We start from the raw sequence: 72,089 nt of genomic DNA, 5'->3' as shown, positions 1-72,089 counted from the left end.
ATTTAAATGAAATATAAAAATTAAAAACACTAATGAACTATCGAACACAAACAAACACGTTTTTTAACGTTCACGAACATAAATAAACGAACACGGCCTCTGTTCATGGTTGTTTATTTAACTAAACGAACGGAATTTCTTTTTCGTGTCCGATTGTTTAATAAACGAATGAACACAAACGAATTTCCCGCTGAACGATTCATCGAACGTTTGGTTTGTTTGCAACCTTAATTAGGAGTACGATTTTTTGGAAAAGATTTTAAGTTTCCTTGTTCTTTGTGATCGTAACTTTGAAAAAAAAAATTGAACCGAGTCAGTGGAAGAATGTGTTGGCTTACGCTAAATGGGCTGCTAAGTGCATGAATTTTTATGGTGGTATTCTTTGAAAAATATGCGCTGCATATACCAATGGGCTTTGTGATGTTGGGTTGCATTTTGGGCCAATGCAAGATATGCGGGCCCAAATTCTAAGTCAAAAAAAATGTAACATGTTTGTCACAAAAACCCAGTTGTTGTCAGTGGCGAAGCTTGAAGTTTTCGTCGGGGGTCGAAAACGTATATACCCAAAAATTTCTATAGAACCGGGGGGTCGAAAACGTATGTACCCAAAAATTTCTATACGAAAACTACATGTACAACACTACTGAACGAAAAGTTCGGGGGGTCGGGCGCCCCTCCCGGCCCCTCAAATGCTACGCCCCTGGTTGTTGTCCGTGTGTTGGAGAGTAACTCAATCCATTTATCATCCAACAATCTAGTTTTCTTCATTAAGAATATGGAAATAGTTAAAAATTATGGATATTATAGATGTACAAAATGATTTGCTTGCAAATGTTTGTTGAGGTTTTGGGCGTGCACTATAACATTATCAAATTATAGTATTAAACATGTGCCATAAATCTTCCGCTACAAAATTTAGCCTAATGATGTTTAGTACTCGTCTTGTATAAACATATGTAAAATAAATTTTCCGCTACAAAATTTAGCCTAATGATGTTTAGTACTCGTCTTGTATAAACATATGTAAAATCATTTTAAACGAAAATACATTAGCTAGCTTGAAAAAAATAGTATCGTTACAACATGCATACCAGGGCTGTTGTGCACTTCATCGGCAAACGAACATAGGGGAAAGTAAATTCACATATAAAGACATGAGATATGAGATTAGTAGCTTACGTATCTACTTTAACTCGTGTAACATTTGTTCAGCCATAATAGTAATAATGGTGAACTTAGAAACTTTTTCATTGGGGTCATGAATTTCGTTTCGACTTAGAGTTTTGGCACATAAATATTTTTTTCGCAGGATTGAATCAGATCACCAAACAAGAACTTTAGGTTCTTCAACTGGACTGGATCGTATTTATGTGGATCTCTGCTTAAAAAGTGTAGTACAAAAAGGACTATTAACAAAGCCCTTGTACTTAAACGAAAACATGACAAAAAAAGTTCTCCAATTGTGGTTAAACCCTTGATCGACAGAATATGCGTCACCTCAATTTTCGATAATATATTGAAGAGGTATGGTCCCAATTCCCTGCCTACATGGCAGGGACCACACCACCTTTGAGCATACATGGCGACCACATCAGCAAAGCAATCCAGAAGCTTCTAGAAGCTTCTGGAAGATATGCAGGTGGCACCAAAGATGCTCTACCAGACAAAAAGGACAACACGTGTCACCACTCGCAGAACGCCACATAGGCCTGCGGCAAATCAGGGGACAGAGCTGACAACACCGGTACAAGGTTTCCAGCATGGGCAAATGTAAGAACGACACGTGTATCACTACACCTGTCGTGACAGAGCAGACCAAGAGGATATTCCCCTTGGTCGGACAGCTGGCACGCGCCCACAGCTGGCACAGCTGCTCCTCCCTTCTTCACCCTCCGGCTATAAATAGGACCCTTGGTCATTCAGGTTCAGGATCTTTACTCTCTTCACTCACCATATACACACACTGCTTATTTCTCTCAGAACAGTACTTATTCTCACGCCGAAGCCTGGTTAAGAGGGAAAATCCCCTTCTCCCCCTCTTAACGAGACTAACGGCTTGCTGTTTTGCAGGATTCAAGCTATTGTTACGAGTCAAGAAAAAGGTTGAACCCACGGAAGAAATAACCCCACAGATTAACCTTAGTGTTAACCTGTGTTTCATCATTGGCGCCATCCGCTTTTTTGCAAAACCAATCTCATCTCTTTTCTTTCCAAGAAACACTCGTAAAAATGGCTGAGCAAAACCCTTCACACCATGTAGATGGAGAAGTTTCTTCCTTTGAACTCGTTTCGGACTCAGCACACGTCCAAAGGGGTCAAAGGAACGAAATCATCCAGGAAGGGCAAACAAACAACGATTTTCACAGCATTTTCGGAAGTGCGTCCAGGGTCGCTAGCCAAACCACAACTGGACCCATTTTCCAAACACCTACCAGGATACTCACCCAGACCACAAACGGAGCCACTTTCCAACCTACACAGGGGTTAGTCCAGCAAGTGCCACCATCCGGGTTGGTTCAAACACCTCCACCGGTGCACACATCAAGCCATGGAGCTGGCCCCTCAGCTCCATCGGAACAGGCACAACTAAATTTCTCTGCACTATTAGGGCTACCCGAAGGAAAAACACTGGCTTCCTGGTACGCCGAGCAAATGGCATCTATAAACCTGGTTTACACACAACTGAGCGCGCAACAAGCCCTGCTCCAAGCACAGGCTAACCAATCGGCGTTCGTTACTCCACCGCAACGGTCTCTGGGCACACATACGACTCAGCAGGTCAATGCGTGGACTTTACGCCCAGAAAAAGGACCTGCAACAAACATCAGAAAGCCCAGCGCGCATGACACACGCGACACTTACGGCGAAACAGAAAACAACTATGTGCAGCACTCCAACTTACAACGAAAGCCGATTCAAAGCCGCCTAGGCGCGCGCAATATGAACAATGAGTGGGAAGACGAAGAGGAAGACCAACGTACAAGGAAAGCACAGTGTTCAGCAGGTTACATCCGGAACACGCGTCATATAAGCCCGCTAAGCGCGCAGGGTACAACCCAAAGGCAGAGCATGATTATACCTTAAGCTACCGTCCAGACGACATGGCTGAAGATTCAAAATTCATCAGGGAGATTGCCACAGCCGCTATAGACAAAACCAAGCTGCCGCACAACGTTGGCAAATACAATGGCCTGACAGATCCAGATGACCATCTCCAGGTTTTCAAAGGCGCAGGAGCAACAGGTGGGTGGAACCTACCAACTTGGTGTCATCTGTTCGCACAAACGTTCGTGGTTGCAGCGCGCGTCTGGTTCGACAGCTTACCAGCAGGAAAAATTAAATCATGGGTCGACTTCAGAGAGAAGTTCCTGGCACACTTCTCTCAACAGCGGAGACACGCCAGAGACCCAGCAGATTGTCTGAACATATGGCGTCGAGACCACGACAGCGTGGAAGATTTTATCACAAGATATAACAAGGAATGTCTGGAGATTGGAGACGTAGGTGAAGATGATGCGTGCGCACTTCATAAGGGCAGTCAAGTGTGATGATCTAATCAAGCGCGTGAAAGGAAGAGACGGAGGACCCAAAGATTGGGAAACCTTCATTGAGGCCGCCAAAACAACAGCGCAGACAGACAAACAGTTGACCGGTGACGACCACCATCAACGCGCACATAACTCTAATGACCGACACGGCAGAAAAGGCAGAGGCCAGTCGTGGAAGACTTCCATTCATAGAGAAAGAAGCCCACCAAGAGAAGATGCGCGACACACAATCAATCAGATAGCCCACCGAAAAGAAGTAAAAAGAGAAAACAGAGAGAAACAGTGGACGCCATTGACAAAGACCCCTTCAGAGGTTTTGCCACTGAAAATCACCAATTCAAATCACCAATTCTAACCGATGACTGTTTTAGCCTGAAGCAAGAAATTGAAAGGGCCCTGAGGGATGGAAAGCTCACTCACCTGGTCAAAGGCGGAAAGCGCGACTACCGCCAAATCCAAAGACGAGAAGAAGGACCAGATAACAAAAAACTCATAAAGTTGGAAACCCACATGGTTCAGGGAGGTCCACGACGACCAAGGAAGAACTACAACAAGCGCGCAAAGATGATTCATGGCGCGAGAAGCAAGTTATTTTCCCAGTTGTTAGAGGAGGCCCGAGGGAAAAGCGACCGATAGTTATTCCAGGAGTGATTGGTCACTACCAGACAGACTACATCTTCATCGATCCGGGGAGCACCGCGGATATCATATATGAACAATGCTTCAATCAATTAGATCAGGAGGACAAGGCGCGCTTGGAGCCAGTTGACTACCCATTAACTGGTTTCTGCAACGAAGCCGTCTTTCCCCTGGGACAGATATCATTCCCGGTGTTACTTTCGGATGGAAGAAATTCAAGACACGACATCCTCCTAGGAAGAGAATCCCAAGGAGACTTCAGTATGATATGCTCTGCACCACATTCAGCCGTTGGATTCCCAACGGAAACAGGCATCGCACTGATATACGCAAGCAAGGAAGTTTTAGCAACAGATGAAGTGAGGCCTGCAAAAGCAAGTAAACAAGCGCCACGCGTAGAGGCAGAAAAATGGGTGTTGAACAGTGCTCGCCCAGAGCAAACAGTTACCCTAGGACCGGCGATGTCTGATTTAACACGCGCAGCGCTCAAGAAGTTATTACACGAGAACATGGACGTTTTAGCCTGGACACCAGCTGACATGGTTGGTGTTCCACGGCACATAGCAGAACACCGTTTAAACGTCTCAGAAGACGCAAAGCCAGTGGTACACGCCAAGCGCCACCTGGGCGATATAAAGCACGACGCCATGAAAGAGCAAGTACTGGAATTGCTGAATGCAGGCATCATTAGAGAAGTCAGATACCAAACATGGGTGGCAAGCCCAGTGATGGTAAAGAAACCAAATGGCAGCTGGAGAATGTGTGTCGACTACAAAGACCTGAACAAGTCATGTCCGCGCGACTGCTACGCCTTACCAGACATAGACGAAAAAATCGATTCTCTGGCCACATTCAGATGGAAATGCTTCCTTGACTGCTACAAGGGATATCAACAGATCCAAATGGCTGTCCAAGACGAGCACAAGACCGCATTCCGCACGCCGACAGGGCTGTACTGTTACACCAAGATGCCTTTCGGCTTAAAGAATGCGGGCGCGACCTACCAAAGATTGATGAACGAAACGTTCAGCGATGCCATCGGCAAGTACATAGAAGTGTATATGGACGATTTGGTGATTATGAGCAAAGAAGAAGGCACGATGCGGGCTAACATTCAAAAGACTTTCAACACGCTGCGCAGCGTAAGTATCAAATTGAATCCGGCAAAGTGCTCATTCGATATGGAAGAAGGGAAATTCTTAGGCTTCATCGTCACAAAAGACGGTTTTAAGGTGAATCCAGAAAAAGTTCAAGCAATTGAAAGGATGCCTTCCCCGTCAAATATCAAAGAAATGCAAAAATTAGCAGGACGTTTAGCTGCGCTCAATCGTTTCCTAGCTAATCACGCTGCAAACTCCTTTCCGTTCATCAAGACATTGCGCAACTGCATGAAAAAAAGCCAGTTTCATTGGACTCCGGAAGCAGAGAGTGCATTCCGCGAGATGAAAGATTTCCTCATCAAGCTGCCAACATTAACCTCACCAAACAAAGGAGAGCCCTTGGTACTATATCTATCAGCTTCTGATAGGGCAGTTGGAGCAGTGTTACTTGTCGATCGTCAAGGTACTCAAACACCAGTCTACTATGTGTCACGAACCTTGACCGACCCAGAAACTCGATATGCCATCATGGAGAAACTAGTCCTCGCGCTGATTCATGCTTCAAGACGGCTGCGCAGGTACTTCGCCAACCACGTTATCCATGTGCTAACAAATTACAACATTGGCAACATCCTCGCAAGGCCAGAAATATCAGGAAGACTAGCCAAATGGGCAATAGAGCTAGGAGGTCACAATGTGGTTTTCAGACCACGACCATCAATCAAAGGCCAAGTCTTGGCAGACTTCATGACAGAAGTTCCAGATGACAAAGATCGAGAATGTAAAGCAATGGAAAAAGCTGAGAAAAAGCAAGTAGAAGAGCCATGGTTGTTATACACAGACGGCGCGTCTAACGAAGACGGAGCAGGTGCAGGGCTTAGGCTGGTAAGCCCCGACAAACATGAATTCACATATGCAATACGTCTGGATTTTAAAAGCACGAACAACGAAGCCGAGTATGAAGCTTTCCTGGCTGGCTTGCGACTAGCGATCAAAATGGGGGTCCGACACATCGAAGCGCATGTGGACTCCATGCTAGTAGCGGGGCAAATCAACGGCCAATACGAAGCCAAGGGGGATATAATGGCACTCTACCTCAGCCAAGCAAAAACTTTGCTACAAACTTTCTACTCTTACAAGGTGCACCACATAAACAGAAGCGAGAACAAGCCAGCAGACGCGCTAAGTAAACTCGCATCAACAAGTTTTCAACACCTAGCAAAGGATGTGCGCATAGAAGTTTTGAGCAACCCATCCGTTCCACTCAGAGAAGTAAGCGTCATCCAGACATGGGCAACTTCTTGTATGACCCCAATAATCATGTACCTTCAGTCTGGGATTCTCCCGGAAAACAAAGCAGAGGCAAGAAAAATCCAAGACAAGGCCGAGCACTATCAGATGGCCGATGGAATTTTATACAGAAGGTCATACCTAGGCCCGTTGCTAAGATGCGTAGACGCCGAAGACGCAAACTACTTAATCCGGGAAGTTCATAAAGGAATTTGTGGTATTCATGCCGGACCTCGAATGATGGTGGCAAAAGTGATGAACGCCGGGTACTACTGGCCCAGGATGCATTTAGACGCTGTAAAAGAGTTGAGGAAGTGTAGTGGATGCCAGAGACACGCGCCTAAGACCATGCGCCCCAAAAATGAACTAGTACCGGTCACAACCGCATGGCCCTTTCAACAATGGGGCATAGACATGGTAGGTCCTTTCCCAGAAGCACCGGGGGCGGTCAAATTCATAATAGTCGTAGTCGACTATTTCACCAAATGGGTAGAGGCGAAAGCACTTGCATCAACCACATCAACAGTCGTCAAGCGATTCATATGGGAACAAATCATATGCTGTTTTGGCCTACCTCTCAGAATCATCACCGATAACGGAACTAACTTCGCAGCAGACGACCTCGAACGATGGTTCAAAGAGCTACAAATCGAACACACTTTCTCTTCGGTTGCGCACCCGCAAGGGAACGGTCAAGTAGAGGCAGTCAACAAAAGTATCGTCGATGGTATCAAAGCAAGGCTAGGCGAGAAATGAAGAGGGTGGGTAGACGAACTGCCCAGAATATTGTGGGCCCATAGGACAATGCCAAAGACAAGCAACGGTGAGACGCCGTTCAGCTTCGTCTATGGGTCTGAAACAGTCATACCAGCAGAAATCGGGCTACCGTCTCCACGAATGCTCTCCATGAATTTAATCAACAACGAAGAAGAAAGGAGGATCGATCTGGACCTCATAGAAGAACGAAGAGAGATGGCAGCAATCAATGAGGCCAAGTACAAAACGAAGCTGTAAAAAATATTACAACTCCAGAGTCTGAGTCTGCACTTTCAATCCGGGAGATTACGTCCTAAGAGACAATGAAGCTTCCAACGCAGAAAAGCCCGGAAAACTGGCTCCCAAATGGGAAGGCCCATATGTCATCGATGCAGTACTCGGCAAGGGAGCTTACAAACTGCGCACCATCAACGACAAAGAGGTTCCGCGAACCTGGAACGCTCAGCAACTTAGAAAGTGCTACATGTAAAACAACTATGTAATCGCAAAGGCCGAACCGCCAACACATTTACTATAATACAAGAAGTGTTTGGCTACTTTTATTTCATGCAAATTTCTTGTCACAACTGCATTTATTACTTTGGGCGTACACCAAAACATCAATGGCTCAACCATAGGAAACGTTGTAGACCTTCAAGGCTCGTCACAACCAAGTGCACAGCCGGGTCAGAAACACAACCAAAGCCTACAAAACGCCAAAACAAAACTTTGTGCCCACATAAACACGAAAATATCGAGAGCAAGGTAATTAAACATTGTAACGCTCCCAAAGCTGAACACAGCTGAGCCCACACAATAACCTGCAACTCGATCACTTCGTAGTCACGAACCTACTCGCGCGCAAACACGATAGAATACACATTGTAGTTAACAAAATATGACCTGTCAGCGCCATCACTCATTCATGACACCTAATCAAAGTAATTGAACATGCACATATTATGACGATAACAAAATTCGCATGAGCATAAAGACAACGCTAAAATATCCAGCAACAAACGCGATCAAGTACCCACATGCATAACAGGAAAAAACAAAATAAAAACTGTCTAAAACAAACCATCAACATTACAAGGCCATGCAAGGCCATACGCGGCTCACAAGCCGGAATCTACCAGTCAAGCATGGCTGGTACTAGCACCTCCTGCCGCACCCGCGTCTTCTCCAAGAGCTTTTTTAAGCAAAGCAACTCCATCCGGCTTCCGGGACAACTTCTGCGCAGCCCGCACGACAGCAAAGTCCAGGGTCGAAAACTCCTTGCGCTTAGCAGCATATGTGCCGTCACAATCTTCTTTATGCAACTCGAAATGGTAATCTTTCTCTTTATTGATAACCGCAGCTTTGCCCTCAGCATAACCAAACTTCTCGGCCGCAAGGCGCGCCTGATGAGCTTCCTCAGCAAGTTCCGACTTTTCCCCAGACAACCGAACAATCGCTTCACGCCGAGATTGCATCTCAGCATTGGTACGCTCACACGCGGTTTCCCAATCTTTTTGTTTTTGAACATTAACTTGTTTTTGTTCCTCAAGTTTCTGTTAAGTATCAGACACCCTCCACTGCAACCCTTTCTTCTCTGCATTAAACTTCTCCCTCTCCTCAGCAAACAACCTCTTTGCATTCTCAAAATCGGCAGTTTCTTCTCCCATCAACCGCCATTCACGAAGAATTTCCTGAGAAGTAGCAAAATAATTAACTCCGGCGCGCACATGGTCGTCCAACAAAGCAAACCGATTACGGTTCTTCTGGAACATCCTTTCGGCGGGAGGAAGAGACATAGAAAAGAATTCATGACAGTTGTTCACATCATTCATCCTAGAACCCTGAGTAAGGTTCCAGCGAGGGGCGTGTGACAAGTCGTCACATGCAGGGTTTCGGGTCCCCCAAGACTCGGGAGAGATATTTACAAACTGCGCGCCACGAGCCGCACCGGAAGTAGCACCATCACCACCAGAAGGGCGCTTAGTATAAATAGTCTGGCGCGGGGTAGTTTCACTAGACTCCACCTCCATCTCGACGCCCTTACCCTTATCATCAACATCCTCACCACCAGCACCTCCAGCATCACCACCACCTTCACCCACGTTTTCAATAGTCCCTTCCCCTCCCTTCTTCTTCACTTCAAGATCATCACGGGGAGGGGTCAAGCCAACCGTCATCGACGGAGGGGAAGCAGGGGGCGTGATCTGAGAAATATCCACCATCCGAGGCTTCTTGCCAGTTTTGACCACTGTCACAAAACAACAATCAAAAAACAACTCGAAGAAACACGAAAGGAGTATACAATTAACAGCCAATTACCAGCAGGAGGAGCAAACGCAGCATATATCTCCTCCAGGAGATTCCCATGACCCCCACTAAAGACACCAAGATCAATCTCAGATTCAGAAGGCGCGGGAGGAGCCTCTTTACGAAGTTTCGCCTTCTTGGAAGCAAGAAGAGCAGCGGATTGCTCATCAAGTTTCCGTTTATGATCCTCCAAGGCTTTTTTCCTCATATGCTCAGTTAAGGTAACACTGTCATCCGGATCCGACTCTCGAGCTCTCTCACCAACTCCTAGACCAGACAACGTGTCACAGACAACCACATAATCTAGACAAGGAAGAATAGAGGATCGCTTACGAGAAGAACCAGCAGCTTTGCCCTCCGCCTTCTCCTCTTTCCTTCCAGACTTATCAGTTTTCGCCTTCTTCCTTGTTTCCAACTGTGCAGAAGGATCAACAGACACCTCTACATCATCACCAACGACCTCTTGAACAAGCTCGTCAACAGCAGCATGCGCAACACCTGCACGCGCGGAATGGGACGTTAGACCCTCAAGGGAATTACCAGAACTACTACTCGACAGGACAACAACTTGCTCTCGGGTAAGACCAACAAAATCATCCTCAGCATCTTCACCTAGGGCAACTGCAGCATACAGAGGCATGTAACCAGGAGGAGCGTCCACGGCGGTGGAACCAGCACTAGGGTACTGAGCCCCCCACTCAGGGCGGAAACCCATACCTCGAACAAGGTTCTGAAACTCCTCTTCCTTCCATCCAATAACGGCTTGGTCAGGACCAAGAGGAACCCTCCCCTTGTGTTTCCTCTTCTTTTGGGATGGATTTGTACCAGACATGATATAGATAAAGAGAAGTCGGAAGTAAGAACTCAAGCAAAATATTCAAACAAAGGAAAATGAACGGAGAAGATAGAAGAAAGGCACACTTCAAATTTGAAAAAGTGGAGAGAAAGAAGTAACCGCCTCCTATTTATACCCATCGCATTTAATGCGATGGGTAGTGGACCGTCAGAATACAGGAAAAGCAAGCAATAAGGGAGTGACACGTCAGAAGAGAGAGAAGACGTCAACTCTTTTTTCGGGAAGCATGGGTAACAGGGACTGCTGACGTGACAGAAAGTAACAGAAAAGGCGCCTGTTCGTCTCCGATAAGACAGGGATGTCAGATAGTCACATCAAACGTCCCCAAGTCCACAAAACTTCCACCAGAAGGAAACAAAAGGCCAAAACCCATGCGCCATGCGTCCATTTGGCTCACTTTTTACAAAGGCCAAAACCCATGCGCCATGCATCCATTTGGCTCACCTTTTACAAAGGCCAAAACCCATGCGCGATGCGTCCATTTGGCTCACCTTTTACAAAGGCCAAAACCCATGCGCCATGCGTCCATTTGGCTCACCTTTTTACAAAGGCCAAAACCCATGCGCGATGCGTCCATTTGGCTCACTTTTTACAAAGGCCAAAACCCATGTGCGATGCGTCCATTTGGCTCACTTTTTACAAAGGCCAAAACCCATGCGCGATGCGTCCATTTGGCTCACTTTTTACAAAGGCCAAAACCCATGCGCCATGCGTCCATTTGGCTCACTTTTTACAAAAGGCCAAAACCCATGCGCGATGCGTCCATTTGGCTCACTTTTTACAAAGGCCAAAACCCATGCGCGATGCGTCCATTTGGCTCACTTTTTACAAAGGCCAAAACCCATGCGGGATGCGTCCATTTGGCTCACTTTTTACAAAGGCCAAAACCCATGCGCCATGCGTCCATTTGGCTCACTTTTTACAAAGGCCAAAACCCATGCGCCGCGCGTCCATTTGGCTTACCTTTTATAAAAATCACCAAAACCCGCGCGCCATAAAAACCACCACTCTCATAAGTCCAGAATCCCTCCTAGACGATCAACTCAACTAGAAGGCACACTGGACTGGGGGGACTTGAAGAGGTATGGTCCTAATTCCCTGCCTACATGGCAGGGACCACACCACCTTTGAGCATACATGGCGACCACATCAGCAAAGCAATCCAGAAGCTTCTAGAAGCTTCTGGAAGATATGCAGGTGGCACCAAAGATGCTCTACCAGACAAAAAGGACAACACGTGTCACCACTCGCAGAACGCCACATAGGCCTGCGGCAAATCAGGGGACAGAGCTGACAACACCGGTACAAGGTTTCCAGCATGGGCAAATGTAAGAACGCCACGTGTATCACTACACCTGCCGTGACAGAGCAGACCAAGAGGATATTCCCCTTGGTCGGACAGCTGGCACGCGCCCACAGCTGGCACAGCTGCTCCTCCCTTCTTCACCCTCCGGCTATAAATAGGACCCTTGGTCATTCAGGTTCAGGATCTTTACTCTCTTCACTCACCATATACACACACTGCTTATTTCTCTCAGAACAGTACTTATTCTCACGCCGGAGCCTGGTTAAGAGGGAAAATCCCCTTCTCCCCCTCTTAACGAGACTAACGGCTTGCTGTTTTGCAGGATTCAAGCTATTGTTACGAGTCAAGAAAGAGGTTGAACCCACGGAAGAAATAACCCCACAGATTAACCTTAGTGTTAACCTGTGTTTCATCATATATGTAACATACAAATTTCGAGAAAGTGTGAGGTCACTGACGTTGTCTGGCCCTAAGACCACCCGTAGTGGGGCGTGATTTTTTAAAAAAATTGCAAAAAAAAGACGCCCCAAAACGCCACCACCCCCATTACATGGGGCGTTATCCGGCGTTATAATTGAATTTGGATGTGGCCGGCGTTTTTAAAATAACGCTAAAGTGGTCAAAGCATGTGTAAAGGTGGCCAATGGGAGTTAACCAAGTGTAAAGGTGCCATTTCTTTTTTTTTTTCTCTATAAAAAATAATTGTTTATTGATTGGAAGGGGCGTTATTGGCATAATGCCCCACTACGCCACTTTTGCTATAATGCCCCATGCTGACTGGGATGCCACGTGTCGGATAATGCCCCATGGTGGGGGCATTATTTTGTTCCACCACTACACATGGTCTAAGTACGAAAACACGCTCGAGTGAGATTCGACTATCGATTTTGTATAATTGTGTATCGCTAAAACATCTATCTCTCTCCGCATGACTAGGGGGTAAACGAGCCGGACCAAGCCTGAGCTCGACTAGGCTCGTCATGTTTTTATGAAGTTCGAGCTTGGCTCGGTTCAAGCCTACTTATTTGAGATCGAGCTCGAGCTTGGCTCGGTTCGAGCCTACTTATTTGAGCTCAAGCTCGACTAGCGAGTAAAACCCAAAGTTGGAGCTCGGCTCGAGCTATTTTAAGAGCAACCTCAAACGAGCTAAAAGTTTGGCTCGAGTTTGCTTCAATATCGCTTAAACGAGCCCAAGCTTAGCTCGCTAATGTTATTATCATTATTATTATACTACATATGAAAAAACTAAAACTTTGTTTAGGCTCGTGAGCCTGAATGTGTTTTGTATATCAGGCTCGAGCTTGAACTCGATAACTAAACGAACTCTATTTCAGGCCGGCTTGTTCGAGCTTTTAACTGAGCCGATCACGGATCACGAGTAGCTCTCGAGCCTCTAGGCTTGTTTACACCCCTACGCATAACCAATGTTACATGAATCAGATCCGAGTATCTATTCCGTATATTATTGTATTCCTAAAAATACATTTTTATTTGCTCGTACGAATCAGATTCAAGTATGTAGTTTTTCATACTCGTATATCATCTAAAAGTACCTTTTCGCTTGTCACATGAAGCATTATGTACTTTTTAAAGTCACGTAACTTATAACTTATTATGGTTATATGTGTGTATTTATTTTGGTATTTACTATAAATGTACATTACGCCGAAAAGAAGTTATTTTCGTGATTTTTCCACTTCTTGTTGATCTTGTATACTTTTTTCTACCAATTATTCTAATGAAATTAGTTATTTTCTACAAATGTAAGGACATAATTTGCCTTTTAAACTCTAGCTATAGCTTGTTGAACCATAAATGTTGTATAATTTACACTCTTAATATAAAATCTAATATATAAATGCAGGGTAAGGGTAGTGTAAAAAGGGCCTAAAGTGTGAGAAGTGTAAGAAGTGTATTATAACACTATATATAATACTATATAACACCATATAAACACCATATAACAATATGTAACACCATATAATACCATATAACACTATGTAACACTATATATCATTATATAACAAATATAACACTATAGGTTGTCTGATAACATGTCTATGATAGATATATAGTGTTATATTTGTTATATAATGATATATAGTGTTACATAGTGTTATATAGTATTATATGTTGTTACATATTGTTATACGGTGTTTATATGGTGTTATATAGTATTATATATAGTGTTATAATACACTTCTTACACTTCTCACACTTTGAGCACTTTTTATAGGATCCTCTACCTATAAATGCATTGCTTGCTTATATTAAAATCTTAACCGTGAAATATCAGACTTGTATACAAGACTCAAATCCTCATCCAAATTCATAACATTAGCCTGTTGAACAAGCAATGGATTCAAACGATGGGGGTTAGATCTTATCAAGAAATAGAAAAGCTTAATACTAATTTCCTAACTCCACAATGCCGGAGTTTTATTTTGTTGTCTATGCGACTTATATCTCAAAATAACTCCATTAGACTGGCAATGTGATTGATAAAAATAACAAGTTATTTTCCGTGAATCTAAGGTTTGCTAAGACATAGAAGCTAGAATATTAGATTGAGTTTAGTGGGCCAAAGCCCACGTACACCTCAGCATGGAAAGGCGCTAAACACCGTTAGGATGGCGCCAAAGAGGGGTGCTAAGGGCTTGGGCTGTTGGGCGTGGGTAGTATAACATGCATGATTAGGAGAAGCACGGGGTGTGTGTGGATTTCTTTTGGAGGCAATAAAAACCCTACATTTGGAGGGGGAAATGGGCATTAATCAACTACAATCAACCTAATGAACTAAAGTTTCAAATGCCTTAACCTCATTATGATTAGCATATGACTATATCTAAGTATTCTTGTATTGTTATTTATGACTTATGATCATTAAATCTATACAATCAAGCTTTAAGCAATTATCTTGATTATTAATCACTTTTAAGAATAATAACCCTCACTTCCTTGATTCTTTTGGCTTTCATTTAATACCATTTGTTTCAATCTCAAAAATACCCACAGTTCTAAGAATTTTTCCAACGTGCAGGAAGAACATTTACATGCTATGGGCACCCCCTTTAACCAAATAACCATTAAATTATTCATCATTTCTCAATATAAAAACCCCAGGGTCCAACTGTAATAAACCCATAGTTGAAGGTTCACACATGATCTACACCAGAAAAACAAAAATCAATCAATAAATACACACCTGCATCTTGACCGCTTTCTCCCCCTTTCAACTTCATCCCGTCACTCCAGATCTGCATCTTGATTTCTCTACAGGTACACAAACCCACTCTCAAAATCAAAACTTTTTCAACACCCATTTATCATTTCTCGATTTCAATCAACACCCATTTGCTAGATCTCACAATTAACCCACTTCACTTTCACATTTGCAGATCTTGAACATCTATGGGTTCCGTAACCCTAAACCCCCAAATCGCCAATGCCGATCCAAATCCCAACAATGTCAACACCAAAACACCGTACAGGATCTACATAGGCTACGATCCGAAAGAAGATGTGGCCTACGAGGTTTGCCGCTACTCAATTCTCAAAAGATCTTCGATCCCCGTTGAGATCATACCCATCAAACAGTCTGAATTACGTGAGAAAAAGTATTATTGGCGGGAACGTGGGAAGTTAGAAAGCACTGAATTCTCGTTCACGAGGTTTTTGACACCGTTTTTAGCTGGGTACGAGGGTTGGGCGATGTTTGTGGACTGTGATTTTCTCTACCTTGGAGATATTAAGGAACTGTTTGATTTAACCGATGATAAGTACGCTGTGATGTGTGTGCAGCATGATTACACACCAAAGGAGACTACTAAGATGGACGGGGCTGTTCAGACTGTTTACCCGAGGAAGAATTGGTCGTCGATGGTGTTGTATAACTGCGGTCACCCGAAGAACAAGGTTTTGAGTCCAGAGGTTGTGAATAAGGAGTCTGGGGCGTTTCTGCATCGGTTTATGTGGTTGGAGGATGATGAGATTGGGTCTGTTCCTTTTGTTTGGAACTTTCTTGTTGGGCATAACCAAGTGGTTAAGGATGACCCGAATACCTACCCGAAAGCGATACATTATACGCTTGGTGGCCCGTGGTTCGAGGCGTGGAAAGATTGCGAGTTCGGTGATTTGTGGTTGAAGGAGTTGGAGGAGTGTAAGGAGGTTGAGAAAGAGGAAGAGAAAGATCAGAAAGTGGAGTAAGATTTGATCATTTGATCATTTGATGATTGTTTAGTACTTGAGTATTATTGTTGTTATTATTTATTGTTATTTATATGTTTGATGAAATGCTGGGCTGGTTTAAAGTTGCTTAAGTATCTGTAATTCTATTATTCATTAGTTATGTATGATGATTACTATCCATTAATTGGTTTACTCAATAAAATGTATGCTTTTGTTGCTATGTTTTGACCTCATCAATTCTTGGTTTTAAATTGCGTGATGCGCTCCGATGCGTTTCGTCCAAAAATCTGATGCGTGATGCGCGATGCGAGCGCGTCACATCGTATGTGATGCGTTCTTTATAAAAAAGTAGTTAAAAATTATTTATGCATAAAAACTTATAAAAACATAGTTAAAGTAAAACAACTGACGTAATTAGAAGATAAGAGTTGTGTTTTTTGGTTCAAATCAAGCATACTAATATGTTAATTATGGAAAAAACCGAACACAGTTCATAAAATCTGGAAAAAAAAAGCATAAGAAACAATGTTGCGTGCATCAGAGCGCATTATGCTAAATGCGCGCAATATTCTCGCATCACGTAAACGCATTGCATCAGCTGTTGCGATGCGCTCTCATTAGTGCATCAGGCGCATCACGCATTATGCGCGCATTTTAAAACCAAGCATCAATTCAACTTTTACATTATCATAGTATTAAAATATCTACATAACAACAGAAATATAAGCAATGGATATGGGTAGAAACTAAAAAGCCTTAAAATAGCCTTCATGAGTTAAATTTACATTAGCTTTACAATCCAGCCATTTCTTGCCAACTTACAAACTCAAACCCTGAAGGCCGAAAACGGCGATAAACCCTCGAATCCCACAAAATATAAGCGTTACCGAAAGGTTTTCACGAACCAAAACCGCATTCTCGACTACTATAGTGTCAAAATATTATCAACAATTCTTGAAACAAGTCAACAACAAAAGATTGACCAAAACAAATATGGCAAAAAGACGATAATAGCCTTTGAAGTACCTCAGCTGCGTAAACTAGGGCGAGAGTGTCTTCTGGACTGTTAGAATAGTGTTTCGGGTAGTTCACGAGAAGGCAAACTTGCAACTCTGTTAAACTGTAGACACAAAAACAAAAGAGTTAATTGCCATTTTAGTCCCTGTGGTTTGGCCCATTTTGCCAGTTTAGTCCAAAGGTTTCATTTTTAACATCTGGATCCAAAACTGTTTCATCGTTGCCATTTTGGTCCAACTGACTTAACTCCATCCATGTTTGTTAAGTCTGCCAAGGGCATTTTAGTCATTTTAGCCATAAAGGGTTAATAAAAAGAAAAATGAAATGACTAAAATACCCTTGGCAGGCTTAACATATATGGATGGAGTTAAGCCAGTTGGACCAAAACAGCAACGATGAAACCTTTTTGGATCCAGATGTTAAAAATGAAACCTTTGGACTAAACTGGCAAAATGACCCAAACCACAGGGACTAAAATGGCAATTAACTCAAAACAAAAATACAATTTACAACTTTTGAGATTAGTGGTTAATGTAAAATTAGAAAGAAAGTTGCTTGTTAAGTTGTTAACTACCTTATCTTGCCTGTACTTTGTTCGTATGACGGTCAAAGGGGAATTACTGTCGCTCAAATGCAAACCGTGGAGTGCAAAAACCGTGTTCTTTAGATCCAACGGTTTGTAGTTTGTGTAGTGCTCCAATGTATGGTTCTGCAATGATATTCAACAGCTTTAGTTCCATTGCAAACACTAATATTTAACGGTGGTGATTTTGATGCGTTTACTTATGAACAGGCTGATTCGGGTCAAACAGAATAATCAAAATTCAAAAAATTAATTGAAAAATAAACGGGTTGAAACTCGCTAAAAGTGTATTTTTAACGGGGACAAACTACTGATCTCTTTAAATATTATATCATTATTGTAGTATACCTTCTCGTAATCATCTTTAACAAATATATTAGTTGCAAAAAATGTTATGGGCCCATCCGGCCCGATATGTATGGACTGGTACAAAAATTTACCCATTTTGACCCATTACCCGCCCGGTCAATGAAATTAAAGAAAACTACCCAAGGGTGGCCCGGCTGATCTAGCATCCATCTGGCAAGAAACACAGCCGCTGCAGCGATATTTGACGGAACAAACACCAAGAAATTATAGTCAATCAGAGTCAACTCAGCTAGATAACTTGCCAAACACTCCAATTCAAGACTCGGGATCTAACAAAACGAAGAAAACAACAATTAAAAATGCGAACAAAAAGAATTATTAAACGCACATTACAAGCAAAGAGACAATATTTACCTGATGGGAAGCTTGTGCTGCTCTTATAAATCTCCTGTAAACAATAAATATTCATAACGGTGCTCTCTTTACAAATAACGTACGCAAAACGTAACTTTTTTACGCTTACCTGAGAAATGTTTGTGCTGTTGGTGGTGAAAGGTGAAAATTCAAAATGTTCAGAACTTGACTTTCCATTTTCAGAACCTACAAAACTTATTTGACTAAAATACTCCGATGATATAGTTAAATAAGTTATAAAAGAGTCAAATAGTTATAGAAACGAAACCTCTGATTTTGTGTAAGTGCTGTCTGTGATGATACAAAATTCCTCAACACTTGGTGCAACGGTTTCTTCGTATTTCCTTCAAACGAAAAGTTTTGTTAATATAGTAAGAAGCACAGAAAGTTTAAGAGTGAATTTCAAGGATTGTCCTGTATCTTTATACCCATTTTCAGACGCTGTCCTTTATGTTCAAAATTGACGAGTTTTGTCCTTTATGTTTTCATATCATACACGTTTTGTCCTTTAGGCCTAACCCAGTTAGTTTTTTCAGTTAAATTTGGTCATGTGCTTTGCACATGAGGGCATTTTTGTCAATTCAAAGGTTGCAGAAGCTTTGAGCTGTAAATCTGCCGTTGAACTTACCTTTGAATTGACAAAAATGCCCTCACGTGCAAAGCATATGACCAAATTTAACTGAAAAAACTAACTGGGTTAGGCCTAAAGGACAAAACGTGTATGATATGAAAACATAAAGGACAAAACTCGTCAATTTTGAACATAAAGGATAGCGTCTGAAAATGGGTATAAAGATAAAGGACAATCCTTGAAATTCACTCGAAAGTTTAATGCAAGAAAAGAAAAGATGTTAGAGCTTACGAAGCAATTAGCATACAAGTGATGCCCAACAGTTGAAGTTTTTGTCGTTCGATATAGTTTTTAGAAAGAAACATGTCAATGAGATAAACCGTGCGATGGAGTGTGTCTGGCTCCAATTTATATTCCACACTTACCTGAAACACACATACACACACACACGAAAAACAACTATTAATTCGAACCTAAATCAACTTTTTATAGGCCCGTTTAGAGTTAATTACTGTTTCCGTCCCTGTGGTTTGTCAAAAATCACTATTTCAGTCCATTAGTTTAAAAACAACTATTAATTCGAACCTAAATCAACTTTTTATAGGCCCGTTTAGAGTTAATTACTGTTTCCGTCCCTGTGGTTTGTCAAAAATCACTATTTCAGTTCATTAGTTTAAAAATTGTGATTTCAGTCCCTATGGTTTCACTTTTGTAACCATTTCAGTCCCTGTACTTAACAGAACAATGGATTGAAATGGTTACGAAAGCGAAACCACAGGGACTGAAATGGGTACGAAAGTGAAACCACAGGGACTGAAATCGTAAATTTTAAACTAATGGACTGAAATAGTGATTTTTGATAAACCACATGGACGAAAACAGTAATTAACTCGCCCGTTTAAGATTAAAAAAAAAAACAGCCTAAATCGACCCCTTTATAACTTATAAGTAAATGGGTCAAAACTAATATCCTGTAAATAGAAGTAAAACTAACCTCTACAAGCCAATCAACTAAGACGCCCCGCATACTCTGAGTTACATCTCTTTGTACCGTCTCCATGAAATTGAAACGTGGACGATGAATAAGCTGAATTACCAAACGGAAAAATAATTAATCACTGACTCATTGTTTAATTGTTCGGTAACAAATAAGAAAGGTGTTTTGGCCATAATACAAACCTCTGCTACGCGCAAATTGCTATATATTTCACATACATAGACACTGCACAATTGCGGATCTTTTTTATCGGAATCTATATCAATAAAATCTGGATCGCTAGAGATTGTAAGCTTCTCGTTAATCTTACTCTTCCCTGCTTCATATATGCCCAAAAAAAAGTAACACTAAGTTAAAATTTTGGTTTCACATGAATATTTACATTTTTACTACAGACCTTTCTTTGAAAAGCTTTGCAACTGCGAAACCGTTTTCTTATCTTCGCTTCCAGATGCTTCTGGAACTTTCACGAGAGTAGATCGAATGTGAGATCTCGTACTTTCATTACATCTCATTTGTTCGGATTTAGCAGAAACTCGTTGAACTTTGACTGGATTTTTTTTAGTCAACACACTATTCTTTTTCTGATCACAATTGAAAAAAAGTAGAAACAAAAATGACTTATAAGTTACAAGAATTATCACAGTTAAAAAAAAAAAAAAAAAAAAAAAAAAAAAAAAAAAAAAAAAAAACTATACAAGATGTAAACGTAAATATCGTTTACAAACCGGAATTTTAGCTGGAACAATGCAGTTCTTATAAGAATTATCACAACACATGTTTGTGACATCTTTAAGTACTGCTCTCCTCTTATTCTGAACACCACCCGTCGCAACGCCATAGTTTTTATTCTCATCTTGCACCGATCTTTTAGAGTTTTTACGCGTAAGACGCCCCACTCCCTGCTCTTTTAACGGTTCCGAACTCGATGACTGGCTAGCAGCCACTCGAGCCCGTGTTACACGAAAAGCAGGCTCTCCAGTTGCAACTCCTTTCTTCATTTGTACTTCTCGAAAACCCGATTAATGTTTCGGTTTCTGATAATTTCACTCTTATCTGCAACAATATGAACTAGTTTTAAATAAATTGTTTCATTTTACTTTTTTTTATCTACAAAATACCCAATAAAATCTAGTTCAAAAACCCTAAATAAAAATTCAAAATTTACAACAAATTTAAAAACCCTAATAACCATATGTGCAGAAATAAAAAATAAAATAAAAAAAGATCAAGATCTAACAACAAATCAAGAAAATGTGACCTATTTTCTTGCAATAAAGTTAAAGATTTCACAATACACAATTAATAAGATGTGCACAACAACAAATCAAGAAAATGTGGGTGAAATTAGTCTCATTAACGTCAAACCCAGATTGTATATTACAAAATTAATCAATATAAACAAACCCTAATTGATCTAAAACCATAAAATTCGACAATGCAAAGGAAAATATAATTAAAATATATGAAATTAGAAAGAAAGAATGAATAATAACTAACAGAGATGAAATTACATGAGTGATGAATCAGCTGAAAAGATTGATAGATCGAGCATAATAAGAATTATAGAAAGGGGGACAGCTGGATTATTGTTATGAAAAAAGAGATCAGTGAGAGAGCGGGATGAACGTAGAGTTCAAACTACAAATTTCTAGAGAGAGAAATGAAAAGGTGATTTTATTTTATTGATTTTAAAGGTATTTAATGATAAACAAATACTGGTAAGGCATTTTATTAATTTTAAAGGTATTTAATGATAAACAAATACTGGTAAGGCAATTAAATACTGGAATTTTGGATTTTTACCAAGATACCCTTTGACTGCTTTGACTGAATTTTTTTTTTCTTGGAAAACTTGTTTTGTATAATATATGAATTTTTTTTAACGTCCAAACAAACTTTTACTGATACCTTTTCGGTCAACAATTGTAGCGATCCACGAAAACGATCCTGAATGCCCATCAAATCCTTCATTTCTAGAGCATAAACAGGTCCGATTCTACACCATGACGCAATATATTCCCAGAGTAGTTGCAACATGCTGCATCCGATGACCAAATGATGTGTCGTTTCATCGCCTGCATTACACATATTGTACTCAACTGATGGAACGTGTACATTTCGCCTTTGTAAATCTATTGTTGTGCGTACTTTATCCAACACAACGCGCCAAGCGAGAAAGTTTACTTTCAGCGGGACCCACCCATTCCACACAAAACATATGAAAGTTTACAAGGATTATGTCTCACAATGTGGCAGAAATTTGATTTTGATCAAGATTGGTTTGTTTCGTTATAGAACCGGTGAATTGAAACATCTAGAGGAAAAGAAAGCAAAAAAAAATGGTATGGTTCTAGTGCTCAATAAATTTTGTATCACATTGGAAAGGCTCAAATTTCATTAACATTTATATCAAAATAAACTTGGGTATTAAAAAAAGTTAACAAATTCAAGTTATTATGTGAAAACAAAATAAGTCAAAATCGTATATCATTTAAAATATAACGAACAAAATTGAAACTTATATTTAATAATGCTATTATTTCCTCATCTCCCGTCTTTTTAATAAGACCATGTGTAGCGGAGCATTATGATAATATTCTTCCCTTAAGCATGAAGGGACGCAGGATTAGATAGATTACCAACTAAACTTGCTTTACGGCGGAGGAGCATTAATGTGGAAGATATGGGTTGTTCTTTATGCGGAGAAGAGGTCGAAACGGTGGATCATTTGTTCACAGCATGTAGTGTTTCATGTGGCGTTTGGAGTGTTGTATCTAGCTGGTGTAAAGTTCCTCAAATATTTGCATTTACTTTCAAAGATCTACTTGAACTGGGGAGTAATATAAGTGGGACGATTGCAAAAAAGAAGGCGTTTTATGGCGTGGTGATCATTGTCTGTTGGAGGATTTGGAAAGCGCACAACGATAAAATCTTTTCTAACAAAAGCACGAAGGTGATGGACATCGTGTCGGACGTGAAGGCTTTGGGTTTCCTTTGGTTTAGAAATAGATGTAAAGGTTACGAGGTTGATTGGGAAGAATGGTGTAGGTTTGAATTGATGTAATTGTTTGGTTTTGGGGGGCATGTTGTTTCCATCTTGGAAGCATCATGTTCGCCTTTTCGTTGAATGAAAGTTAATTTTCAAAAAAAAAAAAGGCATGAAGGGACATGCGGCATCCTAGTCAGCATGAGTGATTATGGGGGGTGAAGTTCAAAAATAGTGTAGTGGTTATGGTTGTAAAAATCTCGAGTAGGTGTCGATCAATCCCTGATTAGTCACCAATTAATCAAATTAAGCCCGATTAATCGCTAGTCCCCACCCCGTCGCCCGACTAGCGATTATTACAATACTGGTAGTGGTATAGTGACCCGTAATGCTCTTGCAATGATTCACCAATTATTATTTTTTTTAGAAAATAAAACAAAAACAAACAATTCTATTGGCCAAACCAAAATCATCCGGACGTTTCTACAAACACGTCATTCCAAATTTTGGACGAATCACACCCTCAAGGGCAGTGTACATGGTGTTTTGGGGCGTGAACTGACAAGAACACGCCCACTTCACATTACCACTACACGTGATCTATGTAGTATTATTTGTGAGTGAAACATTTTTATTATTATAAGTATTTATTTCTATAATTTGCCTCCTTTATAAAATGTGACTGAAACAAATAAAAAAAGGTTATCGTGGTCCCACAGTTGCTTCTGTGGAAATAGTTTTAGTGAGTAATATATTTATGAAATACAACATTAAGGGCAATTATGTAAGGTTTATGAACCATTTTGAAAATAGTTAAATGAATTCAAAATGATTTAAAGTTGGTCATTTATAAACAAGTCATGCTTATTTGTCATGGACATGTCGATATCAAGTTATCGACTGAGTGGGGATTTTGTTTTTTATTAAATAACTGAATTCAAAATTTTGGGTTTTCAAATTTGTTATTAAAAAAAGTGGTTGTTCATATGCTACCTTGAAAAATTAAATTATATTTTTGTGTAGTGACAAGAACTGCTTTAACAGAATTAAATTATTTGTCATTTCATTAAGTAACTAGTAATAAGACCCGCGTGTGTTACGGCGTGGGTAATTCGCAAATATCGAACGGATTAACACAAGCGTTATGTGATGTGTTAATCATATCAGAGCCGTCCCAGAAAACTCTTAAAAGAATTTAGGCCCCGGATGACAAAAAAGAATTAGGCTCAAAATTTATGGTTAATTAAAAAAAGTAAACCTTGGCGGTGGAGCCAAGACTTGAACTTGAGACCTCTAGATTAACTTGAAATGGTTTTTTCCACTCCACCACCAATACTTTTTTACATGATAGATGATTGCATATACTAAATAAATATATATAGCGGTTAACATACATTAGGCAAAATCGTACATTAAGTACGGGACAATGGTGACCGTCAGATCAGGTATTAAAAGCGTGATTAATTGAATGCGTGATTATTTAATACATGCGTGATTATTTTCAGTAGCTTATATCCATGCGTGATAAATCAGTTCCATGCGTGATAATCACATATATCTGACGGTCAGAAATAGTCGCGTACGTAAAGTATGATAAGGGCTTTTGTACATTATACTTTCTCTCTCTCTATATATATATATATACATATATATATATATAGCTTATAAAAACCTTTCGGCTCTTTGAAAATTTGGGCATCGGGCGACGGCACGGGTTGGCCGGCCCTGAACCATATAAAACCGCACGTTCTAACGTATCCTATAGTTGCATCGCGATTGAACCAAAACGTAACGTAAATCGAATTTATATCATACAATCATATTAAATAATGTTTAATTGTATTTATTATGTGGATATTGTTTTTATTTGTTCAATTACTAAGTCAATAACAGTTTTAACAAAATAAGCTAAGACCGTGAGGTATGGTGGGGCTTGGGTTGGGGTTTTGGTTGGGCATTTGGTGACACGTGTAAAGGGAGCCAGCCCACTGCCAGGTTATGTGTCCGCAGGGTATGGCGGGGCGTGGGTTGGGTGCACCGCGTGGCATAAATGTTTTTAAAAAAAATACAAAAAATTTATAAAAAATCACACAACATTTATAAAAAAACCTACAACTTCATTAAAATTTTAAAAATTACATAATCCTAAAAATTACATAATTTCTAAAAATTACAAAATAAAAAAAACCTAAAGCGTTAAAAAAATTTCAAAAAGGTCGATCTTGTCGAACGCCTTGTTTTCCTTGCCTCGAAACTCTATGTTCGCCACCGCCACCCAGTCCTCGTGGCTTAACTCGCCACCGAGAACCGCATCGTAGTAAGCCTTGAAACGCTCGAGCTTGAGCCGTAGCTCGCGCCATTTATGTTGGCACGCGTTGAGGTTGTGGCGGTCGTTACTGATGTTATGTCGGTAGGCCGCGAATGCTTCCGCCCAATATTTTGTTTGGCCCGGTGGCCGCCCCTTCATAGCGTCGACGACGCTAGTTACGAGTGCTATTTCTTCTTGACGGGTCCAGGATGCCATAGTGGTGTTGGGTTCGTGGGATGGGGGGACTAGCGGGGTAGCGGGTTCAAGACAGTGGGTGTAGCCGGTGGGGTTTTGGTTCGTGGGATGGGGGACCGGTGGGGTTGGGGTTGCAATATATAGGGCCTTTGGGGGACCCGGGTGGCGGTTATAGAAGATGGGGGGATGGGGGGACTAGTTTGAATTTTAAATTTCAAAATTTTAAAACAACCGCCTGACGTGGCGGGTGATCCAATGAGAATAAGCCAGCTCGCTTTGCCATACCGCCCCACGCCCGACTTGAAAGCCAAGCCCCAAGTGGCCACGCCACAACCCAAGCTCACCCGGGGTGATGACTTGAGCGTTTTCCCCTAACCCACGCCCAAACTCCCGCTCCATACCCCACGTCCTAAGCGTTTGTATTATTGTCTCTCCATAGGCCTTTTTATCCGATTTACGCCTTTATGGAGTATTTATATATTTTTATTTTTGATTTCTGAATGAGTAAGGACGCTTTTAGTTTTTAAAAGTTAAAAAGCGGGATAAGCTTGAAAAAAGACGATTTCAAATGGAAAATTTAATTTTGTCTACCAAAACTTTTATGTGCATTTTCTTACCTTTTCTAGTTGACCCTGGGCAAATAAGGCTACACGGTACGGGGTCCGTCCTCCATCCGTCTTGGACCAGCGACGATATACACACCGTGCCGCCCCCCACGTCGCGGCTTCTCCGTCGCTTTGTCGCCGTTTGAGACGGTCCAAAAAGTGGCCCAGCAATTATGAATGCGACCCTTATTAAAAAAAAAAAAAAATTCCAATTTTTGAATAAAAACAAACGGTCATAATTTAAAAATATATATATTTACCTTCCATTTTCACTTTCAATCACAAAATTAACCCCAAAATTTCATCTCTCTCTCACATAATTTTTATAAACATTCTTCCACTATTTTATAAACCTTCTTCCACTATAAACCTTTTTACACTCTTTCATGGATCCCTTCAACAACCCGGACAACCCGAACAACCCGAATAATCCCAACAATCCGACCCAACCTAATGTTTTCTCGGTTCCGGGATATTATCCGACGCTAGAACCGAACCAATTCTCGCAATATTCATCGAATGCGTTTGCTTCATTCCAACACTCACCAAACCAATTCGCTCAAATCTCCCAAAATCAAGCCCTTCAACAAATGATGATGCGGGGTGCTTGGAACTTCCCACCCGTTCAACCTCAACCGATCCCGACCCAATCCGAACCCGAAGACGATGTGGAGATTGTTCCCGAAACCCAACCGCCTAAAGGGAAAGGAGCGGGCCGTCGAAGAAAAAAGTCGTGTATCGGAAGAAAAGTTACGCGAGAAGGTCCGATTGGCGAATGAGAAAATCCGAATTTCCGATGAAAAAATTCGGCTAAAGGAATGGGAAATAATATCGATGAATGTCGAGTACGAACCCGAGCCGAAACGTTCGATGTTGAAAAAATTACAACACGACATCATGAAAAAACATCAAATTATTTAACTCTATGTTTATTTTTATTAAGTCTTTGGTTTTTTTTTAAGTTTATGTTTTTTTTTTATGTTTATGTAATGTGGGTTTAATATTAATGAAAATATTTTGTTAGTATATTTGTTAAATGTAAAAAAAAAAATAGAAGACTAAAAAAAATAAAAAAAAAAACATAAATAGTGGTGGAGGACTATGACTAGGACCATCTTACCATGCCCTCTAGTTTTGGAGGATGGACCATATTTGGGAGGAATATGACGTGGCGAATCATCCTCCAAGGATGGTCCATCACCATACCTTGTAGTGTAAGCAATAACATTGCAATGAGACGCATCATTACTAATTATCAGATCTAGTTAACTTGTTGTAAAGTGTAATGTAAGTTAGTTATACAAATAGACAACAAAAATAATTAAACTGATGCATAATATTAAAGGAAATCGGTCTGTAATAATTTTAATTAAACGTAATTGGCCACTGGAAGTCCACTTTTGAAGATTCCCCCGTAAGTTCAACTTTTCACCTATTTCTCCTTTACCGATCCCCTGTTAAATTTTTTTTTTTCCAAATTAAAAACACATGTTTTATGGTTTTTGATCAGAACGACGATACGAGTCGATTGATGTAAAACTTAACTCGAAACGGTGCTCCAAACAACTTGATTTCTGATCAAAAGCCTTAGGACATCTGTTTGTAATTTGAAAAAAAAAAAACTTAACTCCGTTAAGTTTTTTTTAAACGGGGGACCGGTAGAAGAAAAATAGGTAAAAGGTTGGACTAACAGTGGGAATAATCAAAAGTGGGACTGCCAATGGCATCTAGTAGCGATTATTACAGGTCAATTTCCCTAATATTAAATCACGGTATACATTAATAAAAGAAAAATCAAACTTTGTGGTCTAATTGGTGGAGAGGCAAATTTTTCATGTGCACTAATACACACCGGGCGAGATCTTCAGAAAATTGGTGTTGGCGTGATTGTGAAAACGTCAGTGAAAAAAATTGAGGAGCTTGATCTTGAAGGGAGTGCCTTGATACAACATATCACATCTAATACTAATAAAAGAGTAACTTAATTGCCACATGACATTTTCTTATATCAAATGAATTCACCAAAATGCCATATGGCAATTTATCATGCTACCACAACCATATAATAAATATAAGTAAATTAATATAAAGATTATTAAATGATTGAAGTTAATATATATTAGAAATAATCTTATATTCATGAATATAGCTCTTCAATATTCTTAATTTTTAATAACTAATATTAATTATCTACTTACCTATACTTTAGTATAATATCTTTACTTTAGTAAATAAAAACATACTTATCAAAAGAAGATGAGATAACCAAAAATTTATATACCCATCACTATTTGACGTAACCAAAAATTTAAAACCTCATCACGTTTATAATTTGTTATTATCGTTTTCACAAATGTTAAACATATGTATACATAATATATATATATATATATATATATATATATATATATAGGTAGAGAATCCTGTAAAAAGTCCAACTTTTGTGAGAAGCGTGAGAAATAATTTGGGAATAACAAGTGTCCCTTATCTTAATTAATTCAAAAGGGTATATTAGTAATTGTCCATTCTTATCAATTAATTGATTTCCAAAGATAACTGCCAAAAATATCAGGCGATATATTAGGGATGTGATTCAAATTCGATTTGTTCTATACATTTAATTGTTTACGGTAAGTTCTTGTTGTAGTGTTATATTCCCCAGTCAATAGTGTTAAATTAAGTACAGATATCTTTAATCTCCTTTTCATAGTGTTTTATCCCCATCAATAGTGTTTTATTCTGTATAGTGTCTTACAGTAAACAAATAGTGTTATATCTTTCTATAGTGTTTTATCATATAATATATTGTTCCTTTTACTAGTGTTTTATCCTCATCAATAGTGTTTTATTCTGTATAGTGTCTTACAGTAAACAGATAGTGTTATATCTTCCTATAGTGTTTTTATCATGTAATATACTGTTCCTTTTCATAGTGTTTTGTCCCCCATCATCATTGTTTTATTTATGTATAGTGTCTTACAGTAAACAGATAGTGTTATATCTTCCTATTGTGTTTTATCATGTAATATACTGTTCTTTATAGTGTTATAAAAAGTTGTTGTGAAGGAAATCAAAGAATTTATTTCAGTACGAGAAATTCGCTGATTTTTTAGGAGATTGATGGGGGTTTTGAAACAGTTACCATAAATTCGCTGATTTATAGGAGACTAGCCTAAGAACCCGCGACTTTCGCAGATGGCTAAACACCAACTAAACACATAAAATAATTTAAAGGTAGAATCGTTAAACTTTGATTTGTTAAGCCAAATATTTTGAGACACTTGAGCACGTCCCAAAAGTATATCGACATAATTTTCGTTAAACATTAAGGGGCTGTTTGGTAGCCTCTGAATGGTCATTAAGAGGCTACCTCTTAATGGAACCATTAAGAATTTTACTTATGAGAATGTAGAAGAATGTGACATATGATGATTTACCATTCAGAGGTTACCTCTTAACCATTCAGACTTGAGATTACCTCTTATTCATTCAGAGGTTTTAAACCATTAAGAGGTAGCATCTGAATGGTCATTAAGAGGCTACCAAACAGCCCCTAAGTTTTTGTAAACAAAACATATATAGTAATAATTGTTCCAAAACTGTTACCACACATACGACATGCTTGGTAACGATATTAAATGTTTACTTTTGACGCCATCTATCAATAGATACATCCCCTAGGGGTTCGGATTAAGAATTCGCAACGTGTTTTGAACCATATAATATCGCAGCAAGAACTCAGCTCCATTTTCCAACCCAGCCTGCAGCATGAAGTTCTGCCATCCTCTTCCTCTGAAGTTCTGTCATTTTCCAACCCAGCCTACATTTTCAAAAATTATTAGAATTATTATGATGGACCCCCCCTTATAATGTAAGCTGAAAAAAAATTATTTGGCATTTTGTGTCCATTCCAAACCTGTCCAATTCAAGCCGGGAACATCCCGGGATAGGTAAATTTAGTTTTCAATAAAAAAAGGTACATAAACAACATTTTGAAACTCGTTAGTATCTTCTTTCCCTTCCCACGATAATTTATTTGTTCCGTTTCATCAATATCCTAGCTTTGTCTCCATGTGTATTCATAGTTTTCGTGTAAAGCTTATTACCTTTTAACTCTTAATAAGATCTCAGTTAAAAAATGTTTCGTAAACCGATACAAAATGTTATACTGTATGTTCTTAAATTATATTATATTATGCTTTTACTTGGGCAATTCATTATCCACAAAAACCCCATGATCTTCACTTCTTCGACAACCTTAGCCACGGACACCTGGGTTTAATTAAAGACCACATTATTTCTCATCCTCCATACATGCCAAATGTTAGTTGGTTGTGATAATTCAGTATCTTTGCATTTTATGAATATTTTTTAGCCGGTTGTCATATATATATAAACACCAATGAACATTGCTCCATCATATCTTCATGGCTACAGTTAACAAATGTTTATAAAATGTAATGTAATTTACAACTTTGATGTACATTATAAAATATCCATTGTACATAACAAATTCCAGCGTCTTGTCTGGCTCGTAGCCGCACTATAGACGCATGCCATTATGAGATTACATGCCTAAAAAAAGAATATAAGTTGAAGAGTGCTCAAGTTTAAAAGGAAAACAGAAGAGGATAAACTCAACATGCCAGCAGCCTCCAATCTAAGCACATAGATCCTTGCAATACTCGATCAATCATCTTAAGCAGCTTCATTTGTATCTAATCACCACTTGTCACTCTCAACACCAATTCTTCTCCTTCAAGCTCGTCGGATGTTGCGTACTTCCGCTATCCATTATAGATTATGCTCACTTAATCTTCTTGTCTCTTGTATCGCCCAATATCTACCTTTAAGTAGATAAACTGTTTGCACATAGATCATAAATAAAAATGATCAATATATATTGTAATTTCACATCAGCGTATGAATAAAAAATATCCATCTCTACAGCCAATAATCACTTATGGACATAGTAGAGATCAATCAATCAATATCGCACAACATTCATTTCTAAACAACACGCCAAATTATTCGCCTTGTAATAATGATTCTTGTCATATTGTATCAACTATTTCGTGTAAAACTTACCTGCTGAACAATTTGATTTATAAATGAGGTGAATTCATGAGTCATTTATTGCAACTTTTTGGACAACTTTAATAGCAGGATCTTGTTGTAAAGCTTTATAAATAAACTCGGCTGCAACACTATTTTTTATTGAATTTCAAACCCAAGCAAACCTGTTGTGAGTAGAATGAGTTGCCCAATCGTTAGATGAAAGTTTTGAGCAATCAGATGTTTTTACCTCAACCAGATTGCTACATTTTTTACAATATTTATTTTGTTTCATATTTTTTTTATTTCTGGATTTTATTTATTTTTATTTAGTTGATTAATTCTTGCCTATTACAAACCCGATCCGGATCTGGTCAATTCAAATTTGATCCAACCCATTGTTTTCCTCCCCACCAAAAATTGTTACATTCAACAATTTAAGGTCATTTAAATATTCCTCTTGTACATGTTATAATACCCAGTGATCTTAGCCAAATGCACGTTAGTTCTAAAGATTAATTATTAATGACTAATCTATAATTAAAATCATATAAAGAAATCGAGATATATACGTGTGAGATATAAAGAGACTTATAAAGCATCTGGATCCTATTAATACTTAGCTAATGTGTCCCTTTCTACTCGGCTTTACCTAATGCGTCAGTATCTTTAGCTACATTTCATGTTTATTGAAATCCCCTAAAACATGTCTTGACCCATTATCCCATCGTTCTATTTTGCCACCTCTAATAATAAGTTAACCACTAAGCTGGAGGAGTAATTCACCTGTAGTTTTGCCATAAACTCTTCCTTCTCTTCTTCTACCTCCCTAATCAAAACTTTCACACAAATAAGTTCTGTATCATATGTAAAGGAACGATTTTAGATATTAAACATAATAAACGATACTATCTATATTTTTACATTTTATTTTTAAGAATATCATAGTTGTATTTGTGTTGCATACCCGTGCCTGCAATTTCCTAATCTTAAATTCTTGAGCAGCTTATTTCTTTGAAAGGCCTTACCCTAAAACTTATAAATTTATAAAAGATAAATATTAAAATCACTTATATCATAGAATCATGGGAAATTAGTATGTTGGTAAGAGCAGCAACATTACTTTTTTTTTTATTTTGCTCTCTACGTATCCCCTTCCTTTATGTTAGCATAAAGTTGTAGTAACTTTTAAATAATATATATATATATATATATATATATATGAAAGTGGCTTGATTTATTTCAATTTATCATTATAAGTCAGAAAACTAAATCAACAATTTACCGTAATGATTTTTTAATTGTCGCGAACTGTCACGGCTCCCCGACCCACCCTGGACGGAGTCGGGGGCCGTCGAGCAGTTCCCGGTGATACCCGTGGTATTTAATTTATGCGGCAGCGGAAGTCTTTTATTACAGGATCTTTTCACCGTAAAATGCTCGTTTAATATATTACACAAAGTTTTAAGGGATAAATCCCATAATTTACAATAAGTTGATTTCACACAGAAATCTTTATTTTTCAAAACACGTTTTATTGGTTTATTTACACTGAGCCACTTCTTGAGCTTGATAGTGCTTTACTGCACTTTTCCTGGATCACACAGATCACCTGAAACATGTTTGAAAAAGGTTTTGTCAGCGGGGAAATACTGAGTGAATCATTCTGTTTTCTAAAACGACCCGTTAGTTATTAATTTACAGTATTAAGAGCGATTACAATGTTTCTATCAACCAATTATCAAGAATGGGTATTTGTCACTCGACCGGATCTGTGACTGTGGTCATACCACTATTGGGTCCCGTCGCCCCAATAGTGACGGTTCACTCACATAGAGTGATACTCACTCACCTAGAGTGATAAAAATAGTAATGTGCACAATACCCCACATACCAGCTGTAATTTGGTGATTACAAAGACTTAATCCCTGTAATTATAACCTTTGAAAATAATTTGAGGTATTGTAATACTTACTCACAAACTGTGAGAAAACAGTTTAAAAAGGAGAATGACTCACATTGCAGATTAACGAGCAATAGATATAAGCCTACTGATTAGCCTTGATTAAACCTAATTTAACACAATGCACACACAGGCAGGTTAGTAACTAATACAGCAATTACGTCAATTCACGAGATTAAACCTTCACAACGATTAATCAGTGCAATACTCGATAATTCAATCGGATTCGCAACGAATAACAGAGCATAGTCCGAATTCGAACAGCACTCTAATATTCAAGTCGAAATCACGACGAATAATCAAAGTACAAGCTCATTTGAGCAGCACTAGGACAATCGCTGGATAGTTATAATCAATCGGACGTTGAATCGTAATAGCGATCGAGTTATTACCCTGATTGCGGCAGCGTTTCGATAATCGTGTGTGTTGTGAACTGTTTCGTCTATAACTCGATGGTTACAGAGAATTTGGACGTCGAATGAACACCAAAATTCAAGTGCCAACGTCCCCTATTTATACCTGAAAAATGTCCTCCCTCGCGCCACGCGAAGAAGACATGTGTACCCGTCGCGTGGCGCGACGGGTCTATTTCTTAGCCTAGGTTGTTTCGTGTCCTAGATAGCCTTGCTGAGTAAGTTAAACGAACAAATTTCGTTTCTACAGCAAATTTAGAGGATAAACGTCCACTAGGGTTTAACCCCCCTGAGTTTTAGGGGCCCTGATCCTGATTCCGATTGTTATGAAAATTTTAGGGTTTATGCGGAATTATTTGGGTTTCTCAATTAGGGTTTCCTTAATAGCTAATTACCATCCTAATTATCGATTTTCGTGACAGTTGTTACATCCTCCCCACCTTAAGAAAAATCTCGTCCTCGAGATTTATTGGAATAAATGAGGATATTTGCGCTTCATTTCTGATTCTAGCTCCCAAGTGTATTCTGGTCCTCTCCTTGAATTCCATTTGACTTTGACCAACACCAGTCGTTGATGTTTGAGAAATTTGACTTTTCTATCTTCGATCTGTAGTGGTTTCTCTATAAACTTCAACTTTTCGTTCACCTCTGCATCTTGAAGAGGTACTACCAGGGACTCATCTGATAGACATTTCTTGAGATTGGATACATGAAATACATCATGTACTCCAGATAATTCTTCTGGTAGTTGTAAACGATACGCAACTGGTCCTATTCGTTGGCTTATTGGAAATGGTCCTACGTATCTGGGACTCAGCTTTCCTTTCTTACCGAATCGTACTACTCCTTTCCAAGGAGAAACTTTTAAAAGTACTTTATCTTCGACTTGAAATTCTAAAGGCTTGCGACGATTGTCTGCATAGCTTTTCTGACGATCTCGAGCTGTTTTCAGTCTTTCCTTGATCTGAGTTATCTTGTCAGTAGTTTCTTGTACAATTTCAGGACCTGATAATTGACTTTCTCCGATTTCTGCCCAACACACTGGAGTTCTGCACTTACGTCCGTACAGTGCTTCGAATGGTGCAGCTTCGATGCTTGAATGATAACTATTGTTATAGGAGAATTCGATTAATGGCAAATGGCTATCCCAATTACCACCAAAGTCAATTACACATGCTCGGAGCATGTCTTCTAGAGTTTGTATTGTCCTTTCACTTTGTCCGTCTGTTTGTGGATGATAAGCAGTACTTAGATTTAGTCGAGTTCCCATTGCTTTCTGAAAACATGTCTAGAAATGAGATGTAAAACGACTATCTCTATCCGATACAATGGAGAGCGGGACTCCATGTAGGGATACTACTTCGTCCACGTACAGTTGTGCTAACCTTTCCATGCTAAAGGTTTCTTTAATTGGTAGGAAATGAGCTGACTTGGTTAATCGGTCTATGATTACCCAAATCGCATCATTACCTCTTTTGGTTTTGGGTAACTTTGTAACAAAATCCATTGTTATGAGTTCCCATTTCCATACAGGCATTTCTAACTGTTGTAGTAGTCCTGAAGGTTTCTGATGTTCAGCTTTAACTTGCGAACAAGTTAAGCACTTGGATACGTATTCGGCTATATCCTTTTTCATTCCTATCCACCAGAAATTATTCCTTAAATCTTGGTACATTTTATTATTTCCTGGGTGCATGGTATACCTAGATTTATGAGCTTCTTCTAAAATCTTATTTCTTAATTCTCCTTGCTTAGGTACCCAAATTCGTTTCTTATGGAATTTCCAAATTCCATCATTTCCTTGTTCTAGTTCTTTTAGGTAACCTTTCATTCCTTCAGCATCGTCTTTGATTGCTGTTTTCTGAACTTCTTTTATTTGTGCTATTAAATCTACTTGGAGATTTAATCTCAGAGCACGGACTCGTTTCTGTTTCTCATGGTACTTACGACTTAAGGCATCTGCAACTACATTTGTCTTTCCTTCGTGATATTGAATATCACAGTCGTAGTCGCTCAACATCTCCATCCATCTTCTTTGCCTCATGTTTAACTCTTTTTGCCCAAATATATATCTTAAACTTTTATGATCTGTATAAACAGTAAACTTACTTCCATACAGATAATGTCTCCATATCTTAAGGGCAAAAATTATGGCTCCTAATTCTAGATCATGAGTCGTATAATTTTCTTCGTGCTTTTTCAATTGTCTAGAAGCATGCGCAATTACCTTCTTGCGTTGCATTAACACACATCCATAGCCTAATCTTGAAGCATCACAATATACTTCAAAATCTTCTGTTCCTTCGGGTAAAGCTAAGATTGGTGCATTCGTCAATCTATGCTTTAAAATCTTAAAGGCTTCTTCTTGTCTAGGTCCCCATTCAAACTTAGCAGCTTTACAGGTTAACTTAGTTAATGGTATGGCTATCTTAGAAAAATCTTTGATAAATCGTCTATAGTATCCAGCTAAGCCTAGAAAACTTCTTATCTCCATAGCTGTTTGTGGGACTTTCCACTTTGTAATTGCTTCTATCTTAGCAGGATCTACATGGATACCTTCATGATTTACCACATGACCTAAGAATTGTACTTCTTGCAGCCAAAATTCACACTTCGAGAATTTGGCATAAAGCCTTTCTTTTCTTAACAAAGTTAAGAGTGCATGCAAGTGTTCACAATGTTCTTTTTGGCTTTTGGAATAAATAAGTATATCGTCGATGAAAACGATCACAAATTTGTCCAAGTATGGTTTACAGATTCGATTCATCATGTCCATGAATGCTGCTGGGGCATTCGTTAATCCAAAGGGCATGACTGTAAACTCATAATGACCGTACCTAGTTCTGAAAGCAGTTTTAGGTATGTCTTCTTCTTGTACTTTCAACTGATGGTATCCGGATCTTAAATCTATCTTTGAGAAGTACCTAGCTCCTTGTAATTGATCAAAAAGATCATCAATCCTAGGTAATGGGTATCGATTCTTAATCGTAACTTTATTCAATTCCCTATAATCGATACACATTCTCATCGATCCATCTTTCTTTTTCACAAACAACACTGGTGCACCCCAAGGGGATGAACTCGGTTGTATGAATCCTTTGCTTAGTAATTCATCTAACTGCTTTTTCAATTCTAGCATTTCAGTAGGTGCTAATCCATATGGTGCTTTGGCTATTGATGCAGTACCTGGAATTAAATGAATTCTAAACTCTACTTCTCTATCAGGTGGTAATCCAGGTAATTCTTCTGGAAAAACGTCTGGGTATTCTGAGACTACGGGGATGTCCTGAAGTTCCTTATCTTTAGTGTTAATGATTACTGAAATCATATACACCATTTCCTGTTTCCTCGAATAACTAGCCAATTTCATTACTGATATGGATTTTAATGGCTTTCGAGGTTTATCTCCAGTAATTAAAATTACCTCTCCTGAAGGGGTTTGAATTTCTACTGCATTTTTATCACATAGGATTCGTGCATGGTTGGCTATTAACCAATCCATTCCTAATACTACATCGAATCCGGCTAAATTCATTGGTAACAGATTTGCAGAAAACTTATGGCCTAATAATTCTATTTTTCCTTCTTGCCAGATTTTATCTATGTTCACAGAATTTCCTTCTGCGGTTTCGACTGTGAAAATTTGCCTAAGAGTGGTTAAAGGTAACTTAAGAGCTTGACAGAATGAAGTATTAATAAAACTTTGGTTCGCACCAGAGTCAAATAATACTTTTGCAAACACATCATGTACTAGGAACGTACCAGCTATCACATCTGGAATGAGTTCGGCCTCTTGTGTGGTTAGCTGAAATGCCCGCGCATTTCTCTTGGTTGCTCCTTCAGCTGGTTTGGTTTGGTTGGCTACAGGTTTAGCTAATTTAGGACATTCAAATTGGAAATGACCTCTTTCTCTGCAATTATAGCAAATTCTTGTTTTCTTCCTGCAGTCTTCTTCCCGATGTCCTTTGGTCTTGCAAAAATTGCAAACCATGTTGCATTGTCCATAATGCTTCTTTTTGCAAGTTTTGCAGAAAGGAGGTGATGAGGATTGCCCTGTTCCTCTTTTCTTGATATTACCCATACGAAACCCTTGGGCAATCTTCTGAGCTATTTCCTTCTTACGATCTTCCTCTCTTGTGCGTACCAACTCATCCGTTAGGGTATTAGCTATCGTCAATAGTACGAGGTCTCGCAGCTTTAACGATGTTTCGGATTTCACTAATTAACCCCCAGATGTAACGAGAGATAAGTACCGGTTCTGGCGAAGCCAGTGTTGGCACTACCCTTGCGTATTCAAAGAATGTCGAAGTATAGCCTCGGCAATCTACACCTAACATACGATGACTCAGGAACTTGTTTGCCATTTGTTCCTTCTCGTATTCGGGACATAATTTTCTTTCTACCAGACTCTTAAATTCTTCCCAATTCATTGCATAGGCTACCCTTCTTCCTTTTGCCTGGAGGACCGTGTTCCACCATTCGAGTGCTCCTTCTTTGAACAGATTTGATGCATACATCACTTGATCCTCTTCGGCACATTTGCTTATTGTAATTACTGCCTCGATTTTCTCTAACCAACGCAGTGTTGCAGTTGCCCCTTCATTACCTGCAAATTCTGCGGGTTTGCAAGCAAGAAATTCCTTGTAAGTGCAACCAGGCGTTGCAGCTTTTATTCTCTTAGGGAGTGGGGCCTGTTGCGGATCATGATCATCATGATTACCGCCTCCATTTATGCTGTTACTGCCGTTATCTTCTGGAATACGTTTACTAGGAATTAATTGTGGTTCGGCAGGTTTCTGAACAGCAGCTATAATTTCTGGAATAGCATTAGCTATCCCTTGGGCGATAAAGTGCTCAATATCTTATCGGGTTATATATTGATCTTCCTGTTCTTGCTCAGATTGATTTACTTCATTAATTGGTTCATTGTTAACGTTTTCCATCTGCTAATTAGTAGGAATTATTAGTGTCTAACTTAATAACAAATTTAGCACAGATGAACATATAAATTACTACAACATACAAACATAACCAAAATTGTCGATTTCTCGACTTTCATTTTGTTATTGTATATTGTATATGCCTCCGTACACACCATATCTTACAAGGTTTTATTGCCCATTTTACAGAATCAGTTTTTACTATATTAGTTATAATACAGACAAACTTTTTCCAGCCCTTCCTATCTTTTGGTCCACTGGCAGTTTTTTAGTAACGACGCTCCCTCTCGTCATACTTTCAAGAGATCTGCTCCCCCATTTCCCTGATCCTATTCCCGGTGCCTATCAGTTCTTCACCGAACTGACGTAACTCAGCTAAATTTTCATAGCTCATTGGCGGATTAGGGATAGGTTCTGGATCAAACTGTGGGAGAAAACTATAGGGACTATTAACTATATTTTGGAATTGCCAGTCATTAGTCCACCATTCCTCCATTTGGCCTAATGGTCTAGTGTGGACTAGTGGGTCTGGAATAGCTGGTCCTAGATTTAGTGGGAATTGGGCTGTAATAGGATAAGAGAAAAGATTATCATTGATAGGCTCTAGAACATCACAATTATCCAGTAGGCGATTTATTTCGTCCTGGAACGTGATTTCCTCAGACTGTTTAGAGCTTTCGCCAATTTCTATTCCCTTTTGCTTAAGATCTATTCCTATTTCCTTTTCTGGTGGTTTCGAACTTTCTCCAGTTTCTATTTCCTTTCCCTTGTTCATGCTCACAGGATTTTCTATTTTAGGAAGTCTCCTAGTAGTTGGTTTCCTACGGCGTACTTTCCTCCACCCTACGTATCTTCTTTTCTTTTTAGGTTTGGCTTTTTCCAACGATGGAGCTTTGAATTCCACAGGTTCTTCTATGTCAGCAATGTAACCAGTAAAGTCGTGAGAGACTTCGATAGGCACTGGATATAAGTTGAGATTCTGGAATGCTTCCGACATCTCATTCATGCTGCATAGTATATATGCAAAATACAAGAATGCAATGTTAAAACTTTGGAACAAAGTTTAACAAACAAACACTGAGGTTTTTATTGCATACCAATTTATACAAAGGACAACAGAAATAAACACGCTAGGACTTTATTTATTTACTGGATTGTGATTTCTCTTACTAGACCCAACTTATCGGATATTTAGAAATTAGCATTTTCTGCTACAGTAGCTAGCATATAGAGATTTGCCCATTTCTTGTCTATTTTATCTTCCCATGGTGTACTATTACCCAACTCTTGGACTTCTGGGTTAAACCTAACTCTCTTGGTTCGGGGTTTCTTTTTCTCCTGACTCTTTTTAAGTATCGAATCCCTTTTCTCTGGGGAAAGAGGATTTTCATAGTTTGCCTTGCGAACAAAGATTCCTTCTTCTAAATTTACTGGGTTTTTAGAAGAAAATGCAACATCTAGTTTGTGGTAGATAGCAGACAGCTTTTGTTTACCCATACTATAACTATCAAATAATCAGTTGATAAAACAAATAATCACAGAATGATAACTAATAGGATTAAGTATTTTGTCAAATACTTAATTCCGTAATAGGCTTAAATCAGTGGCTCGATCAGTGGCTCAATAGTTATTAATTACTAGTAATTAGCTCTGATACCACCTTCACTGTCACGGCTCCCCGACCCACCCTGGACGGAGTCGGGGGCCGTCGAGCAGTTCCCGGTGATACCCGTGGTATTTAATTTATGCGGCAGCGGAAGTCTTTTATTACAGGATCTTTTCACCGTAAAATGCTCGTTTAATATATTACACAAAGTTTTAAGGGATAAATCCCATAATTTACAATAAGTTGATTTCACACAGAAATCTTTATTTTTCAAAACACGTTTTATTGGTTTATTTACACTGAGCCACTTCTTGAGCTTGATAGTGCTTTACTGCACTTTTCCTGGATCACACAGATCACCTGAAACATGTTTGAAAAAGGTTTTGTCAGCGGGGAAATACTGAGTGAATCATTCTGTTTTCTAAAACGACCCGTTAGTTATTAATTTACAGTATTAAGAGCGATTACAATGTTTCTATCAACCAATTATCAAGAATGGGTATTTGTCACTCGACCGGATCTGTGACTGTGGTCATACCACTATTGGGTCCCGTCGCCCCAATAGTGACGGTTCACTCACATAGAGTGATACTCACTCACCTAGAGTGATAAAAATAGTAATGTGCACAATACCCCACATACCAGCTGTAATTTGGTGATTACAAAGACTTAATCCCTGTAATTATAACCTTTGAAAATAATTTGAGGTATTGTAATACTTACTCACAAACTGTGAGAAAACAGTTTAAAAAGGAGAATGACTCACATTGCAGATTAACGAGCAATAGATATAAGCCTACTGATTAGCCTTGATTAAACCTAATTTAACACAATGCACACACAGGCAGGTTAGTAACTAATACAGCAATTACGTCAATTCACGAGATTAAACCTTCACAACGATTAATCAGTGCAATACTCGATAATTCAATCGGATTCGCAACGAATAACAGAGCATAGTCCGAATTCGAACAGCACTCTAATATTCAAGTCGAAATCACGACGAATAATCAAAGTACAAGCTCATTTGAGCAGCACTAGGACAATCGCTGGATAGTTATAATCAATCGGACGTTGAATCGTAATAGCGATCGAGTTATTACCCTGATTGCGGCAGCGTTTCGATAATCGTGTGTGTTGTGAACTGTTTCGTCTATAACTCGATGGTTACAGAGAATTTGGACGTCGAATGAACACCAAAATTCAAGTGCCAACGTCCCCTATTTATACCTGAAAAATGTCCTCCCTCGCGCCACGCGAAGAAGACATGTGTACCCGTCGCGTGGCGCGACGGGTCTATTTCTTAGCCTAGGTTGTTTCGTGTCCTAGATAGCCTTGCTGAGTAAGTTAAACGAACAAATTTCGTTTCTACAGCAAATTTAGAGGATAAACGTCCACTAGGGTTTAACCCCCCTGAGTTTTAGGGGCCCTGATCCTGATTCCGATTGTTATGAAAATTTTAGGGTTAGAACGGAATTATTTGGGTTTCTCAATTAGGGTTTCCTTAATAGCTAATTACCATCCTAATTATCGATTTTCGTGACAGTTGTTACACGAACCAATGCCATGGACCTATTATCAAGTTACAGTTAAGAGTGATGAGCATTTGGTACCGGGTACCCGTACCGAACCGTACCGAGTATATTCGGTATTGGTACCTATTTTCCCCGTTTTTCGGTACCAGTATGATACCGGTAATTTTTGGGTAAAACACCGGTTACGGCATCGAACCGGTACCAGATTTTCCCCGTTTTTTGGTACCAATGGTTGATACATTAAATGATATTTGATGTGGCTAGTTTGTTATGGTGCGGATGAAACAGATGACATACCTCCTTCAAACTCAAATTCAGTTGCCACCACCACCTGACGTGCTAGCAATGGTGGTTGATATCTAAAAAAATTAACATAATTAGTACAATTAAAGAAATAATACAAGTATGTTTCGGTCAAACAGTATTGTGAACAAAAATAACAAATATATTAGTAGCACAAATTTACTTACCAATTGTGCAATTTTTCCTTGGTTCGCATGCCAAAATAGACGGAAATGTAGCAAAGGCAAAATTAGTATCAATGACTCCATCCGTTGTTACTTCATATGCACAAATTTACAAAATTGGTGATCAAAAGAACAACACTCCATGTGCTACCCTGCAGCAAATGAAGTCTCAAGAATGGATATCAATGATTCCGTCTTTTGTTACTGATTCAATGACAAAAGCGATACCTTATGCACCGAAAGAGAGAAAAGGTGAAACAGAATTAGCATTCGCAACTCTCATGACTTGAAATTTGATTCCACATAAGAGGGTAGATGAAGAAAATATATATAAGGTTTTAATATGCACCTATATGTTAGCGGTATGAACCTACTATATCATTTTGTTCAGAAAGCTATATTATTTTATTAAAATAATATAAGTGTTACTTGGGTCTCTTTTTTATTGGCATATAGTCACCCTAAGAATTTGTTGTACTTCAAGAGTTGGGATGAAATTGTGTTTTGATCAACACAACCTAACCTGCACCACAAGTACTCGTTTTAACTGGAACCATTTAGCCTGTTACACTTTTCTCTTTTAGATAAGTTGGTAGAACAAAATGTAACTAATACAGTGGGACAACCTTGCACACAAAATGTTCTCCTAGACATGTCAAACAAAAAAATAATTAACTAAAAAGGACAAAAATGGTACCAAGTAATATCTTTTCAATGCTTAAACCTCCTATATCATCTATACAAAACAATGATTATCAACATAAACAAAAACGGCAAATAAAATACAACCTAAAACTAAAAACTTATTAATAAATTTGCATGAAATTGATTTGCAAATTCAAACAAAATAACCTAATCCAACAAAATGCTCGGTCAAAAAAGTATCAGCAAAAAAACTTACTTATACATTGATAGAGAATTTTTTTAAAAAACATTAATTTAGGCTATATTTTTTCAACTTTCCTCAAATCAATCCATAAATGAACACCAACTTTTGGTAAATCTACAACACATTTAATTAAAAGTATTCAATCGATCGACTGAATAATCACCAAGCAACATCTACAAAAATTTGAATAATCCATAAAATATCCCAACCAACTATATATCCACAACCACTTTTTTATCAATCAAACTGGAGTAAATCTTCAACAAAACGACGTAGATACAACATCTATGCTAGCTCATCGAAACATTAGCATATGATATATACAATTGTTACCTTTAAACTACAATAAAACGGTCATGCAAATCAGAAATTAGGGATCTTCAATCAAAACAATAAGAAAGGAAACAACAAAGATCTAAACATGCAACGATCGATTGATTAGCTTAGATCAAAGACTTACAGTGAGGCGATGGATCAACGACAGAGAGATATTGAGAAGACTGATGATGATGGCAGGGCTATTAATCAATCCAAGTTTGTGCTCTGATTAGTTTGTAAAAATCGTTGATTGCGTTTCACTGGGAACAAAGTATCTATGCGCATCGGCGATTATTGCGGCAAGGTAGGTATGGATTTGAATGGTGATCCAAATTCATCTAAAATATCTGCCTTTTGGAAGGACGGTCAATATATTAATTAATTTATTAATACACAAACGTTTGCAAACATTTTAAACAGAATTTGAAGTACTTTCAACTCGTTCATCCCATTTCAACAAATCCCCTTTTCAAATATTATTATTTCACCCGCTTGAGACAAAAAATGGCTTTGAACCACCTTAACCAATTTCACCAGCCTACTTGTTTCCCTTTTCACAAACATTTTTATATGACCCATTTGACATTAAAACACTACAGGTATTCAATTCATCAAAGATACATATAATTTTGAATAAAATCATTACTAAAAACTATAAATAAAAAATATTCAACCATAATAAACCAACTCACACTGATCATTGATATATGCCTTGTGGTTTCTAGACTGTAGAAGCACAAAGCATGATGTGCCATGGCTATTTCCACTTCTATGTAAATTAGGAGAAATGACTCAAAAGTTAAAACAGATTTAAACAGAGTATAATCACATAAACAATGAAATGACTCAAAATTGACCTTGTGCATCAGCACCATGCCAAGATGAGTGGTTGTCGGTTGCGGCTCAGAATGGAGTACCAACGATTCGCTTCGCCAACCTCCAATCATAGTTTCATGTTATTGTAGTACATTCACATATAATGAAAACTACTTAATTCCAAGTCAGCCATTATTAAAACCCTACAAATTTTTCATACAGCTAATCATACAACTTTTTTCATAGAACCCGACAACTTCTGGTTTAAAACCCTAAATCAAAAAGGTATTACAATCAAAAAAAGAAAAGTAGCATAATCAAGCATCAGATTTAGTATAGGTAAAAGGAGTCGTACCTACAATCGGGACAAATCCAGACAAAAATACGGCGAAGGTAGCGGCGACTTGATGAACGACAGAGAGATACCAAAGATTAGTTACTAAATAAAAGTAAATCAACAATGATTTTGAGATATAAAAATGATAAATCAAACCTCTCTGATGAAGAAGGTTGAATTGAATGAGTGAAGAAGTAGAGCAGAGAGATGAAGAGAAACCATAGTTCGTCTGATTATAACATCAAGATTCATCAATAAGTATTGCAAAATTTAAGATATAAATCTACAAAAAACAAATTTGATTTACCATATCAGTCGATTTAGATCGAGAGATCACCGTCATAATATTAAGTATAAACCGAGTCACCGTCATAATCCCAATCGGAACCCTAAATCGAATACCTTAAAGATGAAGATGAGAATCCATGGTCTGCGGCTAGGTTTTCTCCAAACAGAATGCGAATGAGGGATTATGTGATGAAGAGGAACAATGGAAACAAAAAAACCCTAATCCCAGTATGAGAGAATGAGAGAGAGAGAGACTATAAAAGAAGCGTATGTGAGAAGCTTCTCCAATCGATGTATATTGCCGCTCAAATCACAATTGTGAGGATTATTAAGTTGCCAGGTGGCAATTAGAGGATTAAAATAATGCCAAGTGGCCATCAAAGTGTTTTGTTTTAATATAGATAATAGATTGATGGGGGTTTTGAAACGGTTACCATATTTGAAACGTTGGAAAAGTCACTATTGCCCTTCAATTTTTACATAAGGTCCTTCTAATTAAAACACAATTTACATTTTATACCCTATTGATCTCAACCATTAGATCAAATATCCAATGGTTTAAAACACTTCTTACCCTTCTCACATTTTAGACACTTTTTACCATATCCCTACCGGTAGGGATATGGTAAAAAGTGTCTAAAATGTGAGAAGGGTAAGAAGTGTTTTAAACCATTGGATATTTGATCTAATGGTTGAGATCAATAGGGTATAAAATGTAAATTGTGTTTTAATTAGAAGGACCTTATGTAAAAATTGAAGGGCAATAGTGACTTTTCCAACGTTTCAAATATGGTAACCGTTTCAAAACCCTCATCAACTTCCTAAAGATCAGCGAATTATATGGTAACCGTCATCAATCTCCAAAAAATCAACGAATTTCTTCATACTTTATCATAAATAGATCTATAATCAGATTCATGGCGTGGTGTTTTAAAACAACTGGATAAATTGACTATGATTCAGGTCATGGTGTTTTATCTGGAGACATTGTTCATGTCGTGGTGTTTTAAACGCTTATGATTCAAGTCATGGTGTTTTATCTGGAGACATTGTTCATGGCGTAGTGTTTTATCAATAGAAAACATTCCCAGATTTTAAAACACCATGACTATGATTCAAGTCATGGTGTTTTATCTGGAGACATTGTTCATGGCGTGGTGTTTTAAAACATCTATGATTCAAGTCATGGTGTTTTATCAGGAGACATTGTTCATGGCGTGGTGTTTTATCAATACAAAAACATTCCCAGATTTTAAAACACCATGACTATGATTCAAGTCATGGTGTTTTATCTGTAGACATTGTTCATGGTGTGGTGTTTTAAACATCTATGATTCAAGTTATGGTGTTTTATATAGAGACATTGTATAATCAGATTCATGGCGTGGTGTTTTAAAATAACTGGATAAATTGACTATGATTCAAGTCATGGTGTTTTATCTAGAATCCAGAAAACATTGTATTGTGATTACATCCATGGTGTTTTAACATCTGGACAATCAATACAAAACATTCCCAGATTTTAAAACACCATGACTATGATTCAAGTCACGATCAGAAATGAGGATGACGAAGATGAAAGACGATGACGGTGAATGATTTGTGGAGACGAAAGAAATTCGTGACGATGGTCGGAGATGCAGGTGTTCAAATCGGAGAAGATGACGTGAACTGTGATGATGATGACGGAAGGTTAACAAGATGGTCGGAGAAGATGATCTGAATCGGAGATGAAACGATCAATCCCTAAAAATTCTCATCGCCAGTTTTTTTTTCAGTTATATTGTAAATCAATTAAATGACAAAAATGTACAATTACTAATCTACCCTTTTGAATTAATTAATAGGAGGGACACTTGTCATTCCAAGATTATTTCTTACACTTCTTACAAAAGATGGACTTTTTACAGGATCCTTTACCTATATATATATATATATATATATATGTATATATGTGTGTGTGTGTTTAATATATAATCTTAGATCATTAACTAATTCTATTCCATCTTCTACTTTGATAACACTTTTTAAAATTATAAAATATTAATTTGAAACAAAATATACTAATTATTTTGTATTCAAAAACAATATTCTTACTTCGTAAACGTATCATTTAAAATGAGTAGTGTTATATTTTCTTTAATTTTGTATGTATAGTTCATATTAGGGTTATTTGTATTCATATCAAAATTTATATTAATTATGTGTGATGCAAGAAATAATATGAAATATAAAAAATAATTTAAAACTTATAATCGTGATGTCCTTCAAACGCAACCAATCTCAACAATAATATATATTTTAAAAAACTCATTTAAGTTTATATAAATAGAAAACACATTTATTTCCCTAAAGAACTCGATCAACTCCATGATTTTTTAAAGACTTTCATTTTCTATCCTCAAACCCATATAATACATGGGTCTATAAACTAGTAACCATTATAGGAAGGACATTTTCATAATGTCCCACTACACATGGTCTAATACCACAAAATTACTCGTAGCATCCTTTCAACTACTATATAACTTATTTTGTTTTTTTAATATAAAATAAAGGGGTTAGAATATAATAGTAAGTTTTTTTTTGTTAGGAAGGCTAGTGAAACACCCTTATTATTATTTAACAATTTTCGTATAATTTACGAAAATAAACGGGTAATTAGAATTTCAATACATTGAAAATACGGGTTTCATTAAACTTTATTTACAGAATTAAAACTATACAAGATAACATGTTTGAGTTCGTCATTTAACAAAACAACGATACATAGTGCGGAAGCTTATTTCTTGATCGTGTTCGGTTCTTCGTTGTGCTTGATCATCCTCCGGTGCTAAAATCATACCTGAAACTCATAAAACTTGAGTTGGATTAGTCATATGTAACTTAGAACATATTTAAACGAGTCCGGGAAGCGAAACTGATTAAAATAAAATTTTTTCGCTAATTCAGGGTTCTGTCGCATGTCGCGGAGGAACCAGGTTGTTCCTTCGCGTGTCGCCTTGGAAACCAGTTTCCAGCAGGTTGCAGTTCAGATCAGCTATGCCAGTTTTTACGGAAACGGCCATAACTTCTTCGTTATTGATCCGTTTTACCCGATTCTTTTTCCTACGCGTCCGTAATTTAATCCTCCATCTTATGGAGTTAAAATCCTATATCCAACATAAGAAATTTTGAGACTTCTAAGCCTTTGACTCGTTACCTTTTTACCGAATTTTAACCCGTTTATGCATTTTATCAAACAAACGTATTTGTTTGATTCCTATATTACATACACTTCTATAAATTAATGTTACCTACCATATTAGGTTCTAATCATAGGTTTATTACACAATTTAAACCCGGTTTCGCTTGTATGCTTATTTTGACCCGTTAAGGGTATTTAAGCACTTTCGAGCCTAAAATCGCTTTCGATTGCTTCTAACATTCCATCACCACATTTCTTATCCTAAAATCTCCCACCACAACTGTATTTAAGGTGAGTTTAATGTGGTGATCAATATAAACCAAATTTTTACCTCTTGATTCATTAATTTACGGCAAAAACTAAAATAGTGCCTTTTGACTAACATATTACATCTTTCAACTTCTATACTTATTCTAAGTATTTATCTAATCATGAAATTCGCTTCCAAACAACCTTTAAGGGTTGTTTGTTCAACTTAGCCTACAAGGGCGTTTTGGTCGATTTTGGTCCTTTTACGATGAAGGACTCTCTCTCAAATTATTCGACCAAAATAGCATTCTTAACTACAACATAATTATGCGTACCTGGCCCGGATCAGTAAGTAGACCCGATTTATACCTCGTTTTCATTATCACACCATCAATGGTGACATAATTATCCAATTTGCTAATTGGTCCTGTTAACATAAGACTTAACAACCACATTACTCGATATTGTCAAATGGTGTTATCACCACCATTCGACCCGTTTGGAGTATATGCCCACATTATCTATTTAATCAAAAACATCGTTTTTGATCTCCAATTCATACATCCATCCCATCCCGAATTTTATTACCATACCCCCTTTTTTTTCTTTTTACACTCTTTTCTTACAAATTCAACCCATTACGGCTTACGCCATGGGTATCCTTTTAACCTTGATTTACATTAGTCGATATTTGACAAATTTCCATATTTCCAATATTATTGTTATCACGTTTACAATGTATCGAATAAACAGGTATTCTACATAAGTGTGTAAATTACACTTACCTTGCATCCGAGCTACACTTTTCTTCTATGCTTGACTCGTTTGACCCGCTTTCACTCCAAGCTTCACCTGGCTTGTTTAAGCGCCAACTATTATTCATCATTTACAAGGTGGTTAAATTAGTCAATAACAATCACGACTATTCCACCTCACTTATTTTCTATGTCTAATTATCATTCATCACATCGTAGGTCAGTTTGACTTTTTCTAAAAGTCAAATGCCCATTTGTATACTAATTGCATAATCGAGTTCATCAACTAGTTTTAGCGTTCTTTAATTACCCGGTAGGCGTTATCTTAGACCACCGTTTTAACCAAAGTTCTAACCACGTTTATCACATTTAAAACTCTTTTTTTTAATCACATTTTGCATAATAGCCAAAACATCACAATTAGGTGTTTTAACTACAAAAATTCTAGTTTCGAGCTTTCTTTGAGGCATTTCAACAAACACTTTAAGGGCAGAACTTTACATGTTTATTTATCAAGTCTCTAGCTTATCTCTTAGCCCTAATTTCACATAAACCAACCATCTTACAAAGTTGTTAACTTCTATAATTCTGAAGTCACTTCACAATTGTCAAATTACACTAGAATATCACCCAATTTCCTAGTGTTTATTAAAATCTACATAACCCACTAATCACCTACAATGGTGATCATGGATTTTACTAAAATCTCACATGATTTCAACTTGTATTTGTCTAGGGTTTGTCCCTAGACACTATATTGTTCCTAAATCATCATAAAACAAACATGCAACCATGAATTTCAGATTTTCCCAATTTCATGAGAATTTCGAGTTGAGAGTTTTCATCAAATTTTACATATCTTGAAATCTTCTTGTGATGAGGATCAATAATCTATGCTTGATTTTTGATTTCAGCTTGAATTGAGCCCTCAATTTTGTGAAATATGTGATGAACTAGGGCTTGGTGAGGAGCTCAGGTCGCCCCCTGCGTCCCATGTACGACCAGACATCTCAATTGAGATGTTTGGTTTTATATAAGTTTCATTTTAACAACATTGGCCCCTCTAATTTGGTTAGTTAATTAAGTAGGGCACAACCTACTTATTTCTAACAATATTCCCCACTTATTAACTAGGTTAATTATTCCTAGTTAGCTTACTGGGTTCGGGAAGTCATAACCCGTTTTATTTTAAGTCCCGTTAACTCATGCTCTTATAAACTTAATTCCTTAAAAACTTTGATTCGTTTTTTATTTAATATTAGGATTTCTTATTTAAATCCAGATATTTGCCGGGTTATTTTTACTAATAACGGTACGTTACCCGTCTTTTAGTATTAACAGAGTTTAATTACCAAGCCCGTTTTCGGGGTGTTACAGCTAGTAAGTAATCTTGACCATCAATTGATTTAATCAAGTGCTAAGATTAAATGAGTGAATCTGAAGAGAAGAAAAGAGACGCGTGAGTTTGTGTAAGAGCATTCTAGTCAATTCAAGACAATAGTTTCTCCATCCTCCAATTCACCCTCATTTTTTAAACGTTAATAACTTTTTATTACGACATTATTTTTTTATAAAAATTGCACCAAAAAACGAGCGTTTTTTAATCTTTAAAACGAGTATAATATTGCTATATTTAAAAAAAAATCAAAAACCCAGTTGCGTAAAACGCAATGGAAAAAAAACGTAAAAAATGATTTTTTTTTTCTAAAACGCAATGCACAAAAAACACAAAGAAATGTCTTATTTGTGAAACGTAATGACCAGAAGACACAAAGAAATGCCTTATTACTAAAACGCAATAGGCTAAAAACACAAAAGAAAGTGTACTTTTCTAAAACGCAATGGACTGAAAACACATAAAAATAACTTTTTTTCTAAAACGCAATGGTCTAAAAACACAAAAGAAAATGCACTTTCTAAAACACAATGAACCGAAAACACATAAAAATATGTTTTACCTAAAACGCAATGCACAAAAAACACAAAGAAATGTCTTATTTCTAATACGCAATAGCCAGAAAACACTTAGAAATGTCTTTTTCTAAAACGCAATGGACTGAAAACATATATAAATGTGTTTTACCTAAAACGCAATGGATTAAAAACACTTCAGAAATGTGTTTTTCTAAAACGCAATGGCCAGAAAACACATAAAAATGTCTTATTTTTAAAACGCAATGACTTAAAAATACAAAAGAAAGTGTTCTCTCTAAAACGCAATAGACTGAAAACACATAAAAATGTATTTTACCTAAAACGCAATGACTAAAAACACTTCAAAAATGTGTTTTTCTAAAACGCAATGGCCAGAAAACACATAAAAATGTCTTATTTCTAATGCAGTTTTCCAGAGGCAATTTACAAAAAAATTAAATTTTCTGATGCAGTTTTACTAAAGCAATTTAGTAAAACAAATTCCCAGCCAGGGGCTCTGCCCCTTGGACCCTGCTCCCAGGGGCGTTGCTCCCAGGTGCGCTGCCCCCGGACCCCATCTAGATCGTAAAACGCAATGACTCAATTCAAAAACTCAGATCGTAAAAATGCAATTCAAAAATTTCTTACATAGATCACAGCCGATTTCTTCAGATTTCATCACCGATTGACGAAATTTGAATGTTAGAAACAGTTATCAGCGATCGAATCGAACGAATCGAGTGATTCGCTTCAAAATCACAGGGAAAAAAATGAGATATTGTATGAAATTAAACTGGGTTTCTTCAAAAAAAAGTTGAAGAACACGTTGATTGGGTGTTTGAATCATTGATTGGTGACGAAAATCACACTATAATGTGGTGATTAGTGTGATAGAAAATGAAGAAAAGGTTGAAGATTGTGGGTTTTGAAAGAAAAAGGGAAAAGATAAGGTAAAATTAACTAAAATAACCTTCCTCTTTATTTTAAATTTTGTTACATGTCATAATCCTATTGCTTTCTATCCTTCCTAGCCAAAATAAACTTTCTATTTGATCATCTTCCACAAAATAAGTTAAACAAAAAAAAAATACATACAAATAAAAAACATAGTTCAAATAAAAAAATCAAAACAGAAAAACCCGAGGTCATCAATTGAGAAATTAGCCATGCTAATATCGGGTAATCGAGGGTATAAAGGTTTATGAATGGACGGAATGGTGGATAAATTAGCCATATAATAAGATTAAATGATGGAAATTGAAGGGAAGAAAAGAGGCACGTGAGTTTGTTTAGGGCATTCTAGTCAATCCAAGGCAATAGTTTCTCTCTCCTCCAATTCCCCCCATTTTTTAAACGTTAATAACTCTTTCATACGACATTATTTTTTTATAAAAATTGCACAAAAAAAACGAGCGTTTTTTAATCTTTAAAACGAGTATACTATTGCTATATTTTCGATTTTTTTGAAAACCCAGTTGCGTAAAATGCAATGGAAAAAACCCAGTTGCGTAAAACGCAGTGGAAAAAAACCTAAAAAATGACATTTTTTCTAAAACGCAATGCACCAAAAACACAAAGAAATGTCTTATTTGTAAAACGCAATGGCCAGAAAACACAAAGAAATGTGTTATTTCTAAAACGCAATAGCATAAAACACAAAAGAAAGTGTACTTTCTAAAACGCAATGGACTGAAAACACATAAAATGTGTTTTACCTAAAACGCAATGCACAAAAAACACAAAGAAGTGTCTTATTTCTAAAACGCAATGGCCAGAAAACACTTAAAATGTCTGTTTTCTAAAACGCAATGGACTGAAAACACATAAAAATGTGTTTTTTTACCTAAAGCGCAATGCACAAAAAACACAAACAAATGTCTTATTTCTAAAACGCAATGGCCACAAAACACTTAAAATGTCTGTTTCCTAAAACGCAATGGACTGAAAACACATAAAAAAGTGTTATACCTAAAATGCAATGCACCAAAAAACACAAAGAAATGTCTTATTTATAAAACACAATGGCCAGAAAACACTTAAAAATGTCTCATTCTAAAACGCAATTGCCTAAAAAAACAAAAGAAAGCGTTCTCTGTAAAACACAATGGACTGAAAACACCTAAAAATGTGTTTTACCTAAAACGCAATAACTAAAAACACTTCAAAAATGTGTTTTTCTAAAACGCAATGGCTAGAAAACACATAAAAATCTTTTAGTTCTAAAACGCAATGGCCTAAAAACACCAAAGAAAGTGTTCTCTTTAAAACGCATTGAACCAGGACAATAGTTTTGTCTGTGCTGTGAATTGTCTGAACCATAGTTGTTAAAAGCCATCGCCCCTTGCGCCTAGGCCCATTTTTCAGGCGAGGCAGTTGCGCTTTAAGTTGAGGAAATTGCGTTTTAATTCTTCAGGTGATGGTTCAGGCACACATTCCGGCGAGATTCCTAGATTCCGGAGAGTTTCCGGCCAAACTCTCTACATTCCGACAAGATTCTCGCCAGATTTCTACTATTATCTAGGGAAAACTATTATTCTACACTAATACACTAATATTTTATGACTTTTAGTACTAAATAGATGATATAAATTGTTATATTATAGATTTTGTTTATTTTATTTGAAGAATAGTATTCTTTTTCATATACATAATATATTTTTTTTTATTTTTTTCATTATGCGCTTTATTTTTCTCAGGCCCTCGCTTTTTTTGCGCTTTGCGCCTAGGCCTAAGGCGAGGCCTATGCGCCTTGAGTGCGCCTAGCGCCTTTAATAACTATGGTCTGAACCAATGCAGTTTACGAATGACGTTTTCCAGAGCCAATTTACAGAAAATTAAATTTTCTGATGCATTTTTATTAAAGCAATGCCCCTTGGACCCCGCCAGGGGCCGCCGCCCCTGGGACCCTGCTACCAGGGGCTGCCGGCCCCGGACCCCCGCCAAGATCGTAAAACGCAATGACTAAATCAAAAACCCTGATCGTGAAAATGAAATTAAAGAATTACTTACATGGATTGAAGCCGATTTCTTTAACGCTTAACTAAATTTGAATGATTGAAACACTTATCAGCGATTGAATCGAACGGATCGAGTGATTATCTTCAAAATCACGGGAAAAAAAATGAGATTTTGAATGAAATTAAACTGGGTTTTCTTAAAAAAAACTGAAGAACACGTTGATCGGGTGTTTGAATCATTGATTGATGGCGAAAATCGCACTATAATGTAGTGATTATTGAGATAGTAAGTGAAGAAAATGTTGAAGATGGTGGGTTTTAAAAATGATGGGTTTTGAAGTTACTGGGGAGAGAAGAACGAAGAAGAAAAGATTGGATTGTCTAAAATACCCTTTCTCTTTATTTTAAATTTTGTCACATGTCATAATCCTATTGTTTTCTATCATTCCTAGCTAAAATAAACTTTTTATTTGATCCTCACCCTACATTTACATTCCATAAATCAGGAACAATTTTGTGCATAAGGTGTTGTAATTCATGTTTTGGGGGTTTTCAAAAAAAAGTTGATTTTTTAACTTTAATCCAAAAGTTTTTATATTTTGCAATTTTAACCCATATAAATTGTTTGTTTTTCACTTTTAACTCAAAAGTTTCATTATTTTCAATTTAACCTCACAATATTTTTACCTTCAACTTTGGTCCCTATATTTTTCATCATTAGCAAATTTTCGTTTTACGTTTCGTTTTAAATTTTGCGAGTTAAGACGGCGCGACGTGCGTGTGTCGTTTAACGTTTTTTTTGTTTCGTTCAAAATTATGTGAGTTAACATGACGCAACATGCATGTGTGGTTCAATGTTTTACATTTATTTTTTTTCCGTTTGACAATTTCGTCGCAAAGCGCGGGTCCTGAATCGACTCAATGTTGGTAGTCGCTGACGGTGGTGTGACAATAGTGCTATTTGGCATAGTTTTACACCAACTTAAATAAGATTTTTATGTTTGATAAGGATAATTTAGTAATTTCACACCAACTTAACTGATCAAACTAACTGACATTTACTCAGAGGACTATCCGAGTAACAAAATAACAAGCCATAGGGAGCATACCTGCTATTTCCAAAAGGTGGGAATAAATGTGAAAAAACGTGAAACCACAGGGACTATCCGAGCAATTAACTCTATAATTTCTAATACGTAATCATATATTATAATGAATCCAAGCCAATAAAAACTATTAATTGCACTTATTACAAATGTCTAATATATCTTTAAAATTGATTTTATTTTGAAAGATATATAGTTTTTATCAATGTTTTAAAAACCGGTTTAAACCGGCCGGTTGAACCGGTTAAACCGGATACCGGATGTTTGGCCGGCACGAATCATACCGGTAAACTAAGGAAACGGCAAAGAAGTTGTACCGCCGGTAAATTGGGTTATACCGGTTTAAACCAGTATACCGGTACCGGTTTGTACCAGGACAAAGATCAAAGTTTTGAACTTTTAATTTTTAGGTGCCTAAAAAAGGTGATTATTTACCTTCTTAGTAAAAGTCTAAAACTTAGCGTCCACGATTGACAATCTATATCGATCAAACTTCTTCCTCACTCAAAGATAAAAAATCATTGGGTTTTTCAAATTAAGTTATTCAACAGATCATCTAGGTTTACCTTCTTTTGACTTTTGTTCAATCATTCATGTTGTTAATTGTTATAGTGTTTGCTAATTGCTATATAATGGGTATTTAATCATAAACTTTTAGATATTCTTTTTTTTTTGTTATGGATTAACTTTTGAAATATTTTTTTTTATTATGAACTGATGTAGTTTAGGATTATTTTTTGAGTTGCAATTATATTTTATGGATTTATATAGTTAATTAGTCACCACGGTTGAACCGTCCGGTACAACCCGGTTTAACCGGTTGAACCATTTCTGATTCTAACCCGGTACGATTAAAATACCGGTTTTTAAAACATTGGTTTTTATATCAGTTAATCCCTCTCAATCAGTAGATCGGGGAGAGAACATAAGATTATTAGTTTAAGATCCCTTAAACCTCTATAAATCAGTTTTGTGATTCATTCTCTTAAACTCTTTACTTACTTCAAATTATGAATTGTTATTGATCAATTGATCCTAAACAAGTGTCAAGCCTCAAATTGTTAGTGTTTTAAATATGTAAATTTTTAAGAAAACCTATCCCCTCTAGCTTTTTTACAAAATTATCTGGATAACTTACCGAATAAAATATGATATATTTTCTAATAAATTATAATGAATTCAAGCCAACAGAAACAATTAGTCACTTATTACAAAAGTCCAAAACTACATTTAAATTGATTTTATTTTAAAAGATATTTAGTTTTTATATCAGCATTGATTCCACTACTTTTAAGTATAAATATGGTCTTTGCCTTCAACTCTTACAAAATTAGAATCACATCGATCTCTTGAACAAGTTAAGATGCTCACTAATAGCCAAACTTTCGTTTTGGTCATTGTTTTTAGCCTCTTTATCATATGTAAGTTGATAAATCTCTTAATTCTCTAGAAGTACAATGTACACTTTTTAGTATAAATATGTTCTTTGTGTCAAAACACTTACAAAGTTAAAATCACATCGATCTCTTGAACAAGTTAAGATCTCATTAATAGCCAAACTTTGGTTTGGGTTTTGAAAGATTACAATGTACACACAAGATGATGGTCTATAATTTTATATGGTGTATACAATCCATTATGAAATATATACCATTTTTATATATATAAACTCATTCTTATATATTCTATACACATCACTAATTTGAAGTGATTAATTTGTTACTTAGGTATTGATGGGAACAACAATGACGCCGACTACAGAAAAATGGATCTTGCATCAGCAAATGTTAATTTTCATAAAGTAAATCAACAAGCATCTACAAGCAATCTAGATCGTGGCAGCAATATGAATGGTATTTGTGTGCCCAAGTTCGGGGGTTGTGGAAGTTCCACAGTTTGCTTTTGTTGCCTAAAACCACATGGTTTTTGTGTGCCAGACGCTAACCAGTGTCAAACTTTATGTACTTAAGGGAAAAGATGTTATTATATGTAACATCATGTCGTAATTTATATACATATAGATAATAAATAATGATATTTGTGATAATCATGTGTGAAATGTTATATTTTATTTATCTCTTCTGAACATTTTTATGATCATTAATTAACTAGTAGGCACGTTGTTGTGGAAAATCGGTCAGTATTGTTTAGATTTATCATAAGTAGTTTTTAATATAAGTAACTTTCTCAAGCTCGGGAATCAAACCCGGGTGATAACCTAGTGTAATATAATTATATAAACTGATTTTATTTAATATTAAAAAATACAAAACTTAAATCAAAACTAAAAATTAATTAGCATTATACGGAGAGGCAAAACTAGAATATAAATCTGCAAATTTGAAATCAAAACTAAAAAATAATTAGTGTCATAAGGTTGAACGGGGCGCTTTGCGGGGATGGGTTCGGTAAGGTGAGTCCTCGAGCGGGAACACCGCCGCCGACCCCTCGAGTAGCGTAAGCGGAGAGTGATGGGTGTTCACCGCATGAAGGGAGAGAGGGAGAGGGTGGCCCACCATTAATTTAACCAATGAAGTATTTTCCTTTTTTTTTCTTTTTGATTTTTTTAACTTAATTAAAAAAAACAAGTCCCCCAAGAGAGGAGTGCCGCTATCAAATTGAGGGTGTGGGGGAGTTAAGGGGGGAGTTGACGTGGCGCGTGCTGATTTGGTGTGTGTAAGAGAGGTCACTCCCCCCTTAGAGGAGTGCCCCTTACACCCTAATGGAGCACCATATATTAACAACCCACTCGGCACATTATTTTTTCTATTAAAACTGTTAGCGGCGCAACTTATTGACCGTTTATATTCTATTTCGATGCATTAGTTTTCTATTAGATTTTTTTAGAAAATTAATATAAAATTATATTTTTTCAATAAATAAAAAAATCTGTAAACCTGGAGTTTTTTTTTTCCAAACTAATGTTGGTAGATAAAATATTTACCAAAATGTCTTAGAATATCCAAATTTTAGCTAAGTTAGAAAAAATAGGGTTTCAAGTTTTCAATACGTTAAGATAAAATGTTTATTATTTATTATATTTTTAATATAATCGAATGAACGTAAACGAACGAACATGAATGAATGTAACCGAACATTTACGAACGCAGTCAAATGAACGAGACATTTGTTCGTGTTCGTTTCTTAAGCTAACCGAATAGAATTTTTTGTTCGTGTTCGTTAAGCTAATCGAACAAACATAAACGAACTTACCGCCGAAGGTTCACGAACTAGTCGTTGAACGTTTGGTTCATTTATAGCCCTACTCGTAGCACTCCTTTCAACTACTCTATAACTTATTTTGTTTTTTAAATATAAAATAAATTAAACAACTAAACAAATAAATATATACAAATAAAAAACATAGTTCAAATAAAAAACAAAATAGAATAACCCGAGGTCGTCGTTTGACAAATTAGCCATGCTAAAATTGGGTAATTGAGGGTATAAAGGTTTATGAATGGACCGAATGATGATTAATTCAATTGAATTAAAATAATGAAAGGTTGGGTATTTATATTGTTTTTAAATTCTTTAAACCCCTTTTTTTTTGGGTTTCTAAATGACCAACGGTCATATATGACCTTCATCATCGGCAAACCAAACCCGCCGCCAGCTGAACCCGAGGGGATGGTGGTGGTGTAGCCGAAGTGGCCAAGCGGGTATCAACCTGCATGACGTCCCTTCCACCCTTATATCATATACATAAAGATAACGGAAAAGCAAGAAGAATAATTATAACCTAACACAATTTCATAAAGACACTCGTTAGACCTATAAAATTCGTAGATAGTTAATCTGAAGTTGTGAAATTTTTGTAAAGCGGGCGGTCACCAAAATTAGGACATGACAAATGTCCAAGTTATATTTTATGATCTTGAAATTACAGACTTACATAAAATGCTTGATATTGTGTTTTCACATGATTTCAATCTAATCTCATAGTTAAAAAGAAAAAAAAAGACATACAAAACTCTACTTCTCTAAATTTTTTGATTTTGTGTTTCTAAAGAACTTGTTCGTATTCGTTCGTTAAGAAAATAAATGTGTTTACGAACGGTTCATGAACACTTAACAAACGAGATTTCATGTTTGTGTTCGTTCATTAAGGAGATGAGTGTGTTCACGAACAATTCACGAACACAAACGAACACAAATAAATTTGGCAAACGTGACGAAGGATAAAGGTGGATGGCCCAGAGATTAGCACTGGAACTTGAATCCCTTATTGTTGAACGGAGGTCGATCTTATTCGGCGATGTAAATAATGAGAAAGGAAAGAGAAATGGTGCATAAACAAGGTGAAATAGGGTTTCCTACTTTAATTGTTAGGATATTAAAATAAATAAAAGTTTAATAATATAAAAAATATAGATAAAATACAAGAAAGTACAAAAATCTTTAATTAAAACACAACATACGAACATAAACGAACGCAAATGAACGAATATTCACGAACACCTTACCGAACATTCACGAACACCTTAACGAACATTCACGAACACAATTGAACGAACGAGACCTCTGTTCATGTTCGTTCGTTTAACTAATCGGACGGAATTTCTTGTTCATGTTCGTTCGTTTATTAAACGAACGAACATAAATGAACTTTCCGCTAAATGGTTCACGAACTGTTCGCTAAACATCCGATTCGTTTACAGCCCTAATAACACATTTGGATTATTCTCAAGTTTGAAATACGAAAGGCTTAATTTTTGCTATTCACTTGCTTATTTTTGCCATCCGCTTGCTTTGTCTTTTATCTGTATTTGTCTTTCAAATTGTTTTGCTTCTTCATCTCAACTAAATTTCCATTCATACATTATATAACAACAACAACTATTATATACACATATTAATATCTTTCATATATTTATGCATACTAATGTTAGTTAAATTTATATATACACAATATATATATATATATATATAGGGTTGAGTTCATTTCAGAACTCTAAATAACTACAGAACTTTCAGAACTCCTAACAAACAATGATTTTATATATAAGTTTTTGTATTTAGGATCTTTTTATCATCTATTATATGTATTTCTTTGATTACATACATGTTAAGAGTAGTTTACATATGTTTAATTGCCAAAATTATATATATATGTCATAACTAATTACATATATGTAAAAAAACTAGTTTACATATGTGTAATTATAAAATTACATATAAAAAATGATAAAATTACTCTTAACATGTATGTAATCGTAAAAATACACATAATAAATGATAAAATTATCCTAATCATAAAAATATATAAATAAAAATATTGTTTATTAGGAGTTCTGCGAGTTCTGTAAATATTTATGGTTCTGAAATGATCCTGGCCCTATATATATATATATATATATATATGAGCAAATTACAAAAATCATTCTTTATGTTGACACTAGATTACAAAGTGTGTCATTTATATTCAAAAAGTACAAAAAACATACTCGATGTTTGCAAACCCCTAAACATTATGTCATTTATCCCTAACGTAGTTATTTTTCATTGTTAAGTGGGTGTGAAATGACCTAAATACCCTTACTGTTATATAAATAATTAAAAAGTTAAAAGAAATATAATAAATATTTAAAAATTTATGCGGGACCCACCACCCACCCCACCCTCTTCATCTTTCCCAATCTTCACCACCTCCACCTTTCACCACCACCATCATCCACCCCGTCAGAAAAAAACAAACCCTCTCGGAACCTTATCTGGAAATGAAAGATTTGATCCTACTGCAAATGAAGTTATTAATGATGTTTTGAATCATTCATCCTCTGAGATAACAAAGTCACCAATGGTGTTTCTGAGATCGAAGTTCAAGAAAAAAGACGAACCCCACCTGCGCTATCCCTGAGAGTGTGCCAATTACAGGGTTCATAACTAACGCCACATCACCCGCAGACCAGAAGAATTCTCCAATCTCGTTAGTTCACAACGAGAATATAAACCAGAGTTCGATCCCAAACACTGTTGATGGGGTTGTATCGGACCAGTTTCAAGTCGGTTCGCGCAGTGACTGTGATAGTCCAACGAACGAAATTATGTCAGTTTCTTCATGTAAAGAGAATTCATCAACATCAGATGGTAGGTTATCTCCAGTATCATTACCCGAATGTAATAAATTCGCAGATGAAAACGAAGCTTATGCAAGTGAAAACGGATCTATGCCTGATCCCGAAACAAAATTCAATAACAAGTCAGGTGTCAAGCGAATTATGAGGCAAGCTAAAAGACATAGGCACGATGACATGGCGTATGAGGGGGATGCTTATTGGGATACATTGATTCATGAACAGAACTTTTATGTGGATAATGAAGATGCAGAAAAAGGTTCAGTCAGTTAAAACGAAAAGGAAACTAGATTTCTTGCAAACAATTGCTATAGAGGCAGAAAGCGGTGACGTTACAGCCGTCTTGGCAGAACTAAAAATTACGATAATTTGACCGATGAAACCGATACAGCAACCGAATTTCCCGACAATATTATTGGAAATGATAAGTTTTCGAGAGGGTTTGTGTTTTTTCGACGGGGTGAGGTGGTGGTGATGAAAGGTGGAAGTGGTGAATATTGGGGAAGATGAAGAAGGTGGGGTGGGTGGTGGGTCCTATATAAATTTTTAAATATTAATTATATTTCTTTGAGTTAATTGCCAAAATCGTCCCCGAGGTTTGGGCACGTTTGCCATTTTCATCCAAAATGACACTTTTGTACCAAATTGCCCCCAACGTTTGTAACTTTTTGCCATTTTCATCCAAACCACTAACTTAGTTTATTTTTTCTGTTAAGTTGAGGATATTTGGATGAAACTGGCAAATATAAAACCACAGGGACGATTTTGGAAATTTACTCAAACGCTTTTAAATTTCTTTTATTTAATTAATTTTATTACATATATAATAAAAAAGAATATACATGCAATTTTTATATGAAAAAAATAATAGCTTTGTCACATAATTTTTATAAATTTTCATCAAACCACTAACTAAGTTAATTTTTCTATTAAGGCGAAGGATCACAGAAATTAATTTCTAATTTTTTATATAGATCAGTTTTATAAAAATAAAATCTACTTAAACCTCCAAATTTTATAAAACTAAAATGCTGGTGACCTTATTCAAAAAGGTCAAATAAAAAAATCTTATCAAATGTACCAAGTCTGTAATTCATATTCTACTCTTTTAAATTCGCTCCTAAGGAAAAACAGAAGCCAATGTCCCCCCTCTCCTATCAAACAACGTATCGTTACAAAACCTTAAAATTACCCATCAAATTGTAATTATACTGCTATGAACCAAAAGTTTCTTTACTCAAGCCACTCAGAATAAGTATTAGTTAGTTACCCTCATAATCTTAATTAAATAAATATTTTATTTCTACCAACATATTTCCTAGGTGCTCAACACATTTAAAAAATATTTAACCATTTTTTTCTATCTGCACAACTGATAAATACTAAAAGTTGAAATCGATTGTCATGTGTTGCACACCAATGACATTTTCTCTTTATAAAACTGATTTATATAAAGAAGCTGTAAATTAATTTCTGTCTTAATTTATAAAATTTAAAACTTACTCCACCTTAACATAAAAAATAAACAGAGTCAGTGATTTGGATGAAAATTTATAAAAATTATGTGACAAAACTATTATTTTTTTTAAAAACTCCATGTATATTCTTTTTTATTATATATGTAAGAAAAATAATTAAATAAAAGAAATTAAAAAGGGTTTGAGTAAATTGTCAATATCGTACCTGTGGTTTTATATTTGCCAGTATCATCCAAATATCCTCAACTTAACAGAAAAAATAAACTAAGTTAGTGGTTTGGATGAAAATGGCAAAAAGTTACAAAAGTTGGGGGCAATTTGGTACAAAAGTGTCATTTTGGATGAAAATGGCAAACGTGCCCAAACCTCAGGGACGATTTTGGCAATGAACTCTATTTCTTTTTACTTTTTAGTTATTTATTTAACAAGTAAGATATTTAGGTCATTTCACCTACTTAATAATGAAAAATAACTAAGTTAGGGATAAAAGACATAATGTGTAGGGGTTTGCAAACATCGAGTACGTTTTTGTACTTTTTGAAGATAAATCACACACTTTGCAATCTAGTGTCAACATAAATGATGATTTTTGTAATTTGCTCTCTATATATATATATATATTTTACTTTTATTTTTTATCGTTCCTAGCATACACTTTAATAACGGCATAGCTTTTCGTGCTTTCTGAGTATATTGTCGGTTAGTGGGCCTCTTCTACGTTTATTTTTTTTTGAAAGCCACTTCTACGTTTATTTTTTTTCAAAAAGACCTCCTTATAACGCTCCATTATAAAAACGGTATGTCACTGCGTAACGCGGATATAACTCCTTGTAATGGCCATAAATTTAAAATCATTAACCACTAAGAAAACCCTAATTAAGACACCCAAGTAATTCTGCACAAACCCTGAAAGTTTCAGAACAATCGGAATCAGGATCAGGGCCCCTAAAACTCAGGGGGGGTATTTCCTAGTTAGTATTATCCAAACTGTTTTCGATAGAAATTGAATTTTAACGAACCGTCGACTCACCCAAGCTACTGAGACGCGTGGCTACCTCATATTAAAAGTGACCTCTCGCGCCACGCGCCAGGACCAGGTTTCCCTATCGTGACACGCGAGGGGGACTATTTTCCAGCTATAAATAGTCGGGTCTGGGACTTAATTTCTGGCACAAAATCGACGGAAAAACTCACAATATACGCTGAGTTATAGTTCAATTACTACACAAACACACACTAATCTCGAAACGCTGCCGCAATCAGGGTAATAACTCGATCGCTATTACGATTCAACATCCGATCGATTATAACTATCCGACGATTGTCCGAGTGCTGCTCAAATTGAGCTTATACTTTATTGTTCATCGTGATTTCGACTTGAATATTTGAGTGCTGTTCGAATTCGGACTATGCTCTGTTATTCGTTGTGAATGCGATCGAATTATTAAGTATTATACTTTGTCGTTTGTCGATAATTCGATAAATGAGTTGAAGTATTGCACTTGTTAATTGTTGTGAAGGTTTAATCTCGTGAATTGACGTAAATGCTGTATTAAGTTACTAACCTAGTTTGTGTGCATGTTATTTAAATTAGGTTAAAAGATTAATCAGTAGTCTAAACTCTGCCCATATAAATCTAAAAATTTTAGCACAAGGTAGCTTCACTTTGAAGTTATTAAGGTACGGATCCTTACCCCACTCTTTATTGCTTCATATTCAAATTGTTATAAAACCACTAAGTTACTATATCTGTTAAAAATTCCTCACGTCTTTGATTATCGATTCATTTGACAGTCCGTTCGATTCCTATCATTTGATTTAACTTTCATGTCATGCGATAGTATTATGTTGTTATACTCATTATCGCATGTTCCAATATATGTTCCGTTTTGTTATGAAAATAAGTTTTATAAGTTATGTGAATAAGACCATTTGTACTCTGATACCCTGAGTATCGCTTCTCGTGGAGTGTCCCACGAGCATGTTGTTGTGGCATCAACATCATGTGCTCCATCCGTGACGGAGAGATCAGTTCACGGCGTCTCTTAAGTACAAGTGTGGTACATAAGGCTATTAGGAGGCGTATGGATCGATCCTAGGATTTAAGTATAAGGAGGTGGATAACGGGTATGCCAATTCGCCATCTCATGTGATAATTATACAGGAGTAGCTACCTGTGTATTGTCACGTTTTAAGTTTGCTCATGGGTACATCCGTAAGATATGATTATAAAATTTTGTTCTTGCATCGTATCATTTTCGCCTAAAGTTCCATCCGGATAAGAATTTCATATGAAGCATTATTTGTTATTTGAGCCTAAAATTCCGTACTGAGCATTCGGCTCATTCCGTAAACTTTTTGTATATACAGGTCCACAGGTTACTTTGGGAGGGGAAAAGAGAGAAGATTAAAGCCTAGGAATAAATCTGAAAATGTTAGTTAATTAAGATGAATGTCTCCGCTTGTATATTAATCTTAATTTTAATAGTCGTGTGGTTGTATCCTTATCAAATAAATAAATGGAATTATGACTTTTGTTTATGTTACCGTTATTGTGACACGTCAGCCCTTCCGGGTTGGGGTGTTACAGCTATGGTATCAGAGCAAAGGCTCTTTCCTGTAGAAAACTTGAAGATAGTAATTAAGACCTGTGAGGAATGGGTAGATATCTATGATAGGATTCAACTTGATCTCTTATTTGGTTTAACTCCTATGTCTATTCTTATAGATGCCTCCTCATCGTCCGCCACGTAGGAAATATCAGTACTAATAGTCACTCTAAGTATCCGTAAGTCTCTATTGACTTTTCGTACGGTAAGATATTTTATTAAGATACGTTTTTAAAGGACCATCAGGGCACATATATAAGGTAATTGACAAGTATAGTCATGACCTTAGTTATGAATTTCAGATACCCATGTGTAGTTAGAAAATTCTGGTTATATAAGTTAGTAACTCTGCTAGGAAAGTTTCCTTTCTGTTACTTATGCAATAGGTTATATTCTTATTTGAAAAATTTCGAGGACGAAATTTCTTTTAAGGGGGTAACAGGGACTATCCGGCCATTTTTCTCCAAAAAAAAAAACAATTTAACTTGTAAAATACCAAAATGTAATGTAAGTTTGGTATAAAAATAGACAACAAACATATATTTCATTGATATCTAATTTATGATAACTAGGATTGCGACCCGCCGCATTGCGGCGGGGATTCTTTAGTTATAACTAAGTCGATTTAGGACCCATACGTTATGTTAAACCTATCAAACGGGGAAAAATAGACGATGTAAAAACGTTCACCCACACACATACGTTGCGTCGTGTTAACTCGCAAAATTTAGAACGAAACGTAAAAACGTTAAACCAAAGACGCACGTTGCGATGTGTTAAGTCACAAAATTTAGAACCAAGCATAAAGCAAAAAAGTTGCGGAAAATGAAAACTATAAAGGATCAAAGTTGAAAGTAAAAAAAGTTATGAGTATAGATTGCAAAAGATAAAAAGTTTTGGGTTATAAGTATAAAAACAAATAATTTTGGGTTAAAAGTAATTTATGAAATACTTTTGGGTGAAAAGCAAAAAAAAAGATCATATTTTTTTTTGAAAACGCCCAAAGCCAACGTTACAACAACCATATTGTAACACCCCGAAAATATAAAACAGTATATCATAATTATGAAGCATAAATAAATGGGGGATTACTAACTAGTAATTCTAACCTAGTTAGTTAACTAGTCTAAAAATAGCTTAAAAGGTGATTAAAAGTTACCTAACTATATGTGGAACAAAATGGAGGGGGCCCTAGTTGTTAAAACGTCAAACTTAATTAGAAATAAACCAAACACTCCAAAATTGAAGTGTTGGTCGACCAGAAAGGAGCAGGGGGCGACATCCCCATTCCAAAAACCCTAACTTCACAAAACAATCAAATTGAAGGCCTAAATCTGGTCCAAACGAAAATCCGAGCATAGAATCGTGACCCTCATCACAAGAGGATCTCAAGGTATGTAAAATTTAAGAATTTCTCTCAACTCGAAATTTTCATGAATTGGAAAAATTCTGAAATTAGGGATGCATGTGCATGTTATGATGATTGAGGAACAACTATAGTGTCTAAGGACAAACCCTAGATTGATAGAAGTTGAAATCATAAGAAATTTTGGGTGAATCCATAATCACCTTGGTAGGTGGTTAGTGGGTCATGTGTATTTGGATGAACACTAGAAAGTAGATTGTTAACCTAGTGTAATTTAGCAATCTGGAAGTGATTTCAGCAATTAGAAGCTAATATACATATAAATTGGTTGAATTATATGAAAATAGGATTTAATGATAAACTAGAGATGTGAAGTTTAATCATGTAAAAATCTGCCTATGAAGTGTTTGTTGAAATGCCTCTATGAAGGCTTAAAAACTGAAATTTCGAGTTTAAACGCATAATCATGATGTTCGGTGTATTATGCGAATTATGATTTGAAGAGAGTTCTAAACATATCTTGAATTGAACTCTATAGGACAAGATACCGGAACGTCGAGTGGACAAGCCGGTGGTGACTCACGGTTGAAGGGCGTGCGTTAAGGTATGTAACTTGACCCGTTACATTAAGTAAATTTGAATCATCATAATTTGCTTAGTTGAATTTTGGGAATAAAGGTTGCTATGAATTTTAGGCGATGGTATCGCTATATTGAATAATTGGTCAAAACTTGGCTAGAACTCGTTGGTAGTCGTCAAAAGGAAGAAATTCCGTAGACGAGCCAAACGGGTCGGATAAACAAGTAAGGCATGGTTAATGCTCCGGATTGAGATAAATTGATTTGTTGATATTGGATATTATATAACATATTAGAATTTCGAGATTTAACGTATTGGTATCCTAGAAAACTAAAATCCGAGAGTTTGGGTTTTTGGTGTAATAACCAAACCAAACAAAAACATAATTTCCAGGTGTTACCGTAATTTACGGTGGTACCGTAAATTACGGTAGAGGTCAGAGTTTTATGGTGGTTCACTACTGTTTTACGGTGGCCCCAAAAATTTCCAGGACTCACCGTAACTTACGGTGACACCGTAAGTTACGGTGGAACCAGAAAACAAATCTTTTATTTTTTTTTTATATTATTTGATGTTGGATCTCATGATTATGTGTTGTTCAAAAATGTCAAACTAATATTTTAATGGTCTTGATTCTAGGTGTTTAGATGGATCGTACGGATGGTGGTCAAGCGATGTAGAAGAACCGAACACGATTTGTTGAAGCTTCTGCTATGTTTTGAACTTATTAAATAGTTGTTCTTGGGTTGTAAACTAATTCTTAAACGACTTAGTATGATCTACCTTAGTCATTAGTTGACTAAGGCGTATAATACTTCCGAAACTTATGTTAATTTATCATCTTTTGGTATAAATTAGTAATTAATTCTAGTATAAATTTAAGGGTGTTACAAGTTGGTATCAGAGCCTAAGGTTGTCTACAAAGTGTTCGGTTCAAGCTTGATCGACCGTCCGGTAAGAACTAACTTCTGTTAATAAATTTTGTATTACGTAAAGAATGAGAAATGAACAAATATGCATGAAAAGAGCAAGTAAGCTCATTTAAATACAAGAAATCAAAAGCAAGAACGATCAAATCAAGTTGTGAACTTGATTGAATCAAAAGCAAGAACGATCAAATCAAGTTGTGAACTTGATTGAATCTAAAGCAAGAACGATCAAATCAAGTTGTGAACTTGATTGAATCAAAAGCAAGAACGATCAAATCAAGTTGTGAACTTGATTGAATCAAAAGCAAGAACGATCAAATCAAGTTGTGAACTTGATTGAATCAAAAGCAAGAACGATCAAATCAAGTTGTGAACTTGATTGAATCAAAAGCAAGACCGATCAAATCAAGTTGTGAACTTGATTGAATCAAAAGCAAGAACGATCAAATCAAGTTGTGAACTTGATTGAATCAAAAGCAAGAACGATCAAATCAAGTTGTGAACTTGATTGAATCAAAAGCAAGGACGATCAAATCAAGTTGTGAACTTGATTGAATCAAAGCAAGAGCGATTAAATCAAGTTATGAACTTGATTGAAACAAACAAGTAAAGCATGTGTTATAAATGGAATGTTTTAACAACTTGTGTAAACATTTCAGAAATAGAGATGGCTGATAAAGGTAACGATGATGCGGTGCCAAGAGTCACCGAACAAGTGAGAGAGGTGATCGCTGAAGAGGTTGGAAAGGCGATCGAAAACAGTTTGACAGGCTTCATTGATAGAATTCAAAACACAGTTTTATCAATGGTAGAAGATAGAATCAAGAAACTAGAAGACGAATCACATATAACAAAGGAAAAGCATGGAGGACGAAAGCCTTGTTCATACAAGGAATTCATGGCTTGTAAACCACCAATATATAATGGAGAGGTTGACCCAATAGTGTGCCAAAGATGGCTAAGTGATATTGAGGGGGTATTCGTGTCACACCCCAACCGATGGCGGAAACATCGGGATGAGACGTACAAACTGTTCAAAGACATCATAACACTAAATGTGACAATATAATTAAGTTTCATTTATTAAAATTCCAAAGTTTCATACATTGCCATAAAAAGGAAATAACAAAACATCAAACATAGATTATTTCAAAGGTGGGTTTCTAGGCCATCCTATTCATTTCTTCAAATCTTGATTCATCATCCTGCAGTATGCATTTAAAATAAAGTCAACAAAAACATGTTGGCGAGTATACAAGTTTAAATATAGTATAATATGATTAAAATAGTTTAACATGATCAAATCCACGTGAATACATCATTTCATATTAACAGTTATACTCGTAACGATGAATCTATGTGTTTAAACCAAAGTTTAACGCAATTAACATAGCCTAACCCTAGAAGGGTGGTAACATGAGTAACATAGAATAAACCTAGCAATACCCATAATATTATGGGAGGGGCGTTACAACCTACAGCGCTGCCATTGTTAGGGGAGGCTTGCAAAGTTAATGAACACATAATCATAAATGTTTAACATTAGCATAACATGAATAACATGATTCAAATAGATTCACATGAAATGTGGATTGATAGTGCAAAAATGTTTAACATAGTGTTTTTGATATAGGAAATGCATACTACACCCAAAAGTGTAAAATGGAAAATGGGTCAAGTATACTCACCTTAGGTTGCGTTGCGTATTTCTTGGAATAATTAAGAATCAAGGATTTCCCAAGAGAACGTGCACAAGAGAATTACCCTATTAATTTTGAGGATTGGTTAAATATTGCAAATTTAGGGATTATTTAAATAACAAGGCAATTATAAAAATAGCATTAACATCCCAATCATATGTCTCATATTTTGTATATTTAATGAAATATGTGACAACTTATAAATAAATGAGTAAAAATAAATATTGATTGTTATATAATATTATAATAATATTATAACTGATTTTACCAAAGTATAATAAATATTATTACTAAAATGTTAGATTATATAAATAATGATTCCTAATTAGCATGTATTTAAATTAAAAATTCTGATATATATATAGATTAATAATTTTGATTTAAAATAATAAATCTGATTATTATATATAAAATAATATTGCTAATCTAAATAAATATAACAATTCTAATTATTATATATATATATATATATATAATGTTAATTCTGATTTAATATAAATAAAAATTCTGATTTTTCAAAATATAAATTCTGATTTTAAATAAGTAATAATTCTGAAATATAAATTCTGGAAATAAATAAAACAGAAATAAAAATTCTGATTTAAATAATACTTCTGAAATATAATTTCTGATTTAAATAAAATAGTACTTCTGATTTTATAATATATATTCTGATTTAAATATAAATTCTGATTAAAATTCTGATTTTAAATAAAATATTAAATCTGATTTTAAAAATATAAATTCTGATAATAATCTGATTTTAAAATGTAATTTCTGATATTAAATAATAATTCTGAAAATCTAAAATAATCCTAAATAAAATCTGATTTAATAATAATGATAATTATATTAATAATAAAAATAATAATAGTTATATCTGAATTTTAATAATAATAATAATAATAATAATAATAATAATAATAACAGTAATATAAACGAACTGAAAAAGAAAACGGGAAAACGAATCGAAACGGGAATTCGTACCGGACAATGGCGGTGGCTGATGAACTCCGGCGAAGGCGACGGTCGGAGGTCCGGCGAGACGAAGGTGACGATCGGAGACGAATCGAGTTCGAGTTGTTTCGGTTTGTTTCGGTTTGTTTCGGTTTGATCGGGAACGGATGAAAGGGCAAAAAAAATGGTTTGGTTAACCGGTTTATATAGAAGTAGCAGGTATCGGTTACGGGTAATGGAAAGTCGGGTTTCGGTAACCATTGAAGGGACGAAGAAGACGATCTGTTCAGGCGGTTTCTTTTGATTCAAATTCAGCGTATTTAATGACATGATATATGAAATGGTTTCTGGAATGTATAACAATAACGAAGACAGCCCAGTTGGTTAATGCGCGTGTTTGAGAACTAGTGGTCGCGGGTTCGAATCCGGTTCCACGCGCATACGGTTCAAACCCAATCTTTTTTTATTAACAGTTAGTCTGAATTAACTGGGTTAGTCACTAACTGAGAAAACTCAGTTAGTGCTGCCCTTAAATAAACTTAACCTGGTTAGCTGATTTAACCAGGATTTAGCTAACCAGGTTAGTTTAACTAACCAAAATCATCAAAAATCAATAAAACTTAGTTTTAAATATTTATTTATTTAGTTTTAATTATAAATTTACTTATTTAAAATATAAATAAAATAATATAGAAATCATTTTAACCCAAATTTTGATATTTTTACCGAATTAACGTATAAATTCCTAATTTTCGTACGGTTTAGGGAAATCTCTTGGCAACGATGAATTTAAGAGCTGAGATTAAGATGTAATTTCACTGTTTTTACGTGTTTAACATAGTTTCAACATGTTATCAATTGTTTTGACAATACATAGCATTCAAACATAAATATGGATAAAATCATGCATTTTCATTATGATTTCAAGTCTCGAGTACAATTTGGGAATAAAACCAAATACCACAAAGGTACAACTTACAAAAATAGAAAGTACAAATAGACTTGCCAAAAATGGAAAGATCGAAAATACGAGATGTCACAGTCTCCCCTACTTTAGGAGATTTCGTCCTCGAAATCTTAAGAAGAAGACTGATTCGTGTTCCCAACTTGAAATGAAGATAACGCTCAAATATAAAGTTTCGTTGAAAACGAAAAGAGTTAGCAACTACCTCTGAGGTAAGGAAATCACCCCTGGCTCATTGGTGAAGTTGAAAATTCAGAGAAGCTAATCGTCAAGGTAAGGAAATCACTCCTATCTTGATGATATTAGCATAAGATTCAGAACAATCCACATGACACACTTAGTTAACAAGATTAACGTATCACTGGCATGTGAATAAACATGTCAACCCATCGTGTACCGCAATTGAAAGACTTAACATGACCACTAGAATACGGGCGGGCGCTACTCCTATAGCACTACGCATAGTGCTATACATGTCAAGGTGTGGGTTAAAAGACAAGTTCATCACATAAGAATAACCCAGTAATCACGAATCCAGTATAACATATTAGTATGCATGTATTAAATTGAAATTATATAACGTACAAATGTAGAACACATGAAGAAAATGAGATAGCATAAAAGAGATTTAACGTATAACATAATAATTGAGATAAC

General features: G+C 36.4%; 3 protein-coding genes across 7 annotated transcripts; 1 reads left to right on the top strand and 2 right to left on the bottom strand.

The window, feature by feature from the left end:
• The first annotated feature begins 14,922 nt into the window (after positions 1-14,922).
• On the top strand, positions 14,923-16,210 carry LOC110880126 (protein CDI). Its single transcript, XM_022128696.2, has 2 exons — positions 14,923-15,081; positions 15,201-16,210. Exon 2 carries the CDS (start codon positions 15,214-15,216, stop codon positions 16,006-16,008), a length of 795 nt encoding a protein of 264 aa, XP_021984388.1. The 5' UTR covers positions 14,923-15,081; positions 15,201-15,213; the 3' UTR covers positions 16,009-16,210.
• Positions 16,211-16,726: 516 nt separating this feature from the next.
• LOC110880130 (cyclin-A2-1) lies at positions 16,727-21,549 on the bottom strand. 4 transcript variants are annotated; one of them, XM_022128702.2, is made up of 13 exons: positions 21,396-21,549; positions 20,610-20,937; positions 20,279-20,465; positions 20,064-20,200; positions 19,879-19,971; positions 19,176-19,309; positions 18,582-18,657; positions 18,423-18,499; positions 18,314-18,347; positions 18,079-18,228; positions 17,582-17,716; positions 17,017-17,110; positions 16,727-16,915 (listed from the first exon to the last, which is right to left on the bottom strand). In XM_022128702.2, the coding sequence occupies exons 2-12, from the start codon at positions 20,880-20,882 to the stop codon at positions 17,057-17,059; spliced, it is 1,350 nt and encodes a 449-aa protein (XP_021984394.1). In that variant the 5' UTR covers positions 20,883-20,937; positions 21,396-21,549; the 3' UTR covers positions 16,727-16,915; positions 17,017-17,056. The 4 variants fall into 4 exon arrangements, with proteins under 4 accessions (XP_021984394.1, XP_021984392.1, XP_021984395.1 ...); XM_022128700.2 differs by having other exon boundaries at positions 16,727-17,110; XM_022128703.2 differs by having other exon boundaries at positions 16,727-17,110; positions 20,064-20,197.
• Positions 21,550-30,441: 8,892 nt separating this feature from the next.
• LOC118482287 lies at positions 30,442-44,879 on the bottom strand. 2 transcript variants are annotated; one of them, XM_035978011.1, is made up of 4 exons: positions 44,625-44,876; positions 44,474-44,546; positions 44,336-44,383; positions 30,442-30,840 (listed from the first exon to the last, which is right to left on the bottom strand). In XM_035978011.1, the coding sequence occupies exons 1-4, from the start codon at positions 44,688-44,690 to the stop codon at positions 30,773-30,775; spliced, it is 255 nt and encodes an 84-aa protein (XP_035833904.1). In that variant the 5' UTR covers positions 44,691-44,876; the 3' UTR covers positions 30,442-30,772. The 2 variants fall into 2 exon arrangements, with proteins under 2 accessions (XP_035833904.1, XP_035833903.1); XM_035978010.1 differs by having other exon boundaries at positions 44,336-44,546; positions 44,625-44,879.
• Positions 44,880-72,089: the final 27,210 nt, after the last annotated feature.

The sequence above is a fragment of the Helianthus annuus genome, chromosome 9 (genome assembly GCF_002127325.2).
Source record: "Helianthus annuus cultivar XRQ/B chromosome 9, HanXRQr2.0-SUNRISE, whole genome shotgun sequence".
Classification (NCBI taxonomy): domain Eukaryota; kingdom Viridiplantae; phylum Streptophyta; class Magnoliopsida; order Asterales; family Asteraceae; genus Helianthus; species Helianthus annuus.
Note: the sequence above shows the minus strand (reverse complement) of the source record. Positions and strands in the feature narration are given on the sequence as shown.

Excerpts from the sequence above, each read along its gene's own strand:
- LOC110880126 (XM_022128696.2), top strand. The coding sequence starts at position 15,214 with ATGGGTTCCGTAACCCTAAACCCCCAAATCGCCAATGCCGATCCAAAT.
- LOC118482287 (XM_035978010.1), bottom strand. The coding sequence starts at position 44,690 with ATGACGGTGACTCGGTTTATACTTAATATTATGACGGTGATCTCTCGA. Across the intron at positions 44,547-44,624 it reads GATCTAAATCGACTGATATG|ACGAACTATGGTTTCTCTTC; the intron begins GTAAATCAAATT and ends TGTTATAATCAG. Across the intron at positions 30,841-44,335 it reads TGGATTTGTCCCGATTGTAG|TTTATCTACTTAAAGGTAGA; the intron begins GTACGACTCCTT and ends ATGTGCAAACAG.
- LOC110880130 (XM_022128700.2), bottom strand. The coding sequence starts at position 20,882 with ATGAAGAAAGGAGTTGCAACTGGAGAGCCTGCTTTTCGTGTAACACGG. Across the intron at positions 20,201-20,278 it reads GCAAAGCTTTTCAAAGAAAG|CAGGGAAGAGTAAGATTAAC; the intron begins GTCTGTAGTAAA and ends GCATATATGAAG. Across the intron at positions 18,658-19,175 it reads ACTTGTATGCTAATTGCTTC|GAAATACGAAGAAACCGTTG; the intron begins GTAAGCTCTAAC and ends TTTCGTTTGAAG.